The sequence below is a fragment of the Strongylocentrotus purpuratus genome, unplaced genomic scaffold (assembly GCF_000002235.5).
Source record: "Strongylocentrotus purpuratus isolate Spur 01 unplaced genomic scaffold, Spur_5.0 spur5_scaffold_2, whole genome shotgun sequence".
Lineage (NCBI taxonomy): Eukaryota > Metazoa > Echinodermata > Echinoidea > Camarodonta > Strongylocentrotidae > Strongylocentrotus > Strongylocentrotus purpuratus.
The window spans coordinates 4,988,551-5,060,639 of NW_022145605.1; the positions used below are offsets into that span (position 1 = coordinate 4,988,551).

At 37.9% G+C, this 72,089-nt stretch overlaps 2 protein-coding genes across 3 annotated transcripts; one reads left to right on the forward strand and one right to left on the reverse strand.

The window, feature by feature from the left end:
• Positions 1-13,228: 13,228 nt before the first annotated feature.
• LOC592133 (centromere protein J) lies at positions 13,229-40,898 on the forward strand. Its single transcript, XM_030991480.1, has 21 exons — positions 13,229-13,303; positions 16,270-16,427; positions 17,030-17,230; positions 17,857-18,080; positions 19,114-19,314; positions 19,702-20,013; positions 20,295-20,570; positions 21,274-21,555; positions 22,247-22,369; positions 22,823-23,768; positions 23,928-24,073; positions 24,729-24,890; positions 26,286-26,389; positions 29,012-29,105; positions 29,992-30,165; positions 30,944-31,230; positions 33,759-34,089; positions 34,746-34,886; positions 35,596-35,669; positions 36,104-36,299; positions 36,859-40,898. Exons 2-21 carry the CDS (start codon positions 16,289-16,291, stop codon positions 36,985-36,987), a joined length of 4,542 nt encoding a protein of 1,513 aa, XP_030847340.1. The 5' UTR covers positions 13,229-13,303; positions 16,270-16,288; the 3' UTR covers positions 36,988-40,898.
• Positions 40,899-41,986: 1,088 nt separating this feature from the next.
• On the reverse strand, positions 41,987-54,449 carry LOC100890286. Of its 2 annotated transcripts, none has more exons than XM_030991482.1 (5): positions 53,102-54,449; positions 51,584-51,736; positions 50,854-51,039; positions 44,952-45,020; positions 41,987-44,368 (listed from the first exon to the last, which is right to left on the reverse strand). In XM_030991482.1, exons 1-5 carry the CDS (start codon positions 53,332-53,334, stop codon positions 43,546-43,548), a joined length of 1,464 nt encoding a protein of 487 aa, XP_030847342.1. In that variant the 5' UTR covers positions 53,335-54,449; the 3' UTR covers positions 41,987-43,545. The 2 variants fall into 2 exon arrangements, with proteins under 2 accessions (XP_030847342.1, XP_030847341.1); XM_030991481.1 differs by having other exon boundaries at positions 51,584-51,754; positions 53,102-54,448.
• Between the last annotated feature and the right edge of the window lie 17,640 nt (positions 54,450-72,089).

The following is a 72,089-nucleotide window of genomic DNA, read 5'->3' on the forward strand; positions in this document are numbered from 1 at the left end:
GATTGTTAAATTAGTGTCATGTTTAATAATGTTCCTTAACCTTTGAAGTCTGATACATTATTTTCTGTCAAAATTAAAATCACAATGAAATATGTATGACTTTCGCTTAAATCATCATGTTGGATTCCAGCTGTCATACAATCTTTAAAACAAACACATTTGTTTGAAAGATGTGTAAAAAAAAAAGGCTTGAAGCATATGAATCTGTTATATTCCAGGTCATTTTCACAAATGTTAAGTTCACACGGTTTTGATGTCTACTTTCCTTCTTATTTCAGACTTCCATGTATGTACTATCATGTACTATCAGTTAGCATAATTGTTGACATTTCAAAAATTTCCTAGAAGTTGAGAGTGATTTAATTGGATACAAAATGTAATCAAATGAGTTCGTGCTTTATGCCTATAGATTGTGTGACTGTGTAATGATTGAATTGAAAATGAAATGTTAACAAATGAGCTCATATTTTACGCCTATTGATTTTGCTCAATGAATGATTGAATTGAAAATAAGTGTTATAAAATGAGCTTTTTTATGGCTTATCGGAGTGTGTGTAATGATTGAATTGAAAATGAAATGTTATAAAAAAAAGCTCGTGTTTTATGCCTATTGATTGCGTGTAACGAACAATTGAATTGGAAAAAGAGCTCATATTTTAGGCCTTATGATTCTGTTGATTGATTGAATAATTCAAAATAAAAGATGTTATCAAATGGTCTCACATCTTATTATTTTCAAGAGCAAAATAAATATTTGCTGAAATACGAACAAATCCCTTTTTTGCATTAACATTGCAAGGGTGCATGCATGCTGCAACACAGTTATAGAGGTTTTTTTTCTCTTTACCTCTTCAGAGGGACTTCATTATAAAATTTCAAAATACACATAGACTATTTACAAAACAAGTAAAATTACCAATATTTTGGGAATGCTTTTTTTAATTTTGACATTTCGAATAAAAATAAAACACAATTATAGAGTTAGAAAGGGAGCGGAAACAGAGTAGAGAGCCATAAAGCGAGAGGGAAGCAAATTGAAAGGAGAGGGAACAGAGTTCAATTGTGAGATTGAGAGAAGGGGGGGGGGGGAGAGAGAGAGAGAGAGCAAATGAAAAAAACATACAGAGAAAATTGAGACACATTGAGAGGGACATTTCAATAGATGACATCTCCAGAGTTTTAAAGTTTTTTGTTTTCACAGGAATTATCATACATCAGAATACTCATATTGATTAACAATCTTGATTTTCTGAAACTTTCAGAACACCGAAAACAAACGTAGTTGGACCAGACCATAAGCCTAGTTACTGTCCGGAGAGGTATTGGGATGGAAACAAGATTTGTGAGGTCGCAGTGCGAAAAAATGTCTTTTACACCCCCATCAGGATGAGTTTTTTCCGTCTAAATTCATAAGATGTCATAAGTAACATAATATATAACATCATCTATGAATGCGAGCGAGAGAGCTTTTGGGGAAAATCGCTCTTAGTCGCTTGAAATTAGGGGCACATTAATAGGGGACACTTTCTTTCTCTCTTGTTCGTACATACATCATGATAACAATAATCATTAAAAAAATCACTGCACAATAATTACAAAAGGTAAAAACAGATGAAAAACGTCAAACAATACAGAAATAGTGGGTAACAATTGAATAAGGGATAAGACACTTATTAGGAAAGAAAAGGAGCAGTGTCAAAGTACACAGGGCAATTAACAGAGGTGATAATTGGGCACTTCTTGCACTTATGAAAATGGGAATTGGGAATTTGTCGACGGAAAATGGGCACCGATCAAATTTTGATAGGGGCATTTTTAAGAGGTGAAAGGGAGCATTTTAAAGGGGATGGATAGGTCCCTTGTTAGAAAGTAAAAGGGCACGTATTATTGTTAAAAGGGAAATTATCAGAGGTGAAAAGGGGCACTTAAGAGAATAAAGGAAAATGTGCATTAGTTGAAAGAAAAGGGGCACCGATCAGATTTTAATCGGGGCATTTATCAGAGGTGAAATGGGGCTTTTATGAGAAGGGGTGGAAGTGGCTCTTATTAAATAGAAAAAGAGGCACATGTTGAATTAAAAGGGGCCCCTATCTGTGATGAAAAGGGGTAATAATGAGAAGGGGGACTTATAAGGAGGAAAAAGAGGATGAATTAAAAAGAAAAGGGGCAGTTATCAGAGCTACTAAGGGACATTCATCAGAGATGAAAAGAGCACTTATCAGGAAGGGAAGGGGCACATGTAAAATATACGGTGCTCTTATCAAATTTAAAAGGGGAAGGGCGCTTCTTACAAAGGCAAAGGGGCACTTGTCAAAGTAAAAGCGGCACCTCCCAGATTTGAATAGGGCAATTATCAGAGGCGAAGGGGGCACTTAATATCAAAAGTAAAAAGGGGCATTTACTAAAAATTTAAAAGGGCACTTATGAGAATGGAAAATAGACACTTATTGTCCCTATATGAACATGATGTTACAGTGGAAAACACCCTGTACCTTGGATAGGATGTTAAAATAGAGACCCTATGTAGGAGAGTGAGTCGCAAGCTATGCATAGTAGTACTACACCTCCACATTCTGATCAGTAACATTGCGAGAAGATGGCTGAAGGTCAAAGGGCTAAGTTTCCTTTCCCCTCACATGCATAAATATAATGTTGAGAAATGAAATATGTCTTCTATGAATGGGCAACACAGGAACAAATTTTGATAACATGATTTGAAAGTCAACCACCCAAGACCGTGATGAGAGGAAGGCTAATATTCAGTTCATATTACAATTGATTTATTATCGTCTTAAGTAGCTGATTAGCATAATGAGCTGATTCATGTGTACTTCATTCTCATTGTTTATCTAGAAAGCCTGAAAATGGTGCAATGCAACATTGTAAATCACTTTTTAAAGACAACACATTCATTCATGAGAAGATATTCTATTTAGACGTAGTACAATTAGCCTAATTAACATATTTGCATATATTGATATAGGTCTAGTTTTATCCAGAAAAATCGGGAATGACAATTTTTTTATGTGTATTTTCGTTATGACAACCAATATTTATCTCAGAGGTAATTCATGTTGAATGAAAAATAATTAGCCTTGCTAGCATAATTAACCTAATTAGCATATTGATCAGGTAATTGCCTAATGGCCTTGTGGATTTCTGTCCAACAAGACTACAAAAGGTATTCATTTTTAAGTTCCTACTGTATCAGTGATAAGAGCAGGAAAAAAACAGTCATGACAGAGGCCAGTAAGTAATTTTAGATAAAAAGAAATGGATGGGTCGACTGAAATATCATATGCAGAGAGAGGTTTGCATGTGTAAGCAGGCGCGGATCTAGGGGGCAGCGCCCCCCCCCCCGCAAACAAGAGATAAAAAGAGAGAAGGGAAAGGGAAAGAGGAGAGAAAGGGAAAGAAAGAAGAGGAATAAAAAAAGAAAAAGGGGGAAAGGAAGAAGATCGGGGGGGGGGGGCGAAAGGGCCTTGCCTCCCCCAGCTGTTACCTACCCCCCCCCCCACTCCCTCCGTCAAAAAATAAGAGAGAAGGAAGGAAAGGAAAAGAAAAAGAGGAGATAAAGGGAAGGAAAAAAGAGGAAGAAGAGAAGAAAAGAAGGGGGATATCAGTTGTTATTTTCACGCCAACAAGTTGCCCTTGCCTCCCCCCTCTCTGCCCCCGCCCCCCCCCCCCCCAAAAAAAAGGGGGGAGGGAGGGGGAGGGAAAGAGGAAAGCTAAAAGGAACAAAAACAGAAAGAAGAAAAGAAAAGAAAAGGGTGAAGTGAAGGGGGAACAGTTGCGATTAATCCCGCCAAAAACGTGTAGATCGGAAGGGGTCGGAAGGCCCTTGCCTCCCCTCATCAAACTTAAAACAGAGAGAAGGAAGGGAAAGGAAAGGAAAAGAGGAGAGAAAGGAAAAAAAAAAAAGAGAAATAAGAAAGGTAGGGGGATCAGTTGCGATTTTTCCCGCCAACAAGGTGTAGATCGGGGAGGGGGGGGGGGCATAGCCTACCCAAATGAACCTATATCAGCTAGAGCTCGGATCAGACAAAATAACATGAACAATGAAACCTGTGAGGTTTGTGTGTACTTTTTGAAATCATTCTCAGTGGTGGATGCAGGGGGGCACAGGGGGCACGTGCCCCCCCCCCCGGTACAAAAAAGGGAGAAAAGGGAGGGAGAGAAAAAGGAGGGAAAAAAGACAAAGGGAGAAAAAGGAGTGGGAAAGAAAAAGGAGGGGAAAAAACAAAAGGGAAGAGAGAAAGAAGAAGAAAAGAGGGAAGAGAGAAAAGGGGAAGAGGAGGAAAAGGAGGAGGAAAGGAAGAAAGAGAAGCGAGAGGAGAGAAAAAGTGGAAAAGGAAGAAAGGAGAAGGAGACGGAGGAGGGAAAAGGGGGGGGGGAGGGAGGAGGAAAATAATGAGAAATGAAAAAGAAAGAAAGGGAGATGATATTATAAGAAGGTGTTTTTTTGCCGGGAAAAGGGCGGGGGGGGGGCACGCAATTTTGCAGTGTGCATAATATAAGCTCCCTCTTGTCAGGCGTGTAGCCCCCCCCCAAAAAAAAAAAAAAAAAAAAAAAAAAAAGCACAAGAAGAACAAAAGAAAAAGATGGAAAAAAAGGGGGAAAGAGAAAAAAAATTTGAGTTAAAGGAGAACGGGAAAAATGAAAGAGAAGTAAATGAAGATAGAAGAGAGGTGCGAAAGCATGAGGAATTGCCTTTCTTTTATTTAAAAGGAATATTGTGATAACAACCAGGTGCGTCGCTAAAGGGGGGTGTGGGGGGGGGGATGAGACACGCACCCTCACCTGTTAGGATATTGTCGGTAAAATTGCTCTGCTGTGGGGGAAAATGAGAAGGAAAGGGAAAGAAAAGAAAAGAATAAAAGAAAAAGAAAGGACAGAAAGGAAAGAGAAGAGAAGAAAGAAAGAGAAAAAAGAAAAAGAGGAAGGAGAGAGGGAAAGGAGAAGAAAAAAAAAAGGGAGAAAAGGAAATGAAAAAAGAAGGTAAAAGGGAAACGAGAGAAACGGGGGATGAAAGAGAGGAGAGAGAGAGAGGGGGGGGTTCAGAGCCTGGGAGAAGAGGGGTGAGAGTAAGAGAGAGAGAGAGAGAGAGAGAGAGAGAGAGAGAGGGATGTTGGGTGGAGTCACCACGTTGAGGGGGCAAGAAAGGGTCCGCTGTGTCGGTATTCTTACTCGATCCTCGTGTACTATATCAATGCAGAAGTTTGAAGTCGGTGAGATGGATTATGTCGGTCGGCCGGTGTGACCGCGCCGTTTGTCCTACCAGTTTCGTTTGTCCGTCGGACATAATATGCGGGTTTTCTGCTCGCACGGATCGTCCGTGACTCGCACGGATCGTCCGAGGGACGATCCGTGCGGTTTGCTATCCACACATTTTGTCCCCCCATTGTTTTACGTGTATATTTGATAAAAGGAAGCAACTCGGCAAATCAATGTATTTAGACTCATTGTAAATGATGTGGTTGACATTTTTTCTAGAAATTACATAATAATAACTCTACAATTTTTTTAAAGCAAATGGGCCAGTCCTTTTGAAAGTAGATGTGAATATTTTCTTTAAAACCTTTGTTTTATGAAGGCATACTCGTGATATCGGCCCCACAACTGTTGTAATCGATTATACGTTTGTACGTGGCTTCGGACATCAACCAACTCACTACTAGTATATACTCGTGATACAGGCCCAGCTCCAAGTATTTGGGGGCGTTTCGAGGTTTAATGAAGGAGTTAAATGGGAAATAAAAGTGATTACAAATGGGGTTGAAAGTGAGTGGGGGAGGCTAGAGTATTTAAGATAAGGTAGAGCGTAGCACAAATTGGCGGATGCTCAGGGGGTAGGGGCATTTAATTACGGTCAGATGAGCATATTTTAATACCTTATTCATAACACTGGCAGGTCACTAATTGGCGTATGGTCCAAGGGGCGGAGTCCCCGGAAGCGCAGGGGTTTTAGGCATTAAAATTAAGGTCAGATTAGCATCCAGGAGCCAGCCTTAGGTCCCAAGGTGGGGTCCAGGGGGCAGAGCCCCCGGAAGCACAGGGGTATGGGCATTTAATTACGGTCACATGAGCATACTTTCTTTTCTATTTCTTTCTATTTAATTCTCTTTAATATACTTTTTCAAAAGTGAGTGTGTGGGGGGGGGGGGGGGGCTCGAGCCCCCAAGCCCGCCGTAGTAGGCCTCTAAATAGTAAATAAGCACATTTCTTGCCTGACTGTAAATTTTGAAATTTGTCATTCTCCCACAAACGCATAAAAAGTATAATTTACTAAAAAGTGTGGAAAAATCCCGGAAAATTAGACCGTTTCAGCAGCATCTGTAAATCACTGGCATCAAATTAGAACAAAAAATTCACTTTTAAAGTTTATTTTGGTGGGGGGGGGGGGGTAGCAACTGGCTGATTACTTAGACCTATGGTGTCGAGGGGCTCTTTCTTTATTTTTGTTCGGTAATAAATAAGGTTAGTTTATGTGGGTGTCACTCAGGCGCGGACATACGGGGGGCGACGGACCCGCCCCCCCCCCCTCTTTGAAAAAAAAAGAAAGGAAAGGAAAGAAAAAGAAAGGAAAGGAAAAAGAAAAGAAAGAAGGGCTAAAAACACGAGTTAGAAGTGGACCAATCAAGGCGCTCACTTATCCGTATCAGGGGAAAATACACGGGGGCTCGGGGTGAATCAGCCCCCGAAATGCCAAAAAGAGCCCCCGAAAGTCATACAAGTAGCCCCCGAAATTTTTAAAGTATTTTTTCCCTGATCCGTATATAGGACAAGGCCCTGGGGCAGCTAGCCATACTCCGATATTTGGGTCGTTTTCCGATCAGAACTAGCCCTAACTATCATTCCAGGATTTTGTTTCAGAACCTGAGACAAAGTCACCCAATCCCTTTAAGTTTAAAAAAGTAGACTTCATTGACCTGTACATAGGCTTAGGAACCGGGGGGTGCTTGGGGGCACAGCCCCCCCCCCCAAAAAAAAATATATATTGAGGGGCTCAGATATCATTGAGCCCCCCCCCCCCCAATATTTCGGCCGGGCTCGGTTATCATGAGCCCCCCCCCCCCTCCCCAATATTTTGTTCGTGCTGATGAGTTGAGGGAAGTGTATGCCGGAGATATTGACTTTGTAGCATTAACTCGGCAGCTAACAAACCTCCAAGACGTGTATGACGATGAGAGGAAACCTATCAAATACATTAAAACAATCTGTGAGATTTTCAACAACGGTCCAATCTAAAAGAGATCATTCTCAGAAGTACACATTCTTCTTCTCATTTACCTTACCATCCCGGTTACAACGGCAACTTGCGAGAGAACATTCTCTGTCTTGAAAGGGGTCAAAACTTATCTGATAAGTACAATGACCCAAAGAAAGCTCAACCAAAGCTTAATATTACTCATATATAAATCTCGTACAGATAAACTGGACTTGAAAAATATTGCCCAAAACTTTGTTTCCAGGAACACAAGAAGACAAAACTTCTTTGGCACATTTGTCTGAGGCTGCATGTGCACCTCAAAAGAAGAAAAGTCTGAAATTTTTCGCCGCGATGACATAGACGAGGAACAAAGAATTTATTTACAGGTGCAAATTAAAGAAGTATATTTTTTGGGTGGTGCCACATTTCAGTTTTTAAATATGTCCGTTTATAGGCATTACAATAAAAGTTTTGTTTTTCACGTTCCTGGGGTATTATTTTTTCCAAAGGTGTTAAATGTGTGTTATTTTAACACCTAGTACTTTGTCTTACTTAATAAAAATAAACTGAATATCTTACAATTTAACGATTTCTTCAAGTAGGCCTACTTTTATTAATTTCTTCAACTGCTTAAAATTAAGGCTACAAATGCTTTGTTACTGTAGAGCTGTAGTGTGAACAGGCTACTTAGTAATTCACATTTATAGATTGGTGCACATCATTATGCTTGATCATCCTCTCCTATCTGTTTGTTGTCATTCCTCTGTTAGTCATCCTTTATTTGCTACCTATGATATTTGAATATTCATTATTTCCTTTTATTATATAAATGAACATGTAAATACCTATTTATGCAAAATAAACCCTGGAGGTTTAAAGTTGTAAAGCCCAGGGCAGTTCAACACACGCAATCATGAAATAAGGGTGTCTTTATCGAAGTGTCTCTGTAAGTTTAGAACCACGCCTACCCGCTCAGGCCACCCTACATTCAGGGGCGTCGCTAAAGGGGGGGGGGGGGGTGAGGTTGAAGCCGGTGGGATTTTTTTTATGTCGGTCGGCCAGCAATTTTTTCCCCTTCGAACTGTGACTTTTTATCGGACAAAGAAACATTTTTGAAAATTCACACAATGATTTAGAGTCGGTACAATGAATCGTCTTCTTTTTCTAATAATTTAATGAAACGTCGAAGCTCCCGCGCTTCGCGCGAGAGGGGGAAAACTGAATTCAGACACTTAGGGTTAAGAGTATAGAGAACGGTATACAACAAATCGTCTTCTTTCTATAATATTTTAATGAAACGTCTAAGCTTCCGCGCTTCGCGTGGGACGGGGAAACTGAATTCAGACAAGGATTAAGAGTCGAGAACGGTACAACAAATCGTCTTCTTTTCATAATAATTTAATGAAACGTCTAAGCTACCGCGCTTCGCGCGGGAGGCCTTTCACCCACCCCCTACCCCACCTAGGGAGCGCTTTGCGTGCTCTTTAAGTGATTCGCTTGCCCAATACCGCCCCTCCCTTAAATAAGATCCTACCTACGCGCGCGCCTGCATTAAAATATAAAGCTATGATGCTTACTAAGTTGACGAAATAATTTGTATATTTATGTCGTCGACGAAAATGACCATTTGCGCATAACAATTTAGCCTTTGGCCTCGGGTTTATAGGGTTACATTTGTAGATATTGGGACATTTAATTTTGTCGGTAATTGGTGGCTTGTTTTGTCGGTAATCGTTGGCCTCTATACCACCCCCCCCCCCCCCACTGAAAAAGGTCTAGCGACGCCCCTGACGACACATCAGGCCTATACTTGCGTTTTGTGAGAGGCTCAAGTATCCGGGCCAGCTATTTATAGTTGAGTAATTTTTGAAGAACAACAAAACGAGTACTCGCTCTCCAATCGTATTGGTTATTTGGGAATTTCGAATGTCTTCAAATATGTTTTTTTCCTTTTAACACAATGATTTTTTTGCGACTCAATTCAGGCCTGACTAGATATAATTTTTTTCGTAAGGCAACAGACAAGTAATTTAGTCATATACCTGATTAACACTTGAAGATTTCCTACACTAATGCCTGGCCGTGCGTAACCCATATTTGAACGCTAAGTTGCACCTGAAATTGCAACATGTGCATTACAAGCTCAAAATGCTTTCTTTCATACAAATACACCAACAACAAATCCCAAAAGCTTGAATGCATACTATTTCACAAGATGTAATTAAACAATACGAATGATATTAATGATACACTTACATGTACATGCAAATGCATGATCATTTTTGCGCTTCTTGCTCCCTGTCCCTTTCTCTCCTCTTTCCCTTTCACCTCCCTTCTCCTTCTTTCTCTCTCTCTCTCTCTCTCTCTCTCTCTCTCTCTCTTTGCTGAGGGGGGGGGGGGGTAGGGGTACAAATCGGGACAAATTGCAACTGATCTCCCCTACCTTTCTTCTTCCTCTTTCCCCCTCCCCTTTCCCTTCCCTTACTTCGCTCTCTCTCTCTCTCATTTAAGTTTGCTGAGGGAGGCAGGGGCCTTTCGCCCCCTCCCCCCGATCCACACGATGTTAGTGGGATTAATCGCAACTGATCTCTGCCTCTTTTCACCCTTTTCTTTTCTTCTTCCTCTTTTGTGTTCCATTTTGGCTCTCCTCTTTCCCTTTCCATTCTTTCTCTCTTTTTTTTTGGCGGGGAGGGGGTGGGGGTGGTCGGGGAGGGGGGGGGGGGCAGAGGGAAAGGCCTTTCTCCGCGATCCACATCTTGTTTGCAGGAAAATTGCAACTGATATCCCTTCTTTTCTTTTCTTCTTTTGTTTCTTTCCCTTTCCTTCCTTCTCTCTTGTTTTGCGGGGGGGGGGGGGGGGGAGGCAACAGCATGGGCGGCAAGGCCCTGTCGGACCCCTTTTTCTTTTCTTCTTCCTTTCCTCTTCTCTCTTCTTTCCCTTTCCCTTCTTTTCCTTCCTTCTCTCTCTCTCTCTCTCTTTTTGTTTGCTGAGGGGCCAGGGGAGGGCAGGCGAAGGCCTTTCGCCCCCGATCCACACCGCGTTGGTGGGAAAAATCACAATTGATCTCCGTACCTTTCTTTTTTTCCCCTTCCCCTTCTCTTCTTTTCTCTCTCTTTTAAGTTTGCTGTAGAAGGGGGGGGGGACAAGGGCCATTTGCCCCCCCCCCCAATCCCCAACTTGTTGGTGGGTAAAGTGCAACTGATATCTTCCTTCTTTTCTTTTCTTCCCTTTATCTCGTCTTTTCCCCTTTTTCTTTCCCTTCTCTTCCTTCTCTCTTTCTTTTTGCTGGGGGGGGGGGGGGGGGCAACAGCCTGGGAGGCAAAGCCCTTTCGCCCCCCCCCCGATCTTCTTCTTTCCCCTTTTTCTTCTTCTTCTTCCTTTCCCTTTGTCTCTTCTTTCCCTTTCCCTATTTTCCTTCCTTCTCTCTCTCTCTCTCTTTTGCTGAGGGGGGGGGGGGGGTGGCGAAGGCCTTTCGCCCCCGATCTCCTTTGTTCCCCCCTTTTCTTTTCTTCTTCCTCTTCTTCCTTTCCCTTACTCTCCGCTTTACCTTCTCCCTCTCTCTCTCTTCATTTTTTGTTGGCGGTTGGGGGTCAAGGCCCTCCCCCCCCCCTTGATCCGCGCCGAGAAGACCTGTAGTGTCATCCCTAGCTAGCTGGCAAAGCTGAATATGGGTTATCCAGTCGTTTCATATATTTATACTTGTATTGACTAGAGTACGGACATTCGGTGCGGCAGGCGGACTATTGGTGCGAGACCTCTTCCGCACAGATTGTCCGTCGGACATTTGAGGCGCGCACGGAATGTCCGACACGGACATTCTGCGCGGATAAAATCCGCACCGATCGTCCGCTCTCGATCGATCTCTAATAGGCGGACGATCGGTGCGGGTAACATTCTACGCGGTCACACCGGCACCAAAACAACGGAAATCATACTATCTGGTAAGATACCATGAATCAAAAATCCGGAAATGCACATTGCAAGCAAGGGCATGAGTTTCGGACTTGCACACTTTAAATGTTGAGCTGTTATAGTATCAAGACCACATGACTTATTGTCATCTAATTTTCTAATAGCTTCTTTAACCTCCTCAGGAGAGATAACCATATTTACATCAAAGTCAACATTAGTAACATCCTGCACCGTACTCTGTACACAATTAAACAACCTTATAATGGCTACACCACAATTCACTTATTTTTTCATCACCAGAGATACCTTCAATATTAGTTGGAAGAGGCGCTTTACTATTATTAACACATTTAATTTCTTTCCAAAATTCATAATAACTTTTACCCTGCAATTTACGAGCTCTGACACATGCTCATTCCAGCCAGGCCTAGTATTATGAACCTTGTTTTTACAGTGATATAGAGATTCACTAGCATCACATAAGCATTTCACAATATCATCATATGTATTACATACATAATTAACATGGTCATTGTTCACACAATTGGAATCTCGACATAAAAAAGCATCGTGTGCATGTACATTAATTCCCTCAAGCAATAAATCAGTATCACGGCAATAATTATTCCTACGATTTATATCAATCTTAGTAAGAGTGGTGCAAGATAATTTAATCAAATGTAGAGGCATTAAAAAAAAAATAGCCCTAACACTGCACTGTATGCAAATGGAGAATCCATTCCTGATGTTAATTTGGTTTTAATTAAGCACAAACATTAACATTTTTTAAATATTTTTAAAATCAATCATACTGGGGTTGTCTAGACCCCAGTAGATCAAAACATATTTATAATTATGTTTAGGGTGCATGTATGATTGAATTATTATTTTTTAAATATATTTTTTGGAAGTCATTTTAGTACTGTGTTTGATTGACCGCAACTTCAAAAAAAATCACAACTTTCTTATTTTTAACCAGAATTTGCTAATTAGTAAAACTTTCACATTTTTCTTCTTCTCTGGAAGCAACTTAACATCAGGGTGGACTTCCCAAGCTCTGCTTAATATGTAAGCCTCTTCGTGGGCCCCAATTTCAATATCAAACAATAATTCAACCAAAAACTTGGCATGTAACATAATTATATGAGCGCAAATAAAAAGAATTTTATTTAGAATAGGTCATTTAACTAATATGACATTATGATAGCTTTAAAATCAAATTTGAAAACTAGTTTTGCCCATTTCCTAGTTTCAGTAGGCCTACTGTGTGAAAAAGAGCTCCGATAAGCCTCTTTGATCGAGCCCCAATTTCAAATTCAAAGACATGTAGTTTTGGCATGCGACATAATATATGGTCGCAGATAAAACTATTTACCTTTTTATTCATACAGGTAAAGGTAATTTTAACTTGTCATACGATACTTTTAAAATCCTTCAATTTAAAAACTTATTTTGTCAATCAACGTGTATGTATCGGGCGGATGAAAGGTCCAGTGTGCCGGTTTAAGCCCCAGCTTCGATATTAAAGAGTAAGGCTCAGCTAAAATCTTTCAGCGTGTGACATCAACAAGAGTAAAGATCAGTTACTCAGCTTTATTTCATATTGGTCATCTTTAAAAAAAAAAAAATCATACAATAGTTTTAAAATCCTTCGAACTAAAACCAAATGTTGTCCATTTCCGAGTATACTCGCAGCGGATGAGTTTTTTTGTTTTGTTTTTCCCTTTCATTTTAATTCCTTTTGCGTTTGTTATTAAAATAAAAAAAGATAGGATTGGAGGGGGAGAGGAAAAGAGAGAGAAGCCTAACATTTGTTATACTGTTATCCACATTGTATGTTTAAAAAAGAGAGAAAAAAGAGAAAGAAGGAAATTAACATTAAAAATAAATTATAGTCAGTTCTTGATTGATTGCCATTACAAAAAAAAAAAAGCTGCCTCCTTGTGCCCCAATTTCAATATCACTTAGCAACATTCAGACAAATAGTTTGGGCATGTGAACTACTCAACTTGGTAGGTTTAATTTTTTTTAAAGCTAGTCCATTCTGAAATTCGCAATTCTTTTTTCCTTTTCGATTGGTCGTTTTGACGACACTATATAGCTAGCAAGTTTAGCAATAATTTGAATCTGCGATTTTCGGAAGTGTTCGGTAATAAACAAATATCTGATAAGAAAGTTCAAGTAAGTATAAAGTAGACCTCTTATTCAAGTTATTATACCCTTTGAATTAAATCTTTATAAATCTAATAATCGATATTTGTAAATTGTAAGTACATCCGTGTTACCGAAACGTCTGTGTAATACCGAAAGCGACTACCCAGTCGTTTAGACAGCTAGACTCGACTCTAGTCATCTCTCATACTCTCACCGGCAAGCTCTGGCGGAGTGCAGCCGATGTAAGAACGTACGTTCACACCGTGATGCTGCGATGCCAACATGCCAGCTCAGCTCAGGCCAAGCCACACACAGCAGCCAAGACCCTAGACCGAATTTTCCGTCTCTTTCGTTCGTTAGCCTCTTATTGGGGTAGGGTCGGCCGGCTCTCTCTTTAGAGACGGAAACCGTCTATACACATTCCCTTGATAACGCCACGGCCATTTCAGGTCGTAGCGTTTTGCCCCCAAAATCCCCCAAAATGTCATTTTACCTCGTCACTCGTGCATTTTATATTGTAAATTAGGCCTAGGCTATAATAAATCAGTTCCACTTACCAACTTGACTGAAATAATCAGTTTAATAGTCCCTTTTTAGGAATTTATGGGTCAAAATCGAAATCCATGTTGAAAAAGATTTTCAAAATGGATTTCGATTTTGACCCATAATTTCAAAATGGATTTCGATTTTGACCCATAAATTCCTAAAAAGGGACTATTAAACTGATTATTTCAGTCAAGTTGGTAAGTGGAACTGATTTATTATAGCCTAGGCCTAATTTACAATATAAAATGCACGAGGTAAAATGACATTTTGGGGGATTTTGGGGGCAAAACGCTACGACCTGAAATGGCCGTGGCGTTATCAAGGGAATGTGTATAGATTTCTAGACGGTTTCCGTCTCTAAAGAGAGAGCCGGCCGACCCTACCCCAATAAGAGGCTAACGAACGAAAGAGACGGAAAATTCGGTCTACCAAGACCCCGGCAGAGCGCCAACCGAGTAGACATGGTCGGGAATCTAACCATCAGATCTGGATCTGGATCTGGATGTGTACGATGCAGGGCCCTACTGGGCATAAACGCATCGGTTGAGAGAGAGGGCGCGGGGGTACTTAGCTTAGAAGGCTCTGTCAATGCTGACAATGGCCTTCCTGAATCATGTGCTGGTTGATGTGGAGATCTAGACCTACATCTGTTTTATAGTCTTCTGGGGCCCGTTCCTAGAAACCGTCATAAGTCTAACTTCACTTCTTGACTAGATCTATCCCATTGAAACGCATGTTAATTCTACAACACACGTTTCAATGGGATAGACCATTACTATTTAATCTTTTGTGATTGCGTTTGTGTTTGTTAATGTTCATTTACGTTTTACTGTCGATATAGGTCTTGAGTTTTAATATTATCACTCACTGTTTGAGTCGCATTAGGCCTAGATTAGGTCTAGTGTGTAGAGTCTATACTGTGTAGGCCTAGCTGTTTATGATATCGGATTAAAGCCTGAAGGTCTCAGACTCAGAGGAGCTGAGAGAAGGCAAAGAGGATTAAGACTAATGTTCATTTACTGCTGAAATAGTTCATGATTATCATTGTTTTACATTAGGACAATGTACTGTGTAGTTGTTTATGACATCGGATTGAAGGAGGCAGAGGAAGTAAGTCTAAGAAGGCAAAGAGGAAGAAAAAGAAAATGTAGAAAATAGAAGAAGACGAAGAAGGAGACAAAGAAGAAGAAAAAGACAAAGAAAGAGATGGAGAAGAAGACAAAGAAGGAGAAGAAAACAAAAGAAAAAGAAAAAGAAGGAGACATCAGTAGTTTGTTAAAACTCATGACCATGATTGTATTAAACTTAGCTTGAAGTTACATTTAAATAAAAATATTTTAGGTCTTCTACCATAGAGCCGTTGTTTTATCTTTTGGAATATTACAAAATGTGATTTTACTTGTACATTTTATTGCTGCTCATATTTCTCTTTTGAATTCAACCATGAAGATACACCATTGAAATATAACCAATCACTCATGTATTTATCATCAATTAAATTTGCATGGACCATCTATTTTGTCAGTAATGTGATCATGATATATGATATGCATGTTTTGTTCTTTTTGTCCTTGAATCAGAAGGCAGTATTACATAAGACATTTTTAAAGTAACAGATCTGAGAATGTCTCTGTTAGACATTAATGAAGTAGAAATAATAGATGTTTTTACACTTTTTTGTACATGTATGTACATATACATCTACTACAATATTCTTATGCTACATGTATGTATTTCAACCTTGTAAAATGAACAATTTATCTTTTAGCTGCATATTTGATGACTCTTATAACATAAACCTATTCAATTCAATTCAGTACTAATAGTCAGTCATCTGCCCAAACATATTGGAATATGACCTGAATGTATTGCTGCACTAGTGTAAATGATCATCACAATCAATATAAGCAGTATTTAACTTACTTAAATCTGCATTGCTAGACTCAGGTATCTTCCAGTATACTCTGCTACAACAAATTTGGGATTTTCAAGATGAAATGAGTATTTCAATAATCATTTCTCCCTGCATGTATGAGCTACCCTGACCCAATCCCCACTAACACACACAAAACATATTGTAGCTGTACCAATTCTAACAGGTGCAGGTATGCATAGGTGTAAGCTTGTTCATATACTGTACATGTAAGTGTCTACACTACACTGACAGCGTAGTGTAGACTGTATGTAGACTTGTTGTAGTTGACAGCTTTGTGATAATAATAATATGTCTTGTCCAGGGTAGCCTCATCAGTATTCATAGTGTTCTCCTTGAGGGCCCAGCGAACATATCATTACCCCGGCTTTAGCCAAGCTACCATGAAAAGGTGCTCAAGCATTCAAGAAATATCCTTGTCATATCATTGTAACATTATCGGCTCTGGAAGGGAAGATTTAAGGACAAGTGCATCCTTCAGATATTTTCAATCCCCTGTGTTATATCTTTGCAGAGTACAAAGTATCATCATCATGGAAAATAGCCTCATCGATAGCCGGACTCCTGTGTTTGGCCATCCTGTGCCTGGCAGTGTGATGGCTTCACGTTCAAGAGCTGGTGTTCTAGTTGACCTTATGCCTCTTTCAGGCCAACCTGCACCCCTTAGAACAGGTAAATAATTAAGTATCACATTTAATTATTTTGTTATACAGAGCTCATCTCTACAAGTTTGTCTAAATATTGTAAAGTAGCTAAACACTCATTCAGTGGGCATGCACTCACTTGCATTCAAAGTTTATGGAGAGGGGGGGGGGGGGGGGTGGGGGGAAGAAGACACCAATGCTTTGGACAGAATAGGTGCCTCTGTGTGGAGTGGAAGAGTGGTTTATTAGGTAATGACATCAGTTCCATGGGGAATACCACCACTTGCATTTACCCTGGCCCTCTAAAAGAAAAAAGAAAAAGAGAAAGAGAGAGAATTTCCAAGTCATCTGACCCCTGCTTATCCTACTAATGCTTTCCATAAATTGAAGAGTAAGTATTTCAGAGAAGTTTTGGAGACTATTTAGTATTCATAAACTTTGAATGGTCACCTGTGAGCAAAAAGTTGGATAGAAATTAAGAGAATAATCAAGCCAAGAGTAATGAGTTATTGTATGGCTAGACAAGAAGACCAATCAAATTAAAGTTTTTTGTTGTTGCAATTGGTTCACCCTCAATGACTGCATAGTAAATTATGAAAATGAATTAATTCCCAATTGTGTGATCTGCAGACATTAGCCAAGACCTACTTGAGCAGAGGGGCAGCCAAGAGCAAGCCAAACTTCGGGAGAGATTTCAGTTGCTACAACAGTGGCAGCAACAGCAACAACATCAACTCATGTTGCAGCAGCAGCAGCAACTGGAGCTGCTAAGGAACCAGCAAGAGGTGGTGCAACAAGCTCTCATGCAACAGAAACTCAAGCAGTGGGGAGGTAGGCAGGTCAAAGGTCACGATCTTAGTGACGGAAATCCTATTCTAAGGAAGATCAGTGACCATGAAAAGCTTTTAAGAAAAAGTGACACAATGACACAGTGAAAAGAAAAATCCATCAGTCCCCTGGTTGTTTACTTACAAGCATATACACGCTTTCTTAGCAGTCAAGTAAAACAATTATCGATTAGCATCATCATCATATAAATGTGTACTAAAGAGCTTCTTTGTAAGAGAAAAAGTATGTTGCCATCTACAGATATTCACAAGTCCAAATTAACTCACAGTTGTACGTAAAATGTTGCATAAAGACTTCTATGAAAGCTCAAAAAATAATTATAAGCTGGGTTAATGATATGATTGCAGGGCCCTCAGGGAGAACGGTATAAATACTGATGAGGCTACCCTGGGTAAACAAGATATTTTGTTAGTATTATTATTATAAGTGCCCTTAAAAAAGTGTCAATACTTTGATTAAGGAAGTCGCTCTACTGTACAATGATCTTTGTCTAACTGCTGAATAAATGATCATGCAGACTAAATTATAAATGAGATGGAATTACTTCATGTGTATGAACTAAGCAGTGAGGATAAGTATTTTAACCATGTTGGCCACATTCACCACAGGTATGAAGGTCACAAACTCGCCACCCAAGTCTCCATCACACAGGCGTAGTCCAAAGAAATCACCCACAGCAAGTCCTACACGTGGGACCAAAGTGCCAAGTTCGATTCCCAAGGCCCTTGCTCAAGCAGCAATGACCCAGCCAGTATCTACTCAAAATGGACAATTGCCAGCTATGGGAAATCTGGATCCAGCTTCAAAGCGATGTGGATCATCAACTCTTCAGGTTTGAAAGATAATTCATTTCAGATATTGATTGTGTTGGTGAAATAATGTTATGGACCTTATAAATAAAGCCTAACATTGCATACTTGTATGAATATTATTATCAAATGTCTAAATTTCTGTTGTTGTAAATTTGCAAACGCTATCAGTATTTCTACTTAAGAACAATCAGTCACTCCTTCCTACTCCACTTTTTTTAGTCATCTGTTGATTGCCAGAAGGGTGCTATCTATGTGTAAGAGTACCGTAATTAACGGTTTATAAACCGCCCTTGTGTATTAACCGCACCCCTCTTTTTCACCCTAAAAAAAAAAAAAAGAAAAGAAATTTGCTGACTCTGTCGGCAGCAAGCCAGGTCCCTGTTAAAAAACCCACGCGAGAAGGCCTTTCATTTAACTGCGAGGTGCAGCTGAATGTGTAAGATCATTAATGTAAATTAAAAAAACAGTAGAGGACCTAGGATAGAACCTTGTGGTACGCCGTGTAATAGAAGAAAAATTGGAGGAATTATTATTATAAACTACATATTGAGATCTATCAGAAAGATTACTTTCAAACCGAGATGACAGACAAATTTGAGTGTTGTTCTAGTTTCCGAGTGGTGATTCAACACACCGATTACTGAGCTGGGAGACATTTTTTTTTTTTTTTTTTTGTGTGTAATGTGTATAAACCGCACCCCTGACTTTGAATTTTTTTCGGCGGCAAAAAGGTGTGGTTAATACACCGTTAATTACGGTACATGGGTTAATGCCCTTCTAGGAGGCATGATAGCTCAGTCGGTCGAGCAGTGGTCTCGTAATCCAGTGACCCGGGTTCGAAACCAACTCGATGCGCTAGTGCCCTTTGTTAAGGCATTAATCCTCATTACCAGGTCCCTCGGAGAGGACTTAAAGCCGCCGGCTGTCTGGTTGCTTACTAACAAGCATTTATGCTTTCTTAGCAGTCAGGTTAAATAACCACCACTAAAAAACCCCACTAATGCCCTTCTTGCTCTCAGTGGATGATACGCCTTTGTGTTTCTCTTGATGCAGGGGGACGCCGATCTTGACTCTGAGAGCGAGCATCCCGGCTCCCTGATGCTAGAGGGTGTTTACCCCCTCCCAGACACCGCGTCTGAAACCAGTGATGCAGGCAATGATGATGATCACCACGACGACATGTTTGAAGGGAGGAACAAAGATGCTGAGAGAAGAGATGATGAGATCTTCAGATCGGTATCAGATTTCTCCATGGTAGGTGTTAAACCCTCAAAGGACTGGGGTAAAGAGACCACCCTTGTAGCCTCAATACTAATGTGAAAAGCTTGGTTTTCACATGATACAGGGCTAGATATGCAGTTTTGACTTCAATGTTAGTAATAGATAAATCAGGACAACAACATTCTCACCTTTATAAACCAAATTATTTCTGACTTTCAGTTCCATTGCTATTCTACACTTGATTGTATTAAATTAGTAATATGACATTTAAATTTAAAAGTTTTTCCTACCCATTGTGGGTTGACTGGAAATATTTGAGGTTAGATACAATTAGATACAAAAGTGCATATAATGGATAATACAGCAGTTTTTAGAAAATGTGGTTTGTGAGATCTTGGAAACTTTATTTTCATTGAACAGACCCCCACCAGTGGAAGTCCTCGGGACATCCACCACCTCTCCATCCATCTCCCAGACACGGACAGGACCGAAGAAAGCCTGCCTCTCCAGTCTCCGGACCACTACCCCTCCTCTACCACCTCTCCCCAGCTATCTCCGTTCACACCCACCACACCATCCCGCCATGGGGGCAATCGTAGCACCCTGGATGGAAAGGAGGATGGAGGAGAGGGGCGTGGCAAGGAAGAGAGGCCTATTGAGTCTCAGCTCGGAGCGGAATTCAAGTCGTTTGAGGAACTGGTTGAACTGCAGATCAAAGCTGATGACCGAACGGTATGTATGTTTCCACGATACATACTTTGGAAAGGGATTTATCCATTTGACCTATAATTCTCAAGATTATGCATTTTATCTCACATCTTGCCCAAGTGCATGTCCTTTATTTTGCAGATATCTCTCTCTTCTCTTTTTTTCTTCTTCTTTTCCCCCTTCTCCTTCATATCAGTTCTTTTCTCTTTTTTTTTCTTCTTCCTGTGCTTAGTCTTCTTAAGTCAGCTTATTTTGGTCAAATTCCTCCTCAGTACCGGATCTCAATCTCCTCTTTCACCTTACAGCTCCCTACAGCTGGCTCCACCACTTCAGAACAGACCACCGGAAGACCGCGGCACACCTTCTTGAAGAGGGGCGAGGGCATCTCCAGATTTGGAATGAAACCAAGGAAACTCAAGCCTCGCAAAGACAAACCAGCTCTGCCGACTCGGAGCGGTGTCGGAGCGAAGAAGCCTAAGAGTGATGGAAGCAGAGTTGGGGACAAGACAGAGAGCATGGGTGGAAAGCAGAGGGAGAATGTTGGCAAGAAGAGGCAACCAAAGAAAGAGGAGCCTCCAAAGGTAATTTCCATGACTACCCGGTATACATTTGCTTGTCATATCCTAACATATTTGTTGGGGGTAATCTAAATGTGGTATGGGCAAATGATTAGATGGCATGCTTTGTCTGTTTAGTCCTAGAATATGGACATATGATATTTGTACTTCAGAATTTGATATAAACCAACACAAATATTATCACTTTTTTGTCCTATACCTCTAGCACAAGCCTCATCTTATTCTAAAAAATATTCCTTCATGTGACCACTTTGAAAAAAAAACATCTAAAAAAATTACCTCTACTGGTCTGCATGACTTGAATGTTGTTTCCTCCGGAAAAAGGCACTATGTAAATCCAATTATCATGATCAATGTTATAGATGTCACTATGTCTTACCAAGATTCATGATTTATTTATTTCATTCCACTGACATGAAAACAATACATTCATGAACAGTGACAACATTTTTATCGTGAACAAGAATAAATTCATGAACAATACAAGAAAGTTATAAAGACATTGAAAATGTGGAAAAGAGGTGGTCTGTAAAAAGCACAGCTTGTTAAACACAGATCACCTTTACAAGAACAACAACAACAAATATTTAAAAAGAAGTAGATAATAAATAATATAGAATAGAAATAGAAATATGGAAATTATATGAATTTATCTTCCTGGAAATTCATTATCAAATTAAAATGAATATTCATCCACTCTAATCAGATTTCCAGGAAGGTCTCTAGCAAGCCCCCATCTCATTCTCAGCCTGATGTGCAGGCACCGGAAAACATCTTCAAGAAGCCCCACCCAGCTCCGGCACAGAAACCCAGGACCATCAAACCAGTCATGTCACCGGTGGAGAGAGAGAAGGTGGGTGTGGCCCCCCTCCAGCATCGTCTCATGGTGCCCAGCCTAGACCTACCGTACAGTAGCCAATCAGAGCTTGACGACACCATAGAGGTTTCTTTCATGAGACGTGCTAACATCTGGGAGAAGGAAACCAAGGTAATTTGGACAAGATGTTACTTTTCAAATGTTCTTTGTACACTATGTTAATAGAAGTAATTTTAATGCATTACTGACAAGGATATTTTGTTAATCAGAAAGTCATTCTGGTCAGTAATGAAACCATTTCTGACCATGCTGGTTTTTATAAATATATCAATCATACACTCTTATTGTACTATCAACCCCTTCTAAACCATGTTTCAGTCTCTGACTAAAGATCCATTCCTTAATTTACTCACAATCAAATGTATCTAAAGAGATGATTGGTACTTCAAAATTTTAAAAATAGCAACAAAAACACAACCGACGTTCTAATGTAAGCAAACGACATGGCCGATGATAGCAGATAATGCCAACTCTGCTATCGTGCACCACTTGCTGAAGAATGAAGAATGCACTGAACAATACTGTTTATCTTGGTGCAAAATGACATGAAATAAACCATTAAGATGATCAGGATCCAACTGAAGAAGGAAAAAACCTTATTTACCTTCAAAAAGTGCAAGATAAAAGGTTTCTACAAGTGTAAACTATCCAACCGTTTGTCTATACTTTACACATTTACTTACTTTCTTATCATTTGAAATGTTTTTTATATGTATGTTTTTAAAACTTGTATGTATATATAGATTTTGGACATAAAAACAAACAAACAAACAAACATTTGTTTCAAACATTGTTCATATAGATAGAGCAAGAAGATCTAGATGAGTTTGAGATGTTGGAAGAGGCTGCTGATGATAACGCATCATTCTGCAGTGAAGCTTCGCTGGTCATCAGTGTCCTCCAGAGAGCTCAGAGGAGAAAACAGGTTGGTAGCATTTGGACTCTTTGTTCTTTTTCTGTGTGGTGTGTATATGTGTGTGTTTCTCTCTCTCTCTCACTCTCTCTCTCTCTCTCTCTCTCTCTCTCTTTCTCTGTCTGGCTCTCTTTAATTATTGTTGTATATTTAATTAAAGAGATATTACTCTACATTTTTGACACTAAACCAAGGTGTAGTAGGTAGGTACTAGGTGTAGTACATAGACCCAGGCCTAGAGGGTTAATCATTCCTGAAATGCCATGTGCAACGTTAACATATCAATATATTTATTGATTTATTTGTTGTCAACTTTCTCTCTCTCTCTCTCTCTCTCTCTCTCTCTCTCTCGCCTCTCCTACTGTCATCCTCTCAATTTCTTTTCCTCTGCATTTTATTTACTGTACTTTAAATTGAACTCCACATTTTTACTGTTCCTAATCCTTGTTTCTCCTGAAATTTCAGGAGCTTCTTGGTGTATCCCCACTGAACAAAAAGGCCCCTCTAGCAACTCTCCAGTCTGTGGATGCCACTGAGGAAAATAATTATGAGTCACATGACAGACCACCTGACCAGTCACATGACCCTACCCTGATGAATGGACACTATACTGAAAATGTGCATATAGCAAGTGACAAAAGGAATGGGTATTCTGAGCAAAGAGGTACAAAGGTGACTGATGGTAAACCATCGCTGGCGGTTCACAGGGAGACGGTTCCGAGTGGACGGTTGACCTTGGGTGAAGGTCACGCGGCGGAGATACGAGATGACTTCTACTCTTCCGGAGGAGAGTCGGATGAAGAGACGGGGAAGGATGCGGATGATGCTGGGGTAGGGAGGTCAGTGATGAGAAAACTATCTAAGAGATCTTCAGAAAAGGGTTTTATGATGGAGTATCAGCTGGACTCACAGCAAGACGAGGATGAGAGTGGAAGGATAGAGGGAAAGGAAGTCAGCAGACATCTTGGAAGGTTACATGACAGTGATGATGAAGAGGAGGAGGAAGAGGAAGAGGAAGAAGATTTTGATATTTATAGAACAGGAATGAATGAAAACAAAAACAATAATAGCAACACCAATGTTAGACATGAAATGCTGCTGACACAGAACAGGACCGCAAGCAGTCAATTCATAAGAACTTCCAGCAGCACAACAGCTAAGGGCTCACACCCGAATGAAAATGGAGATACCCACAATGGCCATTCAGTGGGAAAGATTAACATATCAGATGAGTTTGAAGAAGATTTTGAGGGAACACCAAGGAAGACCATAGCGTCCCCCGAGGTTGCGAATCAAGTTGAGTTTGAAGATGAAGAAACGTGGGGAGACTTCACGGCACAGCTTAGTGATAGCAGTGATGAGGACAGCATTGTCGCTATGGCACCCTATCTCAAATCAACTCCAGCAAAAGGTATGTTCAGTTTGAAATGGTCTGTTTATGGAATTCTATTGAAATTGTGCTCAAAAGTTGGACTACAGCCTGGAATTACCTAATCCCCGGCATTGCTATTACCTTCATACAAGCATTTTAACCAGGAGCATTAATTACTGTTTTCGTAAATATCTTCAGATGAGGGGAAAGTGGGGATGAAAAGAAAGAAGAGCGAGAAGACAGCGAGTGGAGAAGTCCTTCTGTCTCCTCCTCCAACCTCAGCTCTCGTTGCCAAACTCTTCCCAAAGCTCAGGCAGCCTGATGTCAAACAAAAGCAGCAAATCGTAAGTGGCATGTTCTTTCTCCCCACCCCACATATTATGTTATCTTTCTGTGTCGTTTTTATCCTCATTTCATTAATTTGTTTACATTTGTTTACAATTACTTATTTTAAGCATCTGTTATTTAAAGAGTTCAAAGACGTAGCTAAGATCAGCATGATTCTAAAGATAAAGTTTTGGGCTTGACACTCTTTAGGCTCCAGTATAAAGAGAGCCCACCCCCCTTCCCTCAATTTAATACCTGGTCCTTGGGGAGGGGGTGTAGTTTTATTATTTATTACCAGGATATTATCATTATGATAAATCTTTGTGTACTTAAATATTTTCTCGAGGAGCATAAGGTCAAGGTAATGCCAAGGCTGAGAGACCGGCAGGAGCAGGCTACAATTATTACTATAATTCTGATGGTGTTTGTAGATGCTTCTGTTCTTCTCTTCCTCATTTTCCTCCTCCTACTCGAAACCCTGCCCTCTGTTTCTTCTTCTTCTTCTTCTTCTTCTTCTTCTTCTTCTTCATCTCCTCCTCCTCCTCCTCCTCCTCCTCCTCCTCCTCCTCCTCCTCCTCCTCCTCCTCCTCCTCCTCCTACTACTACTCCTCCTCCTCCTCCTACACCTGTTTCATTATTGGTGTTATCATCATTGTATGTTTTTTTTCCCAGGAGCATGAGGAGAAGGCCCTCCATGCCAAGGCTGAGAGACCTGCAGGAGAAGGCTCCCAGGCAAGGCTCCTCAGGGATCGACTCACCCAGCTGGAGAATGAGATTGAGAGATTCAGGAAGGAGAACCTCCTCCTTGCCAAACTCAGGGAAGAAAGAGAGAAGGTAAGTTATTTCTTGGTATCACCTGTGCCTGGGAGGGGATAAGCAAACTGAACCACTGTGACCCTCTGGTCTTCCCTTCCGGTACAACTGGTTGGGGGTGTGCAGGGGTTTCCCCCTACTCTGATTTAAAAAGTGCAGTGGGTTCAAAGGTGGCAACTCTCCTCTACACAGGGTCTCCATTTAACATCCTATCTGAGGGACAGTGCTTTCCACTGTCTTTTAGCCCTCTACGAAACAGAGGAAGGTGATATTAACAGACAACTCAGGTTTCAGTTATCCGTCTAGGTTGGATTCAAACCCATGACCTTTGGTTTGACAGGCAGACACTTAACTGACTGAACCTCTCATCTCGCCTTGTAATTAAAACTTCCTTCAAATAGTGATTAACATTAATGTCACTCACTGGGCTTATCATTTTTTACAGAGAAATGGATTTGTGTTAAACTTATTCGTCAATGTTGGATTGTCATTCCATCTGATGTTGTACGGCTCATTTTGGTGAAATTACCACAATATGAATTTATTCATCCTGGGGGGTGTTTCACAAAGATCCTAAGTAGAACTTAACACTAAGTGGGACATAACAATTATGGACAGCCATTGGAGCCTTAAAATGAAATATATTCAAAAGCAGAAATTCAAGTATTTTTAGACTTTTTATAAATTCCACATCAAGAACATGAAATCTCCTTGATGATAGAAAATATGAATGATTGGAATCAACATTTTATGCCTTTTAAAATAACTTTTACAAAATATTTTCAGAGATGCTAATGGCTTTCCATAATTTTTAAGTCCAACTTAGAGATAAGTTCAACTTAGAATCTTTGTGAAACACCCCCCTGGACCATAAAAAGTTACTTCTCACGTTTTATTCTTGAACTCTTAAGTTTTCCAGTAAATTCATTCATTTAATATCCTGTGACTCTGTCATCATCATTATGATCTTTATCATTATTACCACCGTCATCTTTATCATTACTATCACCATCATCATCACCATCATCCTCATCATCATCATCCTCTTTATCATCATTATCACCATTATCATCTTCATCATCATTATCATCATTATCATCATCATCATCATCATCATCATCATCATCATCATCATCATCATCATCATCATCATCATCATCATCTCATCATCTTCATCACTGACATTATCATCACCATCATCATCATCATCTTTATCATCATCATCATCTTTATCATCATTATCATCTTTATCATCATTATCGTCTTTATCATCATTATCATCTTTATCATCATTATCATTATCAATGTCATCATTATCATCACCATATCGTCTTCATCATCCTCATCCTCATCATCATCATCTTTATCATCATTATCATCTTTATCATTACTATCATTATCATCATCACGATGCAGGGATTAGAGTCCATGAAGAAGGAGATGGAAGAGTTTCAGAAGCAGAAAGCAGAAGAGTTGCAGAGAATTCAAGAATACAAAGATGAGGAGACAAAGAAACTCAAGTAAGTTCAGCAAGTTATGATAAGAATGCCCCTTTTTTTAAAGAATATTTCAATATCTTCAAAACTTTGCTCAGACATGATGCAGTGAACTGCCTTTAAAACAGTTGTATAAAAAACTTTATATTTAAATGAATGGCAATAGACATGAAAGACTGAAAATACATAATCTGTATAGATTATAATGTAGAAAATGGAATTAAAATTGAAAATAATGTAAAAAAAAATCAACCTTTCTAGGAGAGTTCATCTCAACCCTATATAACGCAAAAGAATCTTGTGCTGAAATTTTAGTACTTTTTTTTTTCAAGTCTTGCTTTTTGAAAGTCTTTTTTGAAATCGAACCTACCATGACAAATTCATGTGACCTTTTGTCTTTGCATGTCGGCCCTCACTGCAAATCATTCATTTTCATGATTTGTGTACAAAACATATGGAAATATAATTTTTCCAAAAAGGGATAACAAAATTGTTATTTGATCTTGTTTATAGTTTAGATGTTTGTTTTGGGGGTCAACATAGTTGAATTATATTTAGAAATGAAATAAATTAACAAAAACAATACAATACATAGGTTATAAAAACAGTGAAATACATAAGAAATTATAAAAACAATAAATAACATGGCTCTTCCAAATTGTATTATTATTCCAAATGGTGTAAAGAGATTATGTAGTGAAAATGAATGTTTAAATGTGAAGAATGTTTAAATTATATGATTCATGGGTAAAAATGTGAATTTTATCACCTTAATGGAATAAATGACCATGGGGGGGGGGGGGCCTTAGAAGATAAGTCACAGCTAGGACTTACAGCGTTGTCAAATTTGTGTTGGATTGATTACAACTACAGAGATTCATAACTTTCTTCTTTTTCATTTTATAGCATTTTGCTCAAACATTCTGTGATCTGTTCCTTTTATTATTCTGCTTCTATTAAAACACACTAAGGGTGGACTTCCCCTTTAAATGTTTGTATTTTAGATGTTTAACCAATTCCACTTACCGGTAGAAGAAAACACAAAAAGGAAATACACAATTAATTCTACCTTCACTTCCTGTGTGGGAGATTCCCTCACAGTCACAAATGATTAAAAGGACAAAAACACAATGCCTAATCGGTGACCATTGGTCCCCCATGATCCCCTTTTTCTTATGATAATTGAGAGCTTATTTGATGAGATAACCACCTGTCAGTGACCATGCAGGGAGGTCTGATCCCTCCTAGCCAAACTAGTGTGGTGGGGCTTTAATACGAGTGACCCTATTAGGCTGTAATGCAAAAGCAAGATCACAACGAAAATAACAAGCGGCCCCTCCCCTTGAAAAAAAGAAGAAACACATAAAGAAATTAGCAATACAAAACATATAAGCTACGATATGTATGTTTTCTACAACTACAGTAATTATACATTTATGTCTATTACATGTACCTGTAACTTTTTTTAAATATATAAAACTACTATTTCTTTATTTTTAATTTCTTTTGAAGTTTTCAAATGATGCACTCCAAACTTCTTAAAAAAAGACACACAAAATACGATAGTAGCATAGTAAATACAAGAAAAATCAGTGACCCTGTTTAACCTGTCCAATAATAATTATAATCCTAGTTTATGCAAGAATGAAAACAATTCCATTAAAACAATGACTCATAGATTTCCCCTGAAATGCACACCTATCCCGCCCAAGTGCAAGGACATCCACTTGAGGATATTTTGAATTATTAAAACGTCGACCTACAAGGAGACGTTAACGAGTTGTTGTTCCTGGTAAAGCCCTAAGCCTAATATGTTTCCTTAATTAACCCTTTCCCCCTTCCTCTGCAATGTATCCCATGCAGTTGAGCTGCTGGAGCACCGTCTACAGCAGTCAATGAGTTGATGCATTGAAGTTAAATGCAATAGACATGGGGGTGCCTATACCCTATTACATGATTTGAAGGACACACATGTTGACATGGTGTTGCAGGGAAGGAATTGATTTTGGATATTTTTAGGTTGGGAACAGCGTTTCCTAGTAAGGAATATTAGGGATTACTACATGTACCTGAAGCACCTGTGTTTTGATATCTGTAATGCTGGTAAGCTGAATTGTTTTATTGTGTCTATATTTGCTTAACTGTTTGTATGCTTGTATATTTGTTACATGTAATACATATCTTGTCCTCGTAAAGAAATGCCTGCATTATATTGTTTGAATCCATGTGATTTTAAAAAAATTTGTTAGTATAAATAATTAATTGAATGCTATTGATGTGTGACACACATACCTGCATGACGACATCCGGATACTATTTCTGAATAACAATTTGCCAAATAGGGCAACATGGACATTTATGTATCATTGCTTGATGCAGAAGACATTGAAGGGATATAGTTTTATGTCTTTGTTCCTTGAATGGATCAGAACAGAGGTCCTTTTTATACACCCTTCTAAAGAGTTGTGATTGATCCAATTTGAACGCATATAATAACCAGAGTAAGTAACATTGTAGATGATAGATGGGTGATTTTGAGGTTCACAGTTTTCAGACTGGAGAACTTTGAATCCATTCAGGTTTTGAATCAATTACAACTTATATCAGACAAAAGCATTTTATTGTATTTCTTTGTCTTTTGACTAGACGAGAGAGGAAGATGTTTGAGAAACACCAGAAGACATTAAGAACCATGCCTGATAAACGAGACAGAGAAGAAATTGAGATGCTTAAACACCAGGTAAAGATCTAATCATGTTCCCTTTGTAGAAATGTAAAAGATCACTGAGGGTACCACTGAAACATTTAGGTTGTACTTTTATAAATGTTTTTATTTGTTTAAAAAACACATTTCCAAACACTGTCATGAATATGTTACTGTTTGAATTGTCAATATTAAACAACCTAACCAATTACCCTTGTGAATACCTGCAAGAATCGTCATAGTAATTCCACTTAATGTTTCTATAGATAGAGGGTCTACAACACAGTATTTAAACGATGCATTAACCTCCTCTCCCTCTCTTTTTCTTTCTCTTTCTACATAATAATAATAACAATAATAATGGTGGCTTCTTATATAGCGCACATGTCCGTCACGTTGTGACGCTCCTGGCGCCGCCCCGATTATTATCCTGGCTTAATATTAATATAACATTTTTACACACTTTGTCTCTGTGTATGTGTTTCAATCCACTTATTCCTTCCCTAATTTAGCACCATTCACTGTATCTTGCCCCCCCCCCCCCCTCCCTCTCTCTCTATCTCTTTCTCATCACCTTCTCTCTCTTTCTCCTCCCCTTCTCCCTCTTTCTCCTCCCTTCTCTATTTCTCTCTCTCTCTCTCTTTCTTCTCTCTTCTCTCTTTCTCCTCTCTTCTCTCTCTCTCTCTCTCCCCCTCCCTCTCTCCCCCTCCCTCTTTCTTCTCTCTCTCTCTCTATCTCTCGCTTTTTCTTTCTCTCTCTCTCATTTTTTTTATATCTTACATTGTCTGTCCTTATATCACTCTCTCCTGCACATCTGTCTGTGTCTGACTCTCTGTCTTAAACCCTGTGACTCCATCCCCATGTTTTTTTTCCAATCACCCTTGCTATGTGACACTTATCATCTTTTCCCCTCATCCTTTAGCTGGGTGACCTTCAAACAGAGCTCAAGCAACGTGAGTCCAGATGGAACGCATCAACCAGGAGGCTCAAAGATCGGACCGTTGCCTTGGAAACTGAGAATACTGAACTCCGGGAGGAGGTGAGACTCATGGAGCAGAGAAGACTAGCTGCCTGGAAGAAGGAGGAGCATAACAAGGTAAAGAACTTTCTAACAGTTGGAGAATCATTTTTTATTCAATCTGTGAATTTTCGTTCTCCTCCTGAGTAATGACCTTACTCACCTGTACAACATTTAACAAAAAGTAATATATAGGTAACTAACCACTTCCTTTATAGCCCCACTGCACTACTTATAGCTACTTGCGCCCTCTATATAGCAAACAATGCCTAATCGGTGACCATTGGTCTCACATGGTCCCCTTTTTCTTATGTTAATTGGAGAGCTGATTTGATGAGAAACTACCTGTAAGTGACCATTTAGGGAGGTCTAATCCCTCCTGGCCAAACTAGTACAGATGGGCTTTAACACATATGAAAGCTGGAGTAAAAAAAAAGTAACTTAATCTTCTTTGTTATCAGTGGCAAATAAATCTGGAATTCACTATTTTATCTTTTTTATATTTTTTAAATCCAACTACATATAAGATAACAAGGAAAGAAGTAGCGAGAGAGCTTTGTATTTTCATTACTCTCTCAATGGCAATGTGTGAGAAGTTTTAGTTGGTAGCGGAGATGAAATCTTTAAAGTACATTTGATTTTGATATATTTTATCAGGGATAAAATTGAATCACAAGAATGCTCCAGTAAAAAATACTAAGCTTGGATCAGTTTTCAATCTTTTCATAGAACAATCAAAAGTTTAGGGGAGCATTCATTATTGTGTACTCTATACAATCAGTTCATGTATTTGGTGATAAGAGAGTTAAAAAAAAACTTTAAAAGACATTATTATTGTTGTTTTGATTTGTTGTAGGGAAAGCCTATCTATGCACAGCCCTCCTCAATACCAAAACCAAAACCGAGTCCCCCCGCAAGACATGAACATCAAACAATGGAACAGTCCAACAATAATAACATCAACAAGAAGAGGCCAGGAAGTGAGGACCGTCCCATTATTAGAAATGGGGATAGTCAGCATCACAGAGGGAGTGCAAAGTCCAGGACCATGTCAGAGAGCTCAGATGATGATGATAGTGATAATGAATACCTGCAAGCATACCCCGCACCTAGAATGGAACCTTCCAAGCAGGATGATGATATGTGAGTCTTCTTTTGCTTTTATATTGGTTGCACTAGTCGATCTCATGAATATTTATTTTAACTCATCAAGTTTAGAATTGATCTTGTTTTTTGTTTTTTAATTATTATTATTTTGTACCCTATCTTACTTGCTACTGCAAGCCCTCAAATGTACCATATAAAATGTACATGATACATCTTTCAAAATATCAGGGTTGTTTTTGGTATAAGGATTTTTCATGGCCAATATTACATGTTCATTTTTATTTAGACCCAATGTATATTTAAAAACACAATTTTGTGATGATTAATATGAAAGCATTGGTATAAAGGTATTGAAAGCAGAGGGCATTTGATATTTTGTTTTCATAATACTTGTTTGATGATTATACTGTATTTTCCATCTGTCATCCTGATATATTTGATCTTTGAAAGAGTTTTTTTTCTTTTTTCTCATTTGTATCTAACCCTCTATTCGATTTGAAATTATTTATGAATGAACGAATGAAAGAATGATTTTATTACCATTTTTGAAAGAACATATAAAACATATACATGGTAATGGGAGAACATGAAATAGTCCAAAATTGTTGTTCCCTGATACCTCATACTACATACAAAGTATTTTAACACTAAGTAAAATGCATGTTAATATGATCCTATATTCCATAAAAAATTGAATGAGCAAAATAATGTATATAATATGCCTCGCAAATGTAAATATTGGCAAGAAGTGCATTTGTACACGCACACAAAGAAAGAAACAAACAATTTTTGTTTAATACTTTCGACAATATATACCTATTGTATGGCACTGTAATTGTAATCAGTCTATGAATTAAAATTAAAATATTTACATTGAGATACATTACTGTGCATATTCCATCAGCATCCTTCTCTTAGCTCCTTATAAAATGATTTTAAAGAGGGTTTCTCTCTAACATCTAATAGCAATGAGTTCCATATCCATGATTATTCCTATTATGACATCTACTGCTTGATACATGCACGTAATTCAGGAGTTATTCTTGGAGTAAGTATGAAGTGGACCTATATCTACTTGTAAGAACCTCCCCAATGTTGCTGTAGGTTGTTCTATATGATTTTAAGTTTTCACAGTTCTATATCTGTTGTTCCCTTGTGCAGTAAACTCTATCTTGACACCTTTTGAAGAGTCCATGTATAGCTTTGTTTCATTGCGGTATGAGCAGTCTTGTATGGAAGGTTATACAACTCACTCCTAGATTTTAATCAAATGATTGATCATACGCGGTCACGTGTGATGCATTTACTGAGACTATCACATGCTTTTTTTATGAAAAAGAGTGCAATAGTTTACAGAACTATGCACCGATGCGTAGCAGTGAGGTTAAGTTGTTTCTGTACTTGCGTAGCACGTGTGTAGCACTGCGCGTAAGCACGCATAGAGGTAACTGCGCTTTTCTCTGTGTGTGCGCTAAAGTAAGCCTATTTTTCATCGATAATAACATGAAACAATCCTGAACAAATTCTTTTTTACATCAAATAACAAGGGTCTAAGAGTTTCATTGTATAAAACAAAAGATGTATGTTTTTCCTTCTTCATTGCAGAATCTATCCACTCTCGTTGAGGCTATTTGTGCACTTATCGTACTCAGCCTGACAGGTTCATAGGATAGATGCATACAGCCTCAACTAGAGTGCAGATAGATCGTATAATGAACTCATTTGCATGCATCTTTAGAACATAGACTGCATGATAATTTCAATATTTGTTGTCTGTTTCTTCATGTCTCTCTTTGCTATGACGTGATACGTCTTGCATTGTAAATGATGTGAGGTATTTGCAGTTTTTCTATTGCCATCTCCCACACCGTACATAAACCTAGTGGTTTGACATGTAGACCCTTTTTTGTCTTCTTATTTTTATTGCATTTGCTTTAAAAAAAATGTAGTGGAGGTATTATCACTTTCTTGTTCTGTGATGTGTTTGCGTGGAAAATACATGTGTTGGAAATGGATTTGGAAGAGCTACATACTCCATTGAAGAAGATTGCATGTTTGTCATTGGTGTGAAGTCATCTTTTCTTGTTGTCGCATGCACAGATTTAGAGAAGTGGTAATACGAGAACCATCTCCCCAAGTCTTTGTTCATGGATCAAAGGTGGATTTGAATTAGTAATTAGATTACCTTGTGGCTCTCCTTTGTCTTTTGAGGACAGTCAGGACACTTCCCATGCAATGAATTCTGTAAGACCCAGCTGTGATCTCGTCATACCTTATTTTCTCTTTTAAGAGAGAATTTTTTTTGATTTCCGCTAAATATAGTTCATATTTGACAATGAACACTATCTTGTGTTGTTGTTTAGAAACAAAGAATTGCATTGGATTTGGCTATGTACTTGGCAGGCATGAATAAATAAAACAATTAATAACTAAAATTGACTTGTGGCAGTAATCATCGAATTGAGCTAAATATTTTGATTTTTTTTTCCTTCAAATTATGATTATATATGATGATAACTGAACTATTCTAAAGGAACTACTATATATGCTTCTTTTATTTATAGAATTTATGAGAGCCAAATAGCTCTCAGACGGAGTCGATCGCCGTCAGACCGCGAGCCACCTCCCATCCCGGTACCCAATGAGAGAACCCCGCCCCCTGCCCGAACGAAACCCTCGTCCCTCTCCCCCTCTTCAACATCCTCCATCCAGCCCACCCCTCTAACCAGAAGTCCACAGCACCTACCTCATCCCAGACCAAGAGGCTCACCACATAGAGACATGCAGAATGGGCATGGGTTCAACCATGGGGTTGCAGGTAAAGGGGTGGTCAGCATACACCAAGATGGAGGAGATGATGAGGATTATGAAGATGTTGTACATGGAGATGGAAAGGTAGGTTATGATTTCTTTTGTCATCTCCATCCCTTTCAGAGATCAAAAGAAGGAAAAAAACATGAATCTTATCTTACTGCTCTCTGCATAAATTGACTGTTTGTGATTGAGTGCAAGGTTTTCAAATATGCAAGAAATATGCTTGGATGAGAAACGATTGAAGAAAATTGATTTCAATATGCAAAAGAACGCACTCTGATGTTTTCAGGTAATCAGGTGTAGCCAATTTGAGTTCCCCTCTCTAATTGCAATTAGGCTTTTCTGAAATCAGTAATTTCTTGTCAGTCCCTGTCATGCACTTTACTCTATTCTTAATGGCGGTTCAACCTTTATTTTTGCCATGAATTTAAAAGGGGAAACTATAGATTACTGTTAAGAATGATCATTGCTCATGAGAGCCCATGTCTTTTGAATCTAAGCTGCTAATCCTAGCTACTAAACTTACATGTATATACAGTGAAACCTGTCTATAAAGACCACCCAATGGAGACAAGAAAAGTGGTGTTTATAGGCTGGTGGTCTTTATGTACAGGTTCCTTTAGTATATGTTTCGATGACATACCATTTTCAAGGGAAACAAAAATGTGATCTTTGTAGACAGGTGGTCTTTCTATACAGTGCAGATTTGATTGTACCATTCCCTTTGACCATCACAGGTTGAGCAGATCAACCCAGATGGGTCAAGAGTTCTGACCTTCTCCAATGGAACGAGGAAAGAAATCAGTGCTGACGGTCAGACCATAATCATCTCTTTCTTCAATGGGGATGTCAAACAGATCCTACCAGATCAACGTGTGGTGAGTCTTTTTTCATCATTTCTTTCTTACATCCAGACTTTTATTCTCACACAATTCATCTAGCAGAAGTGTTGTGGTCTAGTGGATACGTCGCGGGACTGTGGATGGCATGGTTTACGATTCAAGTCCCGTCTCAGCCCTAATGTCCTTTGGCAAGACATTATTCTACATTTGCCACTCTCCACCCAGGTGTTAAATGGGTATCTGGTTGGATGCAAACGTTAATGTGGTTGGATTGGCACATGTGCGCTTGTAAAATGGCAGCTGGCTGGAATACTCCTCAGGGAGCGGAAAATGTGCACTATCAGTATCATGTGCAGATTAGCAATTGAATCCAATAACCGGGGTAATGTTAATAACAATGTAAAGCACTTAGCAACGTAGTATAAAGCACTATACAGATGTTTGACTATAATCATTTCACAAATGATACATTTTTCTGGTATTGTAAACTGGGAAATTTCAGTCCAGAATGGCTGAAGTAGGAAGGAACCCCAATTCAAAGGAAGTCCACACTTTTGTTGGTTGATAAAGGTTATGAAAGACTCCCTTTTACATTATGTCAAACTTTAATGTGGTATCAATACTGAAATAGCTTCGGTCATTTATGTGGAACTGATAAAGGACTATATAAAAAACAACTATTATAATCATCATACAAAACATGCAAAATATGTGATCACTGTTTCTCCTTTTTTTTCTTCATCAGGTATACTACTATTCAGAGACAAAGACAACTCACACTACATACCAAGATGGCTTGGAAATCCTCCAGTTCTCAAAGTAAGTATATATCATTACTTCATGTTTGGGGTATGGGGAGGGTTTTTCTTTCTCTCAAGGTTAAACTTGTTTATTACTTCTTGACCAGAGATGGGGCTGGAGGCACTTATTATATTATTTTACAAGCTGAAGCATGGTTTTCATGTGAAATGAAATCAATGGTAGCATCATCATATCTTTATTGCAATAGATATTGAAGCTGTAGACTTATTAAGAGGATGAAGATGAGATGGTGTCTTTGATTAATTTCAATATTTCGTTGAGACTAACTTTTTTTAAAAAGATGATTACGTTAGATCAGCTTTTAATACCTGTCTTGGAATTCAAACTTACTGCATATTCATGATTCATTTCCTTCTGGATGTATTCCAAACACGAGCAAGAATAGTGAATGCCTCCTCATGTTCATTTCTTATCCCACCTGTATCACACAGTAATCAGACTGAGAAGCATTATCCAGACGGTACAAAAGAGATCACCTTCCCTGATCAGACTATCAAGTACCTCTTCCCTAACGGTGGAGAGGAGAGCGTGTTTGCGGACGGCACCGTCCTCAGAGTTGACCCCAACGGTCATCGGGTCATGGAGTTCCCCAACGGTCAGCGAGAGATCCACACTGACCAATACAAGGTAGGGATCGGATACAGCTTGTAATTTATTAAAACCTACAGATTATTAGCACTGTAGGTAATTGCTAAATGAAAGAAACAACAAATTGCAATCTCATTTCCATAGACTACAAGGTACAGACTAGATTCTGCTTTCAACCATTAGTTCTTACAGCTCATTCGCTCTGAAGCTCACTTGAAGTAGAAAAATGTGTTGGAATTTTTTTCTTCTTTGATTTCCATTTGATTGTTTTCTAGATGATCATGTATCATACTTAGGATAATAATGATAATAATAATAATAATAATAATAATAATAATAATAATAATAATAATAATAATAATAACAACGGTGGCTTCTTATTTAAGGATGAGGATTTATACAAACTAAAGTGGTATTACATCGTAATCATTTCTTTACACTGTGAGGGTTCTCATTAAAACTTTGTGGTAATTATCTTCTACCCTCCCAGGTGTATCAGTAATTTTCAAAATAATAATGTTTTCCGACTTCTCTTTACCTTCAAGTTCAACCAATATTATTAAAGACAATGATTTCTCTGGTCTCTTTTTCCCTACAGAGGAGGGAGTACCCTGATGGCACAGTGAAGACCGTCTACCCCGATGGCCGCCAGGAGACCAGGTACTCTAGCGGTAGAATCAGGATCAAAGATAACACTGGGAACATCGTAGTGGATAGGAAGGGCTGAGGTACCATGGTGAACAGTCCTGGGGGTGTTTCACAAAGCCTTTTTTCAATGAAAAATGACAAAAATCAGTGACAAATCTGCTGATAACCAATCAGAAGCGAGGATTTCAGTAGCTTATAACAACAACTGTCATTTGTCACTAATGACAAGTTTTGTGAAACACCCCCCCAGGATGTAACATCCCATGAACCCATTTTCTTCTGGATCCAGATGGCTTCTGTATTACCAGCCATTGCTCATTGGAGAGTGAGAGAATCCCATGGTGAAGAGGTTCAAAGTGAAAAGCCAAGGAAGTATATTCCCCATGTCCTTTTGATGGGTGTTTTATTTTAAACTCATCACTCCAACAACAACAACAACAACAAAACCTACACAGAAACAGACAGTTATTAAGCTTTTGAAAGCTTCCAAAGAACTATGGAGAACTTCGGCCTTGGGAATACTCACCCCTTCACGAAAAGATTTTAACTTTTCGTTCACTGTGAATCGTCGTTATTACTTAAGATAACCCTGTAGAGAAAGACCACCTGCCAATACAGACTGCTTTTTTTGTCTTTGTGAAGTGGTCTTTACGTACAAGTTTTATTATCACCCAACTGGAGAATGAAATGATTTTTTTTTTTTTACTCAAGAGTGATCGCCGATGGACATTTTTCTAAGTATGTTTTCCTCTATACCTCTATGGCCAGCATCTTTAAATATAATTATTGCTTATATTTTGCTTTGTAACTTTCTTTTTCATTTTCTTGCCATTATTGCACCTATGTGTATAAATTTCATAATTTTGTGCTTCTTTGATTTTTTGCCAGTATTTTCTGGGATTGATTTTGTTTATTTGACTGATTTCATGGTTTTTGCTTATACCTCGCATAATGAGTTTGGCCAGTTTTGTATGTGAGGACATCAATGTACTAACCCAAAGTTAATTATTCACTTGCCCAGATTTAAAGGCATTTTATTTATTACAATTGTGCACAAGTTCTAACAGGTGCTGAGACTGGCAGCCATAATAAAATGATATGAAGAACTTATATTGCACCATTTATAAATCACATGCAATTGTTTTAATTGGTGTAAGCCAGTGAAGCTTACACTGTCCACTGGTAACGCACCTTTTCAAAGACAAACTCAACTTGGCAAAATCTCTAAAATACAGTACATGCAAGAAAGGGCAAGATTCTTTCTATAGCCACTGTAGCCTGTAAATATATACCGGTATTGCTGGTTTTGAGCTGTTCAGAAAATGAAAAGGACCTGCTATTCGGAGCAGTCAAGGTGCTAAATGACTACAGGTCATTTTTACAGTGTAGTTTACAGCAGCGACAGAAAATGAAAAGTTGTGAAATTAAACCAAACCTACACCAAAACTTACTGAATATTTGCCAACTTTTTATTTAGATAATGTGTACCTGTATTAGGTTAGTAATGGACATAGAACGATAGGGAATGAAGCTACTAGTCCTAATCCTAATGCATGATGTGCAGTCTTATATGAATTGTGCTTCTCAGTAATTGTGATCTCCTATAATTTTTTATAGAAAAGGAAATGAGTTTGTGTACATGTGCTGGTCTGCCTAAGCCATCTCTTTCATGATGATGAATTATTCAACCAGTTACTCTTAAGATGCAATACACTGGTTTACTAACATATTCAAATTTATGGATGCATCTTTCCTGGGGACCTAGTGATGAGTTATTCAATTAACCTGTTATTAATGAATGAACTACAATACTCGGGATCCAGTCTGTATGTATTACTTGTTGCTATGTCGGGCAACTCTTGCCAAGCTTTCATGCTGTCAAGAACAACCTTTGTTTAAAAAGTATTCTTGAAATTGGAATATGTTGGTAAACTGGTCTATTCATTAACCAGAACCCAATGTTGTGGCAAAGAATTGTCAGATATCAAACCGCCTCAAAAGGAAATGTTAGAAAAATGTCAAACTTGATACTACTTTATCTGTGATTAGACTGAAATGATTAGATTAAATACTTTTAGAAGACAGTACCGATTTCTGTAGTAAATGTAGTACATATACAGTCTACCTCTCTCTGTATGTCAATACTAATTGTAGCTGAACATGAATGACTTTTTATAGAAATCAGCATGTATTTAGATGTAAGTATAAAAATTCTTCATCATCACAAAAATGAAGATGATACTAGCATACATGTAGTTGCGTAACTTGTAATTATGAATTTGATATCATTTCAACGTCCATGAAACATATGCAAAGATATGGTGCCATTGCAAGTTGAATTTGTATTTGTCTTATGAATTGAACAAACACATTAAAATCTCTGTTTGTACATTTTTGTTTGATAGGGGTGTTGCTCTATTTAAATTAGGTCATGTCTAGGCCCATTAAGGCTCATTCACATTGTGTAAACTTTTGTGTTAAACAAAATAAAAAATAACATGAGCATAATGTGCTTTACATTTCTGTATCTTACAACACAACGATGAAGTACGTACGCATGTTAGGATCTTTGTTGCGCACAACTGCTTTCGTCATCCCCACTTGCCATTCATGTACATGTTAAAAAAGAAAAAAAATTTGCTGTGGTTTTGCTTGTCACGTGTGAACGGGTCATTTGAGAGTAAATTGATATTTTATGGGGTTCATTTTTAATGGTTATCAAAGTCTGTTATAGCTTTATCTATAGATGTGTGGTCAAAGCGGTTCCTTTAAGTTTAGATCAGCATTACTCGCTGCAGACGTGATATTTACTTTGAGAATCCTTAAGTATTGTATCTTGGAAAATAGTACCCTTTTCGACTGCATTCATCATGATTGGGATATTCAAGTTTATCTTATTAATGGGATGTCCTAATTGGCCTGATGTCAAACTGGTGAACTTTCTACAGTTATTACTTTGTGACTGTATTTGCCCAAAGTTGTTAAGTAGAAAGGGCTAGTCACAAATGACTCTTAGAAAAATAAGATAACGATAAAATCTCTTGGCGGTTCAACATTTTCTGCAACGGGCTATGTTATTAAAATCATTATTGTGTATGTTCAGAACCTGAAGGGGTGTTAACTCTGTAATATAGTAATGAGTTAATGCCTTTCTGGCGCCAGACTGACTATCTATTTTTTGTGACCCTTCCTTTCATAGATAAGAAATCTATTGTTCCACTTCTACTCCTTCTGTTATCTAAGGGGGGTAAATTAAATGTTCATGCTATTCTTCACTCAATGAAGAAGATGTAATAATTTTCAGAAATGTATTTAGCCCTGTAGAGCAGATGGTAGTCGAAGTTGAACAAGTTGAATTTTCCCTAAGTGAAAGCCATTTTTTAAAACCAAACTATGCAAAACATGTGATATTTACACTTCCTGAGACAAATAGTCTAATTGATATTTGCAGTCCCAGCAGATTAGACTTCTGCAGAGTGAACTTTATTTCTAGAAAAATGCTAACCTAGGGGGAGAGTTGGGGTTGATTTGCAAGTATTTAAAAAAAACATTTGTTTATACTTTGTTCTATCCCTGCCAAAAGCAATACCAGTAATGCATTTAAGAAATAAAATAGTGTTTAGTTTTCAGTCCTATAACCTGTTCCCTTTATGAAATAGATGCTTTTATATGTTCCTGTTGGATGAATAGGCCTCTCATTTTCTTTGGTGGACATCTACATGTATATATTCATATATAATATTTATTTCACGAATTGCTAAAAAATATACAGTAATTATGGATGAAAGTTCATACTTGCACTGAAATCATTAAACTTTTGGACACCCTTGAGTAGTAGTTTGATTAAAAGATAATAATATGTTCACTAATGTACATACAACTATATATTTATGTGAATGTGTAAATAGATTAAAGATAGCATTTATTGAACAATGTGTGGCTTATGTGGACACGCAGCTATTAATAAAATACTTTGATAGAAAAATAAAATGTTTTTTGTGTGTTCCTTTTGTTTTTCCTCCTCTTGACTTGTGGACAAGAATAAAGCCAAACATCAAAAAGTGCTGTAGAAATAAATAGTAGTTCATGTATTTGTAGATTATGTACAAGTGGGACCAGATTTACAACATGCTTCTTCAAAGATTGATTATTTCATCGGCATGAAATGGAAAGATGGCATATAAAAAGACAGGCCTTTGTAAGGTAAATAAATGTAAAATGCAAATAACACAATAAGATTTCTTTCAGTCCGTATAAAGACTTTATTTATTGAGTGTTCATCAAATATGATAAAAAAGATAATAAACTGGTATGACTTGTATATCACATACAATATAGGTGCATATCCTATTAAACCTTCTGAAGGTCAATTACGATCTTTTTTTTCAAAAACCAAATGATATTTAAGTTGTTACAGATGCACCTACTTGGCAAACCAATAGAGTGGTGAAGGTTAGGAGCCAGAGCATATAACACTGAGTTCCTATAGGAAATCTTTTCATTCAGATGGTCATATCTCAGCCAATACCTAATATATTCAATTGGTTTTCGACATTTGGACATTATTTTTGATGCTTTTTCGGAAAATGAAGAAAAAATTGAGAAATTCTAAAAATAGATTTGTATGACGTCACAGCTTTGGTACTCTATGATGTTTCCATTCGTGTTGATCATAAATATTTAAACACGTGACAGAAGGTGAATTAGAATTATCAACCTCGTTTATAATCACAAATAATACTACTTATATTCAAACCATTCAACTTTGAACCTATTAATTATCTGTGTACATTTTAGTTCAATTTAAGGAGGAGCCGTTTTTGTGAAGTACATTTAATTTCATTTTTAGTTTTTAACGTCAATGTATTGCATCTTGATTTTCATTTGATTTATCCGGCATGCCTACGATGCATTTTTCGGACTTTTCGAGATAGAAGATTTAAAATTTCAATTTGATAGTAATTTCATAAAAGTTTAGAGGTTATTCAAATTGTCCCTAAAATCCTTGTGCAATATGTACTAACTTAATATGTACATAAGTATCGCTAGAGTTGCACAGTATAAAAGTTTGAAGCACACAGACTATGAAAAAATACACAAAAAGATGTATTGACGTAACAATATTATCAAATAAGTAGAAAATAAATGTCCATATTGAACTATTGCACACATATCAGTATATTAAGCTGATCAGAAACAAACAGCTAACAAGTTTATTTTCTAGGTTGTACATTAAGAATCATTAGAGGATGCATAATATAAGTGAATAATACAATTTGATCACTTTTCCGTAGTATGGTATGTAAAAATGGTCTTTAATCAAAGATTCAATAATCCTGTTCCTTAGAAGTCCTTTTCTTGATTTATTTAAAGTTCATCTCCGACCAAAATAAATCAATTTGTTTCTTACAATCAGATAGATGAAGAGTCGCAAAACTACAAACAATTGAGTAAATTTACAAAACTTATTTATTACGTAACAACTTTGGCATGGCATTACCTAATCATAATTTAAATATAAGTAATTTCATAAATGGTGGTTTCCTTCGTCTGTAAGGAATACACGTGAATAAACCCAACGGTGTTTGTTTTGTTAAGATACGACCGTGCAAGCAAGTCCATGTCTTGCTCAAAGAATTTAAACAGTTTGCAATAACATCTGATTGTTATAATGATATGTCTGTTTCTCAAATCATATTTGGCCTCTCAACCTTTCCTTGGACTTTAAGCCCATAAATTGTATGGCCACAATGTACTTTATTTCCACCCACCTGGAAATAACGAGTATAAAGAAAACGATTGAAGAACACTAGTGAAAAATGGCGATAAAAACGATCTATTTTCTATTGTGGTAAGTCACATTAAACAAAATTAAATATCTTCCAGAAATCCAAAAGTTCATCAATCAAAGAGGCGCGATTGCTCAGCAATAGAGCATTTGTCTTGTAAACGGGAGGTCACGGGTTCGAAACTAAGTCGATGCGCTAGTGGCTTTTTGTAAGGCATTGATACTCATCACCAATTCTTTCGAATATGACTTAAAGCCGTCTGTCCCCTGGTTGCTTACTTACTATAGAATACACATCCTTTGTCAGCATTGTTGTAAAACAAACAAACAAACAAACATCATGCATAATAAGAGTCTGTCAGAAATGACTTATATTCCTATAGAAAATGACAGATTGTTGAAAGAACCATGGTTAAGTGTCTAATGTCTATTCGATTTGTCACAAATGACTGAATTGTATGCCAAGTTATGTTACCAAGGTTTTCAAATGGATAACTCGTCATATTTTATCAATTCTATCAATTCTGTCAACCGTTCTGATCTGCACTTTGCAAGCAACAGCACAATGGTAGAGCGTGTTTTTCTTTTCTTCTTCTTCTTCAGAGGATGTTCCCCACAAAATAAAATGCTTCTGGTGAATGATTTTGCATCATTCGCTTTCAACTCAAATCCCAGCAAGTTTTGCCTCACTGTATTTACTTCTCTGAAACCTGAAACATCGAAATTGTTTCGATTTGCCACAATCGAATGATATCTTCATCTAAATTTGAACAGCTTCTTTTTTCTTCGTCATCAAACAAACTCATCAGCTAACATACACAGTAAAATGGCAAATTCCTGGAGCGAGTTTCAAGTTCCTAGTCCTACAGTGACATGCAATCTCCCAGCTTTTAGAGCTTCCCCAAGCTTGATATCTCCTGTCCCGCTGGCTCGAAACACCTTCATCTTTAGCCGTCCGCTTTTGAGTTGCCCAGCAACCGGTGGAGACGGTTCGCTAACCGTTTCAGTTGATTTGAGTCTCCTCTTCTCGCTCTCTCTGCAGAGCATAGCTGTGAATCTTTGCTTCTCCGTTGTCGACGTCTCGTCGGCAATGCTTTTTCCGTTCGGCAACGTTCGACGCGTCCGATTCTCTCGCGATCTGTCCACATCTCCCCTCGCCTTTTGCAAAAAGAGCAACATTGTTCGCGTCGCTTCTCCTTGGTCCACCGGCAGCGCCATCCAGTCCGCCTTCGACTTCGCCGTTGACGACGTGATCGTCGATAACGTGGTCGTTTTGATTGAAAGATTATCCGGGCTGCGCATTGACGATGATGATGATTTGCGAGACAGGATGGATTGCTCTTCGTTGAAGTCAAGACGATCACGCATTGCCAGACGACTTTGCGCCAGCGCCATTTCAAGTTTATCACCGGCGGCCGCCTTTTCTTCTGCCTTGTTTTGGCGCGATGCGAGAGATCGTATGCTATTGGATGTCGAGTTATCGGGGCGGCGTTTCTGAGGCAGCGGTATAGGTTTGAAGACGTCTTGCCCCACATGTCGCATTCCAGCGCACACGGCGTCGACGTTGGTCGCGAAGATAGGCTGCGTGGTCAGACCAGGAAGGTGTTTGACATCAGATGGACGCCATTGGTGACGTTCATTGTTGGTTGGGCTTAGATTAGGACACACTTGGCTATGCGAGACATAAGATATAAATAGAAGGTTGTAGTAATAAATTCAGTTACATCTTGCCGACGTTTGTAAGTATCACATTAATTTTACTAGAAAATTACATGTATATGATGATAACAAAATATAGGTTGTAAGCCTCCCTAAAATATATGACGTTTTTATTGATTTTCCTCGCAATATTTAACATAGACCATCTCTACTCTGTCCCTTATCCTTTTCCCTCAAGTTTTCTCAACGCTTAATCTTTCATTTCCCGATTTCACTTTAAACGGGAGACCAGAGAATTGGAAGTGCTAAGGTTTTTTTAATAGCATTTTGAAAAACAAATTGATACAGTAAATAAGAACTGACGAGAAAGTGCCACCTATAATATACAGAGAGAGTGAGATAGGGAGAGCAGGAGACAGAAAGAGAAAGATAGAGAGGGAGGGAGAGAGACAGAGAGAGAGAGAGAGAAAAAAAAAAAGAGTGGATTGAAAAGAGAGAAAGGTCGGGGAGAGGAAATTAAATGTTGGTCCAATTATTCATGTCGAGTACACAATGTTATCATGAAGTTCGTGATGATGCCAGTCAATGGTACTTACCCCTTTTGTCCGTTTGACACCTGCTTTCGTTCAGCCAACATTGCACTCTGCATGACCTCGAAAGCTCGCCTGGTGATTAACCGAAAGATAGTAGGAAAATTAATCATAATTATCAGGATTATTATGTGAATGCATTCATATTTATAATGGAACATGGTAACGAACACGGTGTCGAAAACCTGAACAAATATCAATAGTTTAGTTTCCGCGTTATAATTTTAAATTCATCACGACATGAATATAGATACAAATTACTCATAATACTAAACACCATTTTTTTCCTTTCTATTCCTTTGATTAAGTGACAAAACCCCCAAAATATAAAAATGCATGTTTGAAAAGGGATAAAGTGGGTGAACCTATATTCGGATAGCCTCTCTAGTCGCGTGTACATGCAGTAAGGTTTCATGTATGGTTTAGGCTCAGCATAATTATGCGCACCTGTAACATTAATTTTAGAATATTCACTTACATCATACATGGCTGATGAAGGAAATCCAGCAACGAACATTACGACGCGAGTAGTGGGAGGAAGCAGAGGAATAGAAATGATGGGAGCTTGTTGGAAGGATAACATAAGAGATACGAGGGAGCTAAATCTGACCGCGGCACTAACAGGGAATAGAGGAGAGTGGAGATGGAGGATTCGAGAAACCAACCCCTGCTAAGGAATAATGGTTCATGGAGTAACAGAGGTAGTAGTAGAAGAAGTAGTAGAAGTAGTAGTAATAGTAGCAGTAGTAGTAGTAGTAGTAGTAGTAGTAGTAGTAGAAGTAGTAGTAGTAGTAGTAGTGGAAGTAGTAGTAGTAGTAGTGGTGGTGGTGGTGGTAGTAGTAGTAGTAGTAGTAGTAGTAGTAGTAGTAGTAGTAGTAGTAGTAGTAGTAGTAGTAGTAGTAGTAATAGTAGTAGTAGTAGTAGTAGTAGTAGTTGTATAATTAGTAATTTTGAGTGGGGTAGTATTAGATTTGATGGGTGAATACATAGTACACAAATTAATATGTAATATGAGTTTACACTGATAGTAGCATACTTAAGGGTACCAATTCATTAAAGGGGGGGGGGGGATTTCAACTCTATTCTTTCCGGGTTTGATATAATTGTATTTCTAAATGTGTTGAAGTTGTATGGGCGACAGTATCATATAAAAACATTCAAATCGGAGCAACAGCAATAATAACTTTATTCAGTTTGGTCTAGCTTACATCTTTATTTGTCTTTTATGATGAATTAAAATGCCTTTTTCATCTATGAATAGGACTCTCCGTTTATAACTGAACTAGAGCTCCTCAATCTATAAAGGTGTCACTGCACCAAATATATACGGCATGATCGGTAAAAATCATAGTCGTTTTTGTTCACGCGACGTACAAATCAGTAAGGACTTTGACAGTGCAGCTAACTATTTTCAATGAGGATGACGTCCTTCTAAATATGGATCATACCGTCTCTAATATCGATCAGTCGATCAAGCACTTAATGTGAGGGGGAGGGTATTAAGTCCAAGGAGTTAGAGAAGATGGAAGGGAGGGAGAGGGGTTTTGGGGTAGATTGTGTGTCTTAATAATTTTAATTTTGTATTATAACATGTTGAGAAATAGGAAACTCACATTTTTCAAAAGTATTCAGTTTTATTCAGGAAAAAAGCAATGCTTCTTCTAATTTTATGGAAGAAATAACTGTGTAGTGCGGTAATATTTTCCTATAATGTAATTGTGCTTTACTACTTTAGTCATATACATTGTGATATTATGAACAATGAATTTTGTTGTATTCATGCTCGTGTATCAAATGATTAAAAAAAAGCTTTGATATAATTATGTTTCAGCTTGTATAAACTAGGACGTTGAACAATGCTTTGCTTCTTTGTTATGTACGAAAAAGAAACGGATTTTCGAGAAAAAATTAAATTCAATGAATGAAATAAAAATTAAAAAAAGTGCTATAACGGGCCGAAAAACGAACTGACAGCCAAGAACGCTGATGTATTTTGATAAAATAATATGTCATAGTGTATTGTCACCCGCAAGTATAAATAGTATTCATTCATTTCTACAGGCAGACAATCGTACAGAGATATGATAACGCATAGTCAATGATGCCTGTTATCAATCAATATAGGCTACTCGTTCAGTCAAGTTTCGGAAATTCCGGCAGGTGATTTCAGCCTATTCCTCCGGATACATCAACAACCCATTATTCCCGACAACAGTAATCTTTTGTAGTCGTCTGCTCGATACGGGGTTCAGACGGGTGCGATGACGCTAAATATAAATGCTGGTAGTTCAGGGCAAAGCCAACATTCAACACGTAATTATTAGACATGTTGTATAGCGTTGCCATGGTGACTGTCGTCTGAATGCTATTGCAGAACGAGGCCGAAAATTACTGTTTCGTGTTGTTTCATCGAGAGCGTGCACTATTAAAGTGTCGAATTCAATCTATGCGAAAGCTACATGTAGATACGATATCCGTACAAAGCTTCGATCTCCGCAGTGAATGGAGCAAACAGATTTCATTGCATTTATGCGAATTGATTTATGTTTGAATGTATGATACGAGCCCCATAGAATTCTTTCTTCCCCTAAGAGAATTCTTGAAATAACCTTTGTAGAGAAGATTCTGTGCAGTGTCGATCTTCCATAGATAGGTCCCCCTTCACCTCCTCTCTCGTTCTCTATCTCTCTCTTTCCCTCCACCCCTTCTCCCCCCTCCCTCTTTCTCTCTCTCTCTCTCTCTCTCTCTCTCTCTCTCTCTCTCTCTCTCTCTCTCAACCCCCTCTCTCCTCTTCTCCCCCTCTCTCTTTCTCTCCATCGCCCTCTCTCTATAGTGTCGGTTCGATATAGGCCTATACAGCTCTTTCTGCAATGTATTCATGATCATGTATTAAAAACTATATATGAAACTCATTATCATTATGATAAATATACGCGTTCTGCTCTTTACCCAATGCATACAACGACGAGTAATACCTCTAAGACTTCTCTGATAGATACTTTTTGACAAATGCGTACTTCTCTATCATAATCTGTCCGTGTAAGAGCTGGGTTCCATTACAGAGACTCGAATCGTAAACTTGCAACCATTCTTTCTCTCACAACCCAGTGTTATATGTACAGACGAAAGTGTGTTGGCAATTAGAAAGGATGCGTCGACCGGTCTGATCAAACAGAAGCTTGACATTTCGCTTTTCTTATTTCTGATTCTCTATTAATAGTGTCCTGTTCAAATACAATGCAAGCCAATACCAAATCGCGATCGATTTCATTGTTTGTTCTCGTGCAAATAATAGCTCCCCGTATGTCATGTATGTTAATGTGGTCACTGAATGGGCGCATTTAAAACACTTTACATCAAGATAGCACATATACGATATAAATCTTCTTTCCAGGGTGCCTAAGACCACAAAATTCACTCGCCTTTCATTTCGTGTTTGCTATAATAATAGTGGTAGGCCTATTTGATAAGTGGACAGGTACAATCTATTTTTTTCACATGCGTTACCAAACATTATATTCAATTATATATGACTGTTTCAGGCTGATAACCCTACCTGTCAGAGCTTGAAACTGACAAAACATCAAATAAAGGGATATTTAAATGTAAATTAATGTCACATTTCCTCAAGAAAAATCTTGGTATGGTTCATACTTTGGACTTTACCTTTATCTTGTCATGACATTGTATTTCCAAGGTAGATATTCGGTTAACAGACGGTCACTATTGCTATGTCGGGTAACACTTTGGTTCATAACTATACTAGACACTCACTTATGTAGTTTGTATGAGGTCTGCTACATAGCATCAATAACAATGCAACACATTTTATGCTAATTCGTGAAGTAGTCTTATGTTGAATTTCTGACTTTTCATAAATGCAATAAGAGGAACGTAACTTATAATATTTACATACCATAACCTTTTTCAAACATGTAGACACCCCCCCCCCCAAAAAAAAAAAGAAGAAGAAAGGAGACAATTTCAACATGCATCGTAACAATTCACTTTAACACCAACACCTATACACCCACACGCTCAATTCATTCACTATCACTCTACACTCTACAGAGTAGTTCCCACGACTGTATACGCAACTATAGAATGGGGGCTAATCTTTCATTTGAAAGAGTGTCTTGATATATTGAATGGGTTCCATCACTGCTTTACAATCTGATGGGACTAGAAGCCCATCAAGTGCAGAACACAACTTGGTTTGACAAGGCAAAAGAGATTATTTCTTTTCAGAAATGTGCTGAGCGACGAAAATAAAGTGCATGTTAAAAGAATTACACTTTAAGCTTAAATGTCAATATGGAAAATGGTAATTTCTATAATGTTCGCGCAGAAGACAACCAATTTCGCTTTTGCCATTCAATATATAAGAAATTTAAGCTATGTCATCCGCGCCTACACAAAATATAAACACAAGCTATGTCTATGAAACAATGCCCCTCCGCTTCTCTGGAACAAATCCTGATTAAAATTGGAGGTACTCACAGTGATTAAGAGTTAGTAATTACACTACTGTCAACGAATATATTATGCAAATGAAAGTTTAAAAGACAAAAAGCATTTGAATAACTTAATCTGTGGATATTAGCACTAAATTAAGATATAACTGACACCAATAAACTGCAATATTTAATTTCTGAGCTCAGATTCGTGTTAAGGTCAGTTATTGGGTGCATGCATGATTTTGATGACTCTTCAATACGATTCATCATAATGTTTATAAAAGTGTATTCGTGCTGAAATCTCAAAGTATAAATAACACAACTCATTTGCCCATACTTGTTTCAAAAGTAAAGTTGAAAGTCTAAGGTTTCGATACAACCTCTTTGGGAGCCGTCAATTATATAGTTCCGCTGTCATCTTGGCAAACACAAGATCTATTGTCAACTGATTTGCTGTATAATTGTCACCCTTCCCAAAATAATCCCCATCCTCGACATGCTGGAAAGGAATTACATTCTTAGAAACCCTTTCCCCGCAATCTCGTCAGTCTCCACAGCTTAAGGTTGATATAAAGTACACTTTACCTTATACCTCTGTTACACCAAGGGGTTGGTTACACCACCAAACCGATCTCAAACCGAGCGATTCTTGGCTATTGGCCGTAATGTAAATTCTTGTTCGTTGTGTTGTTGATCGGTTGTCGGTGTGACTGAGGTATAAGTTTGGAGCTTTTCGAGGAGTTTGGTGTTACAGAAACGAAAAGGGTGTTCTATTTATATGGGTTCGGTTGGCTTCTGAAAGTGCTTCATCGTTTAATAACATGTTGTGGGAGAATTATTGTGATTTGACTGCTAAAGTGTAATATCCTGAAACTGACAAAGCGAGGGGGATCTTCCAGAAAGAGGGGGGGGGGGGGGGGGGTGAAATATTCCATGGTTGCTGCCCGCGTCTTTGCAAGTTTGGTTGATTTATAATTCTGAGCCTACAAACGGGGGGGGGGGGGGGGGGGGGGTATACCAGGTCCATCCTATACTGGTTACGTCACTGATGTATCTCAAAATGATTAACATCCCCGCTTACGAGACAGTATTTAAAAACAATCCAAGCAAACTTCACCTTGGGAATAAAATGCTGTCCCTGTCAATATTAATTTTCGCCTTTCAAATTTATATGTCCGAATATGATAACGATTAAAAAATATTGAAACAACGACGCATTCGAGCTGCAATTAGAAATTAGCCTACCTCTCCTTTAGTTTTGCAAGGAGATGTATTTGAATTATAGGTAAAGTTTCCAGGGTAACACACCACGTACTTCTTTCGTGGTGTAACCCATCTAACTACATGGTGCATTAGACCCTGAAGACTTTACTTATAATACAGTTTCATTCTCACCATGAATTTTTATTTTTCTGATACTTAACTCATGAAACGTATTTGATTGTACTTACTTAAATGGTGCCGTTTTGAAGATGTAGGGATCGGGAAGGTTTTCTCCGAACGTAAGATCTTCCAGGTCACTGCTTCCATCAAACCCAACCAGTCTCTGAGTATGCCTTGCCCGATATTCCGCCATGTATCGGCTTGTATCATCATAGAAACGAAATGTCTGATAGTCCTTCTGAGTCTGCCTGTTGCTATGGTGACAATAGAAGAGATAATAATGAGAATTCGTTCATTATTGTAATGATTGTATACGAACAACAACTAATGTTGCATTACGAACTTGCATCAGATATCTTTGATATACTCAGAGTACTCTGACCCCCCCCCCCCCAAAAAAAAAAACCCTACTTTTTCAAATTTCCATAATTGGCTTAATACTTTGGCAATTTTTTTAAAACTGTGTTAGCACTTAGGCTACTATTCATATTTTCAAGTAGAAAATTGATGCGGTTGAAGAGAAATTAAATTCTGCTCCCTTTATACATGTATTCTAAGTTGTTTATATTACTTAGAAATTAATTTAAGAGAAAAATACTCCACTTTTCGAGGACGAATGTTGTTGATATCACTTTGGGTCGATTTGGTTGTGACTACATTGTACATAATCCGAACATAGGACTACGACAACAAAGGACAATACAACTGAAGGCCTATAGGTGATTTCTTGAAAGTCCTTGCGATCGTGTTGAAACCAAATCACCATTCATGCACGAGACAAAATAACGTTTTACCCACCTCTCTGAAGTGTATTCTCCTTGAAGATTTGGAGCATTACGATCTGACTTCCTCCTGGTCGTCGTTCCCCTGATCGCCGTCCGACCATTCTGCTTCTTCGAGGCACCGTGGTCGTCTTGAGGGGACCACTCGTTGAACCCCTCGTCGAATAGACTAGCGATTGACGGAAACCTGGTTATAATGCAAGAAATCAGGAGTATTTTAGAGTGGTGTTTCTTATGATTTATCTCTCAAGAAAGTTGTTATTCTTGTTCCTTGTTATTTCATAGTTAAGCCGTTACCATGAACTAAATTTAAATGTTCATTATAATTTATGTTAAAACAGTCGAGCTAGAATAATTGGATATATTGTTGGAAACATGTATAATGGTAATTGTACAGAGCTTCTTTTGGATCGTTGAACGAAACATGTGAAGATGAAAATGGTTTAAACTACGCCAAATCAGGATCCTTTTTCTCTCAAGTTCTATTTGCGGTTTTAGCATTGCTTTATGATAATATAATTTTACTTGTGGGATCAAATTTTTCTCACAAACCTCACAGTTGTTAAAGCATGTTTCAATGGCTCATATAATAGATATACAAAGAAGATATAATATACCTTATACACGAGTCGCGTGTAAATAATATGCAAATCGATAAACAAACTGAATTCAAGTTAGGCTCATTAAAAATGAAACAAAAGATGCATGTCACTTGACCTTATTGATCGGACACCTGTATTGGCAGTGTTTAAGTATTGACTGGAGTGTATACCAGTTCACCTGAAACAAAAGGTGTAGACTACAAGATGCCACTGTGAAAAGGCTGGTTTCCTTAATACACTTTATGGACATGCAAGTACAGGGTATTTGGGTCATTTGATGTCCCACACAGATACCAAAATGTGTTATTGAATTTATTCCACATTTTGTTGGTCTAATCTATGCCCCAAGACGCGCCATGAACAGTTATGATATACATTAAACCCAAATCGTACGCGGTCGGTAACGTAGATATAGGAGTAAGGAAGTACTCTCATGAGAATGCTGAAAGTGTACATGCATTATCTAGGGCTTCAAAATAATCTCCCTAATTTAGATGATTTTGTTTAATAATTGGAAAAATATTTTTATAATCTCAGTTAAATCGACTATATGGATATGGGTCTACACAAGATTTCACATTTCTATGCATTTTTACAAATAGGCCTTTAAACAATTTTCCATGTTCCCCACATAACAATATTGTGTCGACAATAGAATATGGAGTATAAATGTAGGAAAATAGAATGGCTTCTGCTTCAGCGTACTGCTTATATTGATATTTCAGTTTATTCGACACATTTGTATTTGATTATATCATTATTTTGATATTTTATGACTGTAGATCCATTTACGTAAAAGGAAACAAACGACATAGCTATGTACATCAGACATAGAACCTTGGCCAAGCCATGAACATGAAAATCAATTTGTTTTCATAAGCTGGCATACAGATGCAGGCTGTTAAATTTAACGACAACCACTTAATACTAACCTTGATCCTTTGAGTTTGCCACCTCCCGATCTCCCCCTCGGTGGTCTTTTCGTAGAAGAAGACGACGTCGGCGGTCGCTTCGAAGTCGTCGATGTAGGCTGTTGATGAGTTGGTAGATGATGCGGTTCACATATGCAGTGGTCGCTGAGCTGCTCCAGGGGATCGGGATCAAAGTAGGGAACGAAGGAGCAGCTCTTGAAGCATTGGTATACGTGCTTCCCGACTAGGGGCATGGTTACGAGCTTGATCAACGCGTCGACCTTGACAACGACGACGACACCGGTGATGATGACAATTGTGACATGGATACAACATTTGTGGTTACACCTACATTCATTGTTGGCTTAGAGTTGAGCCGATGTTCGCTTCAGAAAATCTTTGGCTCAAGTTCCGTCTCTCAAGACAACATATCAACAATAACTTCTGCTGATATTTTTTTTCTTCTTTTGAAAGTCGGCCTTATCTGGTCCTATTGGCATATTCCGGGAGCAAGTGGAGAATCAAGTGCAGAACCATGATGTCCAGAGAATAAACACGAAATTCAGGAGAAAACTTAATCGGTCGTATTTGCAAATAATGTTATCCTATACAGCACGAAATGCAAGTGTTTCGAGTCAAATGTATACTATAATATTTCATATAGCAACGACAAAGTTTTTGTAGACATGAAATAATTATAATAATGCATGTTTACAGTTTATGCTTCGCTTAGTTAGCCCCAGTAGCTAATATTACCTGTCCTTGATTGGTCACGTTAATTCGACAAAAACAAATCATCTCTGTGAACACCGTCTGCTAATTACTAATTCCTTTGCCGTCGATACGGTGAGTATGATTTGCATGTTCCTGGGTAGCCATCTCAAAGGGTGAATGTACACAGTTAGTATCCTCTAGCTTACCGCTTTAGGTCGGCAGTCGCTGTAAACAGAAAGCAACCCGCACGCACGAGTCGCTTCAACACACTGATAAAGCTACCTCGAAAATCGGGAGGCAAGCAGATGACCGATTAACATCTGAATTTGTGTAGTTGCAAACTGGCGCCACGCAAAGTTTGGCGTGCGCCGCTCAAGGTGTTGTTAGGTGCTCCGAAGAGGAGTCGTTCTAACGATTGATTCTTCATTAACGCTGTGATTTAAAGTCAAAAGCTGCATTATTTCCTCTGCTCAGAGTTTCAGACCTGCCCCTGCTCAGTAGTTTTAATCGAGGTGGAAGCTATAGGCTATTTCTAAATGAGTTGACTTGCGAATTACCTCATTCCATGTTTGACTTAGAAAAGGAACCAACATGTTTCCGTAGAGAATGGGCAATTTACCGATTATTGGTAAATGCAAGAATAGTAAATTCAGAGGTTGGCTGCAGCTAGCATTCATGAGAACATCAGCTCTTCCTTAAAGCCAAGTGATTAGAGCAGTGGTCTTGGGTAAATGAATCCTGGGTTCGAAACCAAGTGGATGCGCATACGATATAATCCTCATGTACCAAATCACTTCAAGTCGTAGGTCCCTTGGTTGCTTGCCGATAAAGGTATGGCTTGACTCCCTCGTCGAGATAAATTTGGTGAAATAAACATTAACACTTAAATAGATGACATGGAATCGATGGGTGCATCATCGGCGGGCTACTCCAACGCAAATAGAGACATTCCAACTGCAAGATTAATTCATCGTATAAACCAAAACAGCACTGATGCCCTTGAGTCTCAAATCAATAACAGTTGAATGCGATAATCAAAGATAATGCACCTGCCAGTCTTCCGAGAGCAATATATCAGTAATTGCCTCGCATTGTTTTGATCAATAGCTTTCAGCCACGGGATGAAAGATCAAACGTGCAATCATAAGAAAGTTGTGACTTCCATTTCAGCGGAATAAAATTTCAAATGATAATGGATAACATGGTGTGAAACTACGTCAGCAACCTTAAGACTCAAACACAATCATTCGCTTCGGTGAATTTTCATCAAAATGCAACCAATTCAGGAAAGTGCCAGCTTTTCTTAAGTAGCGATGATGTTGTTTTCGTTTTCAAAAGAAGCGTCAAGCAATGATGCTTTGTAACGCTTTATTGAGGCTTTATATAATGAATTGTCTTGAAGATTTGCCGATGGGTACTTCAAGCCGTGCACCATGCAGAATGCATCCAACCAGTACATAAAAATCAATAGTTGGGACAGGGTGGTGTATCGATTGGCCATCCAATGATCAACCTTGGCCAAACTTGAAAGGCCACAACATGAATAGGGAAACAACACGAACAGCCACGTTCATTGATCGCCTAAGAAGCAGTCGACATTCCGTGAATGGAACTTTTAATCCAAATTATCATTGCAGTTGATCACGTCTTGAATGCGGTACAGGCACATCATCATAGTTAAACCATCAATCAACCGGGGGGGGGGGGGGGGGGGGGGATGAGCTACTTTTATTATCAACACAATTTGTTCCAGATGTAAACAAATCATAAAAAACATCTACAAAATAATTAAAAATTTGAAAATAATCTTGTTTGACTGCATAAGGGACGGATAGAAAATATAATACTTTTTGCTCATATCATAACTTTTCAACTTCATTAAAGGGTCCACCTTGATATTTTGTTGGTTTCAATGAAAGCAGGAAAACATTAGATGAACAAATTATTGAGAGAAACAAGTTAGTGAAAGTTTGCAATATCCGATTAAAAAGAAAGAATTATGCATTCTTGAAGTTGCCATCAGTGAAACACAAATTGGCAAAATGGCGACGTATCTTTCTATTTTTTCTCATATCTCTCTCCAGCTATCTCTCTCTCTCTCTCTCTCTCTCCCTCTCTCTCTCTCTATCATCTCTCTCTCTCTCTCTCTCTCTCTCTCTCTTTCTCTCTCATCCATCTCTTTCATCTCCCTCTCTCTTTCTCATTCATCTCTGTCAAGGTTGTATGTCAGGTATTCATTTTATTTCTATATCTTGGACCCTATTTCATAAAACTTGTTATCAATAACAAGATATGATCATTGTTATAAGCTACTGAAACCCTTACATAATGATTGGCTATGAACAGATTTGCCCTAGATCTGTGACAGGAGTGGCGTTGAGCCCTCTTCATGTTAGATTTGTTCTCCCTCTCCAAGTAGGCGTACTCCAACACCCAATAGTGACTGTCTCTAAAGTCTCCCATGAAGTATTTGTCCAGTATAATAGATTGTGTAAGGTAGTCAAAGCACTTCAAAACTTCAAGTGTCTATTTTCACCCTCAAAGGACATGGCTAGGCGTTTATTACATTATATCGCTGGATAGAAAACCTTATTCTCGATTATGCATTCAGATATGATAATGGGCACATCGGGTGCTTAACATTACAGTCATGCTTTTTTTGACTTCTCAAATCAATTAGTTTAGTGTAGTCACTAGTCGATCTTCTAAGTGTTCTAATGCTCTCCTCCATCGTTTCCATGGTCGTGTCTGTTTTAAACAATTTGATTTTCTTTCCGTTACGGTATATTGATATGATTTTGACTTTATTTTCACTTACTTACTGAATTGAAATTGGAGTTTTAATCCTATAATAAATGTTGTCTTTGTTAATTGCTGTCTTGTTGCTTGTATTAACCTATTAGTCCTAAATAAAACTATTGGTCCTTATATTATGCTTACTACATAGTACTACGTAAATTATAACGTAAGGGTCAAAATGAGGGCGAGGGTTGGGTTTAGTGTCAGGTTTATGCTTGGTTTTTGAGTGAGGCAAACTTGTTGGAAAAACTTATTTAGAGTAACATTAATTTCTTCTAGGTTATTTACAAAATACCACATCTGCGGTTGAAAAATGTCATCAAAAGTAACTATCACAAATTCACAATGTTATTGCATTATATTTTGCGATTACAATTAATTTACTTGCAATAAACGGCCGTGTAAATGAATTTGCTTAATTTCAAGGTCATTGCAAGAATAATCTCAATTGGTGCTAATTATAATTGCGCACTTAGCCTCTCTCATCATGCTCCGAATTCCTACGTACTTCCTATTTTTTTGTTTATATATATACGCTGTTCATCAGTCCTGCGGTCCACACCGACTCGCCCCAATTCGTTTGTATAATGTTGTCCATGTAGTTCATAATTCTACCCTTCTGCTTCCACACTGCGTTTTATAATTATGTTGATACCTGATCTCTTCAGTAGTCTCCGCATACACAATTGTTTCGTTTTTTTAATAAATTTATTCTTGTGTTAATTTGTTATAACATTATTTGTTGAGGGGTCCACATTCTATAAGCCATGTTTTTTACTGGATCCCTCTATTTTCATTTGACATATAAATATACAGCAACATTTCTATTTTTCTTCTTGATATAAATTGTTATGATATGATTATCTTATAATTCCTTGTAACTTAATTAAGAATAATATAAATAATGTGTTTTGTTATGCAAAGAAAAATAACATGTACATATGTATAATAACTTTTGTAAAATGTTGTTTGTAATTTATTTATTGTATATAATTTGTATTTTTCTTCTTGAAAATGCAAATAAAAACTTGAACATGAAAATTATTCCAACTTTATGGGCGACAGTGTTTTATGTTGGTCTCAAACAGTCCAAAAAAATTATTAAAAAAATAAAGTTAATCCGTCAAAAGGATTTTGAAATCATAATCATAATTATAACTTGAAAAACGATGACCGTTATAGGCCTTCATTACGAAACTTATTTTTAAAAAGGCAAATTTATAACTCGAATAAATATCCCGATGATATACTCCAAGAAACAGCCTTTGCAAGTCAAACAGGTTGACGAACTCAGAGGGCGCTGTGTACTTCTTGGCCACGACAGGGATTGCTCCTGAAGAGAGTCCAAAGACTGTCAGTAAAGACTGATTCCTTTATAAGAGTAATAAGCAGTGGCGTAGCTACGGGGGCAAGGGGCACACCCCCCCCCCCCCCCAAAAAAAAATAATAATAAATAAAAAATAAATAAAGGGTGAGAGTGTGGGGAAAGATGAAGGAAAAGGAAGAAGAAAAACGTGATATCATGTAAGGAGATAGTTTGCTCGAAAATACTCTTCAAAGATCACACTATTATGTGAACATAATAGTAAAAGAATCACGATTTGATTTCATATTAAATATTAAACCTGTAAATAGAAAGTGGCTTTTAGTGTTTATTGTCCGTAAATATCCTTTTACAGTGGCTATACTTTTGCGTTCTCTTTACCATATCAAGGTCCTTTTAACAAGGTAAAACAAAAGACACCCGATTATTGTTCTTTAAGTAATTAATGTTAAATAGGATCAATATCATAACCATACAGATAAAAAGAGTATCTCATCATATGCGGTAAATAAAGTATTTGTATTTGCAGGGTTATTTGCCAAAACTGCTTACTAGCGTATACGTTTCCTTGATCCTCTATTTATAATCTTATTGATTATTGTATTATGAAAATGAATATTCTCACTGAAGTCATAAAAGACATCTCCGTGACAAATTCGGGGTCCTTGGTTGAGTGAATTCTATTTTTTTTTTAAATTCCGTGTATAGAAACAATATTAGTTTCAAGCTCTTAAAATTAATAGCTAAACAAATAATGATAGTGATGATAATGATAGTAATTGTAATAGTGATAGAAATAGTAGCAGAAATAGTGATAGAAATAGTAATGTAAATAGTATTTCGATTTCCAATCAAAAATATCTTGATAATCAGACAGGCGATCGGCTTGTAAAAGTCATGGGGTTCCTGACTGACCTAAAGGTTTATAATTATCACTGCAGCATGAGCTGTTTCAGAATCTGAAACAAAGTTACTCAATCCCTTGAAGCAAACAGTTCTGCCGATAGCTCGTTTTCGTTTGCCTGTAGATGTTATAGCTGGGCAAATAGCTTTGGGTATTGTGTTGATAGCTGACACGGTTGTACGGTGATAACAGGTAGATTTGTTAGCTGTAAATACTCACATCTCCCTGGTAATACCTATATTTTGGTCAACTTGTCGAAAAAACACTTTGGGGTGATCAGATCTGCGTCCTTGATGCAGTGTACAGCAGAGAAGAAAAAGAAATGAAGATAGGAGTGAAATATAGAAGACATATTGGAAAAAGACGTAGAGAGTATCTATTTGTGTCTTTTTCATTTTAAAATGCAACTTTTTCCCACTCTAAAGGGGCAAGGAGTAATAATAACGTTGATTTCATGAAAACCGAATATTAGAAACCGCGAGAATATGTAATTTCAAGAGGGTTTTTTTTTGTCCGATCTCCTTCACAGTTTCAAAAGTATGCTTCTCTGAATTTTCTGCTTTTTATTAGATTAGTTTACTATTAAAATAAGCGACTCCCTGGACATGTTTCGGCCAGAGTAGGAAAAGTTAATATTATTTTGTCAAGACGAACAAAATGCAAGCAGATTGAGTTTAAAGGCCATCAGTATTTGATGAAAACTAGGAAACGAGTCTGTCGTTAGGTGCAAAGAATGAAGAATAGTTTGAAGGATATAATTTACTTTTTGTATTCATTGAATTTATTTCTCAAAACTCCATTTCCTTTTCGAACATGACATCAAAGCAAATCATTTCCATAATCCTAGTTTATACAAAATGAAACATTATTATAACAAACCTTTTTTATCATTTGATAAACGAACATAAATACAACATAATACATTCTTCATGAATTCACAATGTATATATAGGACTTAAATTTATCACAATTACATAATAGGAAAATATTACCTCACTCCCAGTTATTTCATCCCCAAAACTAAAACAAACATTACTCGTTTTTCCAGAATAAAACTGAATACTTCGAAAAAAGTTGAGTTTCATATTTCTCAACATATTTTTAATACAGAATTGAAATTATGAGTTTTTATTTTACTAAAACACACTGTCTACCCTAAACCCTTAGACTTATCCCCCTCCCCTCTTCTTCATGATTGATGATATAACCACTGACATATTATACAAATATCAAACTTCTGCATGTATACTCCAAATCAGTTCTTTTGATATCTCGGTCTTTCACTTCTCTTGAGATTTTTTTTTTTACTCACACCAATGTCGCTGGACAAAAAACATATTTTCTGGAAATGTCAGTGACCTAACTCATACCTAAAGTTCATTCATCAAATCCCCTTTAAGAAAATATAATTGAATTGAAAATGAAATATGCAACATAATTTGATTGTAACATGATAACTGACATAATTTCATGATAATAATAATCATGCTTTTATAGCGCATAATACAGGAATGTCTCTATGCTCTTTACAAACATAATAAAGGAAGTTAATTAATCTACTATGAAAAAATCATAAACCTAATTAGGAAGGGGTAAATAAAATGAAATGCATATTAAAATAGCAAGATAAACTAAATGAAGTGGAAATTTAGATACTATACATTGATTTCCTTTCCAAGCTCAATTATAACTTGGAATTCTTAAAAACTTCAATGGATCTCGTACATAATATGCATAGGCATATGCCACAAATAATAGCTTAAATAATTTATTTATATACACCAAAATTATAAGTCTAACAACATGAAGTAAATGGAGCAAATCGATATAACATTAAATAATCAAAATACAAATTTGAATTGAACATGAATTTATAACGTAGGTGTGTTCTTTTTCACACCGTAAGGCTTTAGACTAAAATAACACCCCCCCCCCCTTTATACAGCGGGGGTTCCTTGCTACCGGTATAATGTAACGATGTAAGAATGATGTATAGTTTCAAACTAAATCATTGCTATCTATTGCACTGTCATGTTCACTCTGTTCAGGTATTCATATCTGTATTCGTAACTATACAAATACCGAATAATTCAAAGCTAATCTAATATTCGCTTATACTAGGATTCAAATGTTAACCATGAGCAAATCAAATGGCACGCTTCACTTTTTAACTTTTCTCAAAAGATTTTCTCTGTCATCTTCCCCAGCCTGTCTCTTTTCAAATATTTTATTTATATATGCAATGTATGCTTTCAGTCGATTAGAAGGTTTGCTATATACCCCTCCCCCTCTCCGTCTTTGATTTTGATTATCTACCTACACATGTATATCGATATTTGCAATAATGAGAGCAACGCATTGATACTTCATAAGCGTAAACGTTACATAGTCTACTGTCGACAGCATAATGAATTTGGTCAAAAATTATGATAGCATTATAATAAAACGGAGTCTAGACATACTATTAGATTTAAACTACACTTCGGCACACGCTTGCGAGGCAGGGGCATTGAAAGGACTGCACCCGGGGGTTTTAAAGTTTCGATAATAATAATAATAATAATAATAATAATTATAATAATAATGATAATAATAATAATAATAATAATAATAATTATAATAATAATAATAATAATAATAATAATAATAATAATAATAATAATAATAATAATAATAATAATAATAATAATAATAATAATAATAATAATTCGTCCTTATTCGGGCAAAAATATTCCCCGGATATCCTAATTCTTTGGCAGTGAGGTACCCAAATATCCTCCTATTCATACAATGAGGTACCTGAATATATATTTTCATCTGTGTTTGTGACGTTTATGAGTTGAGACAACGGGGAATAGGCAAGAGTAGTAGTTTAGATATGAGGCATTTTTCCACTTGAAATAAAAACAGTTTTAAATGTTTGGGTTTTGTAAGTCGGTTAAACTCTACGTTTCATCTGCAAAACTGAACTTTACTCCCATGTCTCATGGAAGATGTAAAGCCTATCAAAAGAGCAGAAAGCAAATTTCTCCCGTCTTGAATGCTTGCAAGTAGCAACCCAAAATAGATGGTCCACTTATCTTGAAATCAGTGATAATGTTGTTGATGCATTTGTTGGGCTCTTGTTTGTAGTGAACGATGCTCATTGAATCCTGACAGGGCTTTACCCATGCAATGATAACTGAATTATCCTGACACATAGCAGGGTAAGGGTTTTCAAAAGCTTTGTTGATGCTATGAATGATAGCACCAGACACATCGTTGATCAAGTAGACCTTAAAGCATGCACTCTTAACGATAATCGCTTGACTGGATGTCATCGCAAAAATCTCCCGTGGTTCAAATCCGTTACACGTTATCTCTCTAATTGCCTTCCCACCTTCTGGCTTAAATACCTGTATTTTCTTGAATACATGGGAACCTACGAAGATTAGCCCATCCTTGCCTACAGTGAGACCACCAAATGTACTGTCCGCATCATCCATTGTCTCAAACGTTACATCAAGCTTTTCACTACGATCTGTGTACAGGAAAATGTTGTTATGAACGTCGCGTATGACGTATCCTGTATCGGGCATGAAGTCTAAGTCCCAAACACTAACATTTTTAGTACGGTACCTTTCATGATGCCCTCAGAAGAAAATATGACTATTCCTCTCGGATAACCACATACAACAGCCATCTCATTGTTTGGTGATATTGCCATTCCCGTCACGTTACCCAGTCCAACAGGCAGCAGAGCCCGCAGGACCCATTTGGACTCCTTTTGTTTAATTAGCTGGACTAACTGGAGTCCATTCGATCTCTGACTCCTGAAGCAAAGTCGTCTTTCATCGTAGTTCGGAATACAGTTGGAATGGCCCTGGGTCTCTACAGCTTCAACAAGTGATCTGACTGTTAGGTTTGATTGCAGTCCACCCACGTTACCGCCAGGAACCCAAGTCTGCCCCCCCCCACACGTAGGACACAGCAGAACATCTTTTCTCCAATGACACTCCAGGAGATTCTCAAGACAACCCCTGCAATAGGTATGGGAGCAGGGGAGAATCTTGGGGTCCTTGAAGAATCTCCGACAGACAGGACACTGGAGGTTTGTATGGACAACTTGCTCCAAGGAAGCGGCCATCATTGATAACTCTAGCACATGACCTGCGAATAAAACAAACAGGCCGTGAATTATTACTGGCCAACCCAATCAAAGTGTCAAATACTTTTGTTAATACTTCGTTGGCTAGTATTGCAATGCAAATGTGAAACATGATGCCTTCCAGTATGATTAAAAGAGCCTACCTGGTACAACATTTTGAAATTATTTTTACGCTTCTTCTTTAGAACTTACGTTACGAAGAAGCTATAATGACGACAATGCTTTCAATAGTATGATCATAGGCACCGGAAGTGCCTGCCAGTCAAAAAAAGTGAGGGGGGGGGGGGGCAAAACGCATTTTTGCACCCTCCTAAACGCCCCCCCCCCCTCCAAAAAAAAAAAAAAAAAAACAGTAAAGGAGTAAACATGGTTTGTATTTTTAATCCAAAAGAACGTACCAATAATAAAAACCTGAAATAAATCACATATACAATTCCATTCAAAAGAAAAAAGGAAGTCACAGGAATTAAATTTCATAAACATTGCGCATGCCATCTATACGGTATTTGTCAATGGAGGTCTCTATAATAGCGATACGCGCATATCGTGGACATATTGTGCGAGAATGGGAAAGCGTGTCCGTTTTTTTGTTATAGGGGTGAGAAGACATGAGCCCCTGAACGCTGGCGTACTGATATCGGGGGGGGGGGGGGTGATGTATTTTTTTTTATTCGAAACAAGTGATTTACAAATGTTTATGTTGTGACATGATTTTCCGGCATTTTTTCTCCATTTTTTTTGTAAGTCTGTTGGAAAATAAGAAATTCCCAAAATACAGTGAGGCGAAAGAAAGCCTATTTAGAAGCCTTTATGTCATGGTCTGCAAAGTGGCTGGGCTCGAGCCCCCCCCTCCTTTTTGAAAAAGTATGTTAAAGAGAAAAATAAAGACAGACGGAGAAAAAAATAAGTGACCTGCCAATGTCACAAATAAGGTATAAAAAATGCTCATCTGACCGTAATTAAATGCTTAAAACCCCAAAGCTTATGGGGGTTCCGCCCCCGGACCCCACCAAGGGACCTAAAGCGGGCCCCTGGATGCTCATCTGAACGTAATTAAATACCTAAAACCCCTGAGCTTCCGGGGGCTCTGCCCCTTGGACCCCACCAAGGGCCTAAAGGCGGGCCCATGCAGGATGCTCATCTGACCGTAATTAAATACCTAAAACCCCTGAGCTTCCGGAAGCTCTGCCCCCTGGAACCCCAACAAGGGCTCTAAGGCGGGCCCCTGGATGCTCATCTGACCGTTATTAAATACCTAAAACCCCTGAGCTTCCGGGGCTTTGCCCCCTGGACCCAACCAAGGGCCCTAAGGCAGCCCCCTGGATGTTCATCTGACCTTAATTAAATACCTTAAATCCATGAGCTTCAGAGGGCTCTGCCCCCTGGACCCCACCAAGGGCCCTAAGGCGGGATCCTGGATGCTCATCTGACCCCCCATCCTGGACCCCACCAAGGGCCTAAAGGCGGGCCCCTGCAGGATGCTCATCTGACCTTAATTTAATACTTAAAACCCCTGAGCTTCCGTAAGCTCTGCCCCCTGGAACCCCAACAAGGGCTCTAAGGCGGGCCCCTGGATGCTCATCTGACCGTTAATAAATACCTAAAACCCCTGAGCTTCCGGGGCTTTGCCCCCTGGACCCAACCAAGGGCCCTAAGGCAGCCCCCTGGATGTTCATCTGACCTTAATTAAATACCTAAAATCCATGAGCTTCAGGGGGCTCTGCCCCCTGGACCCCACCAAGGGCCCTAAGGCGGGCCCCTGGATGCTCATCTGACCGTAATTAAATACTTAAAACCCCTGAGCTTCCGGGGGCTCTGCCCCCTGGACCACACCAAGGGCCCTGAGACGGCCCCCTAGATGCTCATCTGACCGTAGTTAAATATTAAAACCTCTGAGCTTCTGCCCCCCCTTGGAACACGTCAATTGCCTTACAGAGGGCACCTGGATGCTCATCTAACCGTAATTAAATACCTAAAACCCCTGAGCTCAGCCCCTTGACCTGATCGATAATACTCCGCTTTGAAAAACGTTTCGCGGGACCTGCATGTAACGTGTAAGACTGGTGGTGATGCAGATTTTTCGTCTGCCCCCCCCCTTCCGAACTTTTTTTCTCATTACGTCACTGCCCCTGGAATGTGAGCCCCCCCCCCAATCCCAAACTGCTTTCGGCGCGCCTGAGTATGATGATATGTTTCAGTCAGCAATAACTCAAATTATAAGCAGTTGTACGAGCATGACGAAAAATGTGTTTGTTTTTTCCTTAGAGCGTGAGAATTCCCACCAACGTCCACGAAAGAAAATAGTATTTTTAACCCTGGCTCGTGTGATCCTTTTGCTGAACCAAACCATTCACCCACGCACCTGTCAGCGATCCCTTTCATTAATACCGGTTAACCCATTGTGTACAGGAACTACGTGGTCCCTGTATTAAAACCTATGGGATGAGAGAATTCAGTAGCCAAGGGGTTAAATGAGTATGAATTATTTCCCTTAGGGGTGGGAATTCCCACTCTTATTTTTTTTTAATAACATACACTTGTACTATCTGGTACTGAGACAGTTTGGTTACGATGTATTTATTATGTATTTGTATAATACACTTGTGCCATACTCGAGTTATGCGTAACTAATATCTGTTATTCAATGTGGGATGTGTTCATTGAAACCCAACTTGGTGACAAAATTAAGCAGTTTGTAAGGAACATCACCATGCTGTTTCACGTATATCTTGTCACTCTCATCCCACTTCTCTTTTCCTTTCCTCCATCTCCCTTTCTTCCATTCTGATCTCTTACTCTTGTACACTATACTTTGTTCTCCTTTATACCACCTCTCCCTCCCTTCTGTTTCTACCTTTACCTCGACTCCGTCCAATTATTGTTTGGAAAAAAATTAAAGTAAATCCCCCCCTACAATTCAGACATACAGGCTCACCCGCCGCTGTAGTATGAATTCTCCTTTCTAATTTGATTGGCAATATTATTGTTTGACCTAAGAAGGCATAGGATCCGGATAAACAAACACATAGATATGTAAAATAAATAACTCAAGATTAACATTTATCAAATACATTAAATGCCCTTTTGTCATTTCTAATGCTATTCAGGGCAAACATTCAGTGCGCGAAGTTTGGTATTTGAAATGTGAAGATGATTTGTATATCCATGTGCTCACATTTGAAATAAAACCGATGGACAAGACGCTGCGTATTATACGTGAAATGCCCCCCTTACCTTTCAAGGCATCGTTTAACAATATTAAATCTGAGATGCAGGGCCCTACGTGTTATCAGTGTCTGTGATATGGTGTAATACTGAAGCCCTACAAAGATTGCGCTTCAAAATTATCATGAAGTGCCTCAAAAAGTAAAAATCTTTGAGTGACCAGTTTTACCACACTCATTTTTCCCAATAGACTGTAGTGTTAAAAAAAACCGTTAAGAAAACGGTTTTTAAAATTTCGATTTCCAATCATAAATATCTTGATACTCAGACAGGCGATCGGCTTGTAAAAGACATGGGGTCCTGACTGACCTAACGGGTTATAAGTATGATTGCAGCATGAGATACATCCAGGTTTTGTTTATAATCTGAGGCAAAGATACCCAAACCCTTTAAGAAAATGTTCATTTTTGTTAAATCCCCTGTTTTTAAGACATAAGAGCCGATAAAATCGGAGTTAAAATTTGGTCTTCAAGGTTACACATTTGAGTGGGATTAAGAGAATCTACAGCTTGACAGGGTGTACTAGTCGTAATACAAATCTTATCATTGACACACTGACAGAGGCGGCGGAGCGACTTCCAAAGTGGGGGGGGGGGGGGCACCAATAAAAAAGGGCACCTACACAGGGAAATCTCAAAGCGAAAATATACAATTTGGTATATATATATATATATATATATCAACATTGGTATATTAATCCTGCATTGTGATTACATTATTGGGGAAGATTTCAATATTTGTTTCTTTTAATACATTAAACAAGATATTACTTAAGCATCATACTTTACAGCTGGATGTGATGGTCTACATATTTTAAAAAAAAATAAGGTTTGTGAGGTCACAGTGCGAAATATTACATTTAATAAGAGGAAAGGGATAAAGACACTTATTATAAAAGCAAAGGAGCACGTTTTAAAGGGTTATTATCAGAGGTGAAAATGGGGCACTTCTTACTGAAAAGAGGTACTCACCAGACATTAAAAGGGCACTTATAAGAATAGGAAATGTGCATTTGTCAATGGAAAACGGGGCACCCATCTACTTTTGACCAGGGAATTTATCAGAGGTGAAAAGGGGTATTTATGAAAAGGGGATAGGTCCCTTGTTAGAAAAAGGGCACTTATAGGAAATGGACATTTGTAGACGGAAAAGGGGCACGTATCATTGTTAAAAGGGAAATTATCAGAGGTGAACAGGGGCACTGACCAGATATGTAAATGGGCACTTATGAGAATTAAAAAAAGGGGCACTTATAATAAAGGAAAATATGCATTTTTGGAAGAAAAAAAGGGCACCGATCAGATTTTAATAGGGGCATTTATCAGAGGCGAAAAGGAGCTTTTATGAGAAGGGCGAAGTGGCTCTTATTAAAAGGGAAAAGAGGCACTTGTTAAAACAAACGGGGCATTTATCAGAGGAAAAAAAGATTAACTTCTCGTACCTGAAAAGGGTCCAGAGATGAAAAGGGAAAAGGGACACTCTTCATGGATGAAAAAGGGCATATACGAAAGGGGAAGGGCTCCTCTCAGATTTGAATACGGCAATTGTAAGAGGTGAGGTGAGCACTTATAAAAGATGTTAAGATGAAAATGGGCACTTACTAGAGATTAAAATGGGAACTTATGAGAGTGGAAAATGGACACTTATTGCAAAGGAAAATAGAAACTTATCGAAGGAAAAGGGGTACGTGTCAAAATAAAAGGGGCACTTATCAGAGTTGAAAACGGGAAGGGGCACTTCAAGAAAGTAATGGGGGACTTTACCTATGTAAAAATGGGCACATCTTGAAAGTAAAAGGGGCACTTTTCCTATGTTAAATGGAGCAATTTTGGGGTACTTGAAAAAGTGCCCCCCCCCCTCACTCGGAGGGCCGCCTCTGCACCCGGATTTAAAAAACTCCGGAGTAAAACGATCAATTTCTCTTTATAAGAGAAAACTGTGGAGTTTAGGAAAAAAGCGAGGTAAAGGTTGAACGAAGGCAACAACTTAAGTCATTTCGATAGAGTATTTAGAAACCTTTTCCAAAATGCATTCCCTATCCAAAAAAAATTAGAAGGGAGAGGGAAGGGGGAAGGGAAAGGGGTAGGGGAAAGGGGTGGTAGATTTTGTGTTTTAATAAAGGAAAAACTCCTAATTTCAACTCTTTACAATAATATGTTGAGAAATATAAAACTAAAACATGTCATAAGTACTCAGGTTTTTTTTTTCTCAGAAAAAGGCAATGCTTGTTCTTGTTTCGAAAATGAAATAACTGTAAAGTGCGGTAATATTTGCTTATTATTGTACTAACCTTTAGTCAAATTTATTGTGAAATTATAAACAATGAAGTATGTTGCATTTGTCTTTGTTCATCAAATGGTGAAGCGCTATGTTATAATTATGTTTCAGCTTGTATAAACTGGGACTATGGATAATGCTTTGCTTTTATGTTGCGTAGGAAAAAGAAATCGAGTTTTGACAAATGAATTCAATAAATACAAAAAGAGAAGGGTAAATCATAGACACCATCAGCATAACCAGTAAATTAATACGCCCCTCGAATCATATTTGCAAAATGTCTCACAATTCATTATTATTCTCCGTACGTGCTTTCCGTGTTATGTAATTGATGCTGGGTGTTGGGGGGGGGGGGGGATACAAAATGCTAATGCATTAATCGGGGAACTGAATGTTAATTGCATTTTTTTGTTGATGTCAATCTAAATTTGAATTTTGTATGGAATCCCCTTTAAAGTATCCATGCAGGATGAATTGTTGCCCCCCCCCCCCATAAACAGAAAAAAACGATCCCCTGCCCCAACGGCTTTTGTTTACAATTATTTGATTGAACTTCTCTTTGAATTACTATAAGTTTGAGTTGAACAAGAGATTGATCTACATTTGCCACTCTCCACCCAGGTGTTAGAGACTTCGGTGGTAAGCGCTTTATAAGTAACGTTTTTATTATTATTATTATTATTATTATTATTATAAATGGGTACCCGGTAGGATGCGAAAGCTAATGTGCTTAGATTAGCAAGTGTGCGCTTATAAAAATGACGCCTGGCTGGAATGCTCCCCAGGGAGGGGAGAATGTGCATGCATTGTGTGCGGGTAAGCCTGAATCCGATGACCGGGGTAATAATATATATATCTGTAAAGCGCTTTGAGAGGGCCTTCGATCTTGAAAAGCGCTATATAAGAACTAGCTATTATTATTATTATTATTGCTATTGTTATTGCAAAATTCCCTTTAAATTAAAGATGAAGGAAAATGCCGTTGACTTAAATCCAAATAAAGAGTAAACAATTAAGTAATAACGAGTTCGCGAATATTCAATCTTTCAAAAAGGAAAACGTCCTCAAGTGTAGCCGTAGGTAAAATCCATGTGTATCAAAATCCAATCTGGCGAATGACGATAGCATAGACGACGTGTGATGAAGTCGAAACAACGCGCGGAGAAGTGAAGAAATCTCCCTGCTCGAGTTTCGCCGCGGTGACAAAGAGAAAATGAGGACAATTGATTGGCTAAGAAATGTTTATATCACGCGGTAAAAAATAAGGTGATTGGTTGAAATGATGTCTGGAAACTTCCGATGACAATTAATGTTTAACAGCTGATAAACATGAAAAAAGTTGATAGCTAAATCAATTATGATAGTGATGATGATGTTATTAATAATAATAGTAACAATAACAATAATAATTGTAATAGAAATAGTAATAGAAAAAGTAATATAAATAGTAATAAAAATACTAATAATAATAGAAATAGTAATATGAATAGTAATAGTAATTGTAATAATAATTGTAATAATAATAATAACTTCTTGATTGATGAAGTATCAGACATTAAACAGTGTTTTTTTATATTATCAAATGAATTGGATATTCAGAATAAGGGTTTGCAAATATTAGAGGCCCTTGTGGGATATTGAGCAAGCAGTTCTGCCGATAGTTCGTTTGTCGTTAGCCTGTAGATATTATAGCTGGGAAAATAGTTTTGGGTATTGTGTTGATAGCAAACGTTTCAAGTAAAGGTTGAAATCACAGATACATTTATTCCACAGCGTATATGACATATTCTGTATAAATATGTAGGAAAACGTGTCGAGCTCTATATACACATGCCCTACTTCTGTTGGAGAGGCGCCATTAAATATACATTTAACTATTGCATATAATTTACTATTTCTGTTAATAGTTTCAAACAACAGACAGGTCGACATAAAGTTCAAATCCAGTTCATTTAATGAGGACATATTTAGTGTAATAGGTGGTGACGTTTATTCAAGGCACAATAGGGTCGACCCAATCACTACTAAAAAAAACAGTTGACAAGGTTGTACAATAATAACAGTTAGATGTTTGCTGTAAAAACACATCTCCTTGATAATACATATTGTTTGTCAAATTATCGAAAATGTTTTGGGGTGATCAGATCGGCGTCCTAGATGTGGTGTACAGCATAGAAGAAAGGGAAATAAGGACAAAAGTGGTGAAAGAAAGAAGACATATAAGTAAGGGGACTGAAAGAGAGAAAAGGAGAAAGAGAGAGAGAGAGGGAGAGTGTGTGTGTGTGTGTGTCCGATTCACTTAAAATGCAACGAGGGGCAAGGAGTATAACCCCTCACGGCCTGGTCATTCGGCCCCTATAATTTTGACCATCTAGTACAACGTTTTCCAGCCGGGGTGCCGCTATACATCTATTGGGGTACCATGAAAGGAATTAGGTAATATATATATAAAAAGAAATGATGAAATAATGTTGAGTTAGTGAAAACCAAGGGTTAGAAACCGCGAGAGTATGTAATTTCACGAGGAAAAGGGTCACGACCCCCCCCCCCCAAAAAAATAAATAAATAAATAAATAAAAGTTGTTATTATATTAATATTCTTTTGTCAATAACGAAGAAAAAGCAAGCAGATTGAGTTCAAATGCACTCAGTATTTGATGAATACTGGGAAACGAGTCTGTCGTTAGATGCAAAGAATGATTAAGACAGTTTGACGTCGTGAGCTGGAGTAAGGATAGTCTCTACTCATACTCTGTTATGGCAAAAATGGTCCTCTAGTTTTTGGTTTTGTATATATTTCTTCATGATTGCCGACATTCACGCTCGCCGTTATAACCGCTGACATATTATACGAATATCATCTACAGAAGCTTCCATAATATATCGCCTGCATGGATTCTCTAGAATCAATACTTTTGACGACTCGGTCTTTCACTTCTTTTGGAATATTTTTCACACCAATGACACTAAACAAAGAACTATTTTCTGGAAATATTTGTCACGTTATTTATACTATTAGTTTATTCATTCTATCCCCTCTAAGAAAATATAGTACAATTGAACATGAAATTTGTAACATTATTTGAATGAACATGCTAACTGACATAATTTCATAATAATAATAATTGATAGGTTTTTATATCGTATAATACAGGGAAGTCTCTAAACTCTTTACAAAGATAATTAAGGAAGTTAATTAATCTACTAGGAACGAATCATAAACCTAGTAAGGAAGGTGAAACGTAACTTTAATGCATATCAAAATAACAAGATAAACTAAACTTAGTAGAAATCATGGTATATAATACATTGATTTCCTTTCTAACTCAAATTACTACTAGGAATTCTTAAAACTTCAATGGATATCGTACATTTTATGCAAATGCGACAAAGAATAGCTTTACAAGTTTATTTATATACACCAAAATTAAAAGTCTAACACAATAAAGTACACATAGCAAGTCTATAACATTAAATAATTAATCCTTAAATAAGTAAATTCAATTTGAATTGAACATGAAATTTATAACATAGGTGTGTTCTTATTCACATGGTTGGACTGTAGACTAAAATAACACGCCTCCCCCTTTTATTCAGAGGGTGTTCCTTGCTACTGGTA

What these genes read in the sequence shown, in the direction of transcription:
- LOC592133 (XM_030991480.1), top strand. Translation starts at nt 16,289, where the DNA reads ATGGAAAATAGCCTCATCGATAGCCGGACTCCTGTGTTTGGCCATCCT. An exon ending in TCCTACCAGATCAACGTGTG is followed by an intron (nt 34,887 to 35,595) that starts GTGAGTCTTTTT and finishes TTTCTTCATCAG; the next exon opens with GTATACTACTATTCAGAGAC. An exon ending in TCCACACTGACCAATACAAG is followed by an intron (nt 36,300 to 36,858) that starts GTAGGGATCGGA and finishes TTTTCCCTACAG; the next exon opens with AGGAGGGAGTACCCTGATGG.
- LOC100890286 (XM_030991481.1), bottom strand. Translation starts at nt 53,334, where the DNA reads ATGCCCCTAGTCGGGAAGCACGTATACCAATGCTTCAAGAGCTGCTCC. An exon ending in GGCAAACTCAAAGGATCAAG is followed by an intron (nt 51,755 to 53,101) that starts GTTAGTATTAAG and finishes CATTATAACCAG; the next exon opens with GTTTCCGTCAATCGCTAGTC. An exon ending in GGAGAATACACTTCAGAGAG is followed by an intron (nt 51,040 to 51,583) that starts GTGGGTAAAACG and finishes TTGTCACCATAG; the next exon opens with CAACAGGCAGACTCAGAAGG.